General features: G+C 65.8%; 1 protein-coding gene across 3 annotated transcripts; it reads right to left on the bottom strand.

Annotated features, from left to right (window-relative positions):
• Nucleotides 1-7,032: 7,032 nt before the first annotated feature.
• On the bottom strand, nucleotides 7,033-59,017 carry AGO2 (argonaute RISC catalytic component 2; the record flags this gene model as incomplete). 3 transcript variants are annotated; one of them, XM_084229283.1, is made up of 19 exons in its annotated part: nucleotides 7,033-7,141; nucleotides 7,324-7,523; nucleotides 9,245-9,346; nucleotides 9,704-9,838; nucleotides 11,518-11,712; nucleotides 12,110-12,200; nucleotides 13,984-14,143; nucleotides 14,731-14,915; nucleotides 15,729-15,862; nucleotides 17,521-17,643; nucleotides 17,750-17,869; nucleotides 18,425-18,572; nucleotides 19,235-19,322; nucleotides 19,791-19,925; nucleotides 20,334-20,470; nucleotides 21,709-21,890; nucleotides 25,971-26,091; nucleotides 33,250-33,436; nucleotides 58,996-59,017. In XM_084229283.1, the coding sequence occupies 19 exons, from the start codon at nucleotides 59,015-59,017 to the stop codon at nucleotides 7,033-7,035; spliced, it is 2,574 nt and encodes an 857-aa protein (XP_084085409.1). The 3 variants fall into 3 exon arrangements, with proteins under 3 accessions (XP_084085409.1, XP_084085410.1, XP_084085411.1); XM_084229284.1 differs by lacking the exon at nucleotides 58,996-59,017 and having other exon boundaries at nucleotides 15,729-15,880; nucleotides 33,250-33,341; XM_084229285.1 differs by lacking the exons at nucleotides 9,245-9,346; nucleotides 58,996-59,017 and having other exon boundaries at nucleotides 33,250-33,341.
• Between the last annotated feature and the right edge of the window lie 1,228 nt (nucleotides 59,018-60,245).

Genomic DNA, 60,245 nt, shown 5'->3' with positions numbered 1-60,245 from the left:
CCAAACTGCAGCCAGCAGCGCCCAGGGCCCTGCCGTGTCCACGCACACAGGGCCGGGAGGGAAAGGCCAAGCGGAGCCACTGAGGAGTTTATGTTCTCAAAGAAATCCCGGTGAGCCCTTCCTTTCCTGGACACCAACATCCCCCAACCTTGACCCGGAAGGGTGGCCTTTCATTAGCGCATCAGCCAAGAAACATCTCAACCCCTGGCTGGAAGGGGGAGCGCGCCGCACTGGCGTCCTCAGGCGCGGCTCTGGGGCCTCGTCAGGCCAGTTCCCACGCCCTCCTGGACCGTCTGGCTCCAGGCGCCCAGCGTTCTCATTCACAGGCTGGAAACCAACCCGCCAGGTTTTGCCGAAGTTCGGGTCAATGGCTGAGAGAGGGCCTTGCACACTTTCCTGACGTGGCCCGGCGTGCCCAGCCCCGGCAGCCAGCAGCAGGGCCCAAGGCGCTCCAGCGGCAGGCCAGTGACAGAAGGTGCTGGCCAGTTTCCCAACAAACACGCCGCCCCAGCGGGGCTCTGAAGGGACACTGAGGGCGGGACTCGCAAGGCACACAGTCTGAGCCTGGGTGCTCCCGAACACGCTCGGGCCAGTACCCACGAGACCCGGGAGGGTCTGGGTGCTGCCTGGGCGGTGGGCCTGCCCCACACCCCTCAGGACTGTCCCTGCAACCTCCAGTGTGCAGAGGAGCCACCCCTGCTCGTTCCGTCTAGTGGCGCCCCTGGCCCGAGGGGTGGGCGCTCTCGGGACTGACTCACGGTTTCAAGAACCTTGAAGACTCGGGGTGAATGAGGCTGGGCTCTGCCTTGAGCTCCTGGAGACACTCACGGGGGGCTGTGGGGGTGTTAGTATTTGGTCTTTTAAGCGTGAACTCTGAACTCCTTAGATCCAAAGAGGTCACAGAAGGCAGGAGATAAATCAGCCTCCTCCAGCCCCCGGAAGGGGAGGGGAGTGGTGAGCACTCAGCCCTTCCGACATGCCAGCAAGGGCGCCAAGAGACCTGATGGGCGGCTGCAGTTTTCTCATCAACCAGTAAGATAGAAAAGTGTTAACAAAAAGCACCAGTAACCTTCCCTTGGCTCATCAAACAGCCGATCATGAATGCAAAGGTGGTGGGAGAGCCCCTGGCCCGGGTTCTGGGGATGTGCCTGCAAAAAGCCCCGTGACAGCCTGGGGCGCAAGGAAGCGCAGGCCTCGCTGCAGCCCGGAGCTGCCTGCTGGGGCAGCTGCAAGGAGACCAGGCAGATGCGCGGCGCCTCGAGTGGGGCAGGGGCAGAGTCACAGACGTTCTTAAAGACCACGGAGGACGCCGGCCCAGCAGAATGAGGTGCAGCGCCCAGCACGGAGGGCGGCAAGGCCCGAGCGGGTGTTGTAGGCGAGGACTTCCAGGCGTGATGTGCTGGGAATGTCTCTGTGCCAAAGTGAGGGTCTGAGGAGTGGCCAGCAGGAGAGCAGAGCCACCTCTGCACACCCAGACGCCTGCCAGCTGCCCCGCCGGGCCCGGCCCCCAGCACTGAAGAGCAGGGCGGGGGTGTCTGGAAGCAAACACCAACCTTCCGGGGGCGGGGAGGAGGGCGCAGGCACCAGGAGGAGGTGTGCGAGGCAGTGGGCACTGGCCGGCTGCTGCGTGCGGGCACAGGCCATTTCTGACAACAAAGTGGCTAATCAGTGAGGAGGGGGTTCAGAGGCACCCGCCCCAGACGGTGTCCTGCTGTCAGCACTGGGGCCCGGGCGTCAGCTGTGGGCCTTTCAAACCAAGGGCCTTGGACTTGAACAGAACATTTTACTTTCAGACCTCAGGTCATCTTTAAATGGGGCGAGGTGGGGGGTGGAGAGTAACTCAAAGTTCCCAGGGCAAAGGTCAGCGACGGACGCTGGATGGACAACGGTTTGGGAAACGCAGGAGAGCCGGTGGGGCAGCACCTTTGTGACTTTCCAGAGCGGCTTGATGGGGAGACGAGAGCGGGGAGGCTGTTTGCAACTCACTCGCAAAGTGAAGCAGGGAAAGTGCTTTCTTACATTGAACAGGCAAGTGGAGAGAATTCTAGGCCAGGTCCCGGGCGGTGTCCAGGTCCCGCCACCCACGCCCGCCTGCCATGGGAGTCCTAGCCCCGGCGCGGGGCAGCCGGGGGGGGGGGGGGCTCTGGCCCCCTCAATGCTGCAGGTGGGGAGGGCACCCCGGTCACAGTATGGCACATGCATGTTCAAGCCGGAACTGAACAGACAGATGTTCACGGTTCAGCTCACTCGGGCAAAACTTTGGCCACGTTCAGTGTGGACAGCTACACGTAAGAGCAAACATGGATCTATTGAAAATTCAGAGGTAGCCTTGATCTGCGTTTACTTTCTTTAAACTAAAAGGTATTAGAAACCACCTTCTGTAGTGATCTGGCTAAGCCAATACATTCACTTAGGCAACGAAATAGCAAAACACACCCAGAAAGCAGTGAGCGGGGGCCCGTGTGACACGTGCACTCAGGCGGGCCGACCCAGGTGCCGGCCACATGCAGGGTCACCCGGTGGGCGGAGCACAGACGCCTGGTCCAGCCAAGTCGCGAGGCTGCCGGCGGCACCGACTCCCAGGTCGCCAGCACCGAGGGTTAAGCCACAAGCGGCCTCACAGCTTAAAAGCGCCGGCCAGAGGAGTCTGGCAGACGCCAGCCACCGGGCGACGCTGGCCACACGGGTGCCACCGTCTACACCGCCAAACACCAGAGGAGCAAGGAGGATCACGCTAGGGAGCCGCCGGGGCAAACAACAGGGACCCAAAGAAGTGTTCAAAACCCACAGTTAGTCCTCTGGACACAACGCCTTCAGCGCCCAAGAGCGCGCGTCCTGCTTGCCAGGCCAAAGGCTTCCTTCCCAGCGGCGCGAGCACGCCTGCCCGGCACCAGCGGTCGGCGGGCGCGGACTGAGGGCAGGGGAGTGGCCAGACGAAGGGGCACGGGACATGTGGGGCGCAGCCGTCGCACCCTGCACCCTGACCTATTTACAGTCCTCCCGGCACCAGCAGCAGATGCAAGGCTGGGCGAAGGAGGTGAGTCGTCAGAAGGTCAGCGCAGTCACGGAGCTGCAGGCTTTCCTTCAGCAGAGCCAGCGCGCAGGTGCCGCCCGGGCCCGCAGCCCACGACGTTCTCAGCAACCTGGGGAGGGGCTTAGCGTATAAAGAAGATCCTCACCTTCGGGAAGGGAGGCTTATGAGTGCCAAGGAAGGTTCTGTGTGCCGTACATTCCTTTGTTCATGCGCGAGATGAGTCGGAGCGAGGTCACAGGGAGAGTCTATGGCTTGTCTGGCCGGCCGGGGTGGCCCGCTGCTGGAGCAGAATTCTGCTCCTAACGGAACCGCCTACGGTGTAGGAAATGCCCACGAAAACGCCTTGTCGCTGTCAACAGGTCAAAGGCCAGGTGAAGGACCCCATCTGGAGCCGCCCGCTGCCGTGGGGCCAGCGCCCCCGGGGCAGCCGCGCCGCCCCAGGCCTCCCAGACAGTCCAGGTCCAGCTGTGTGACGTGACACGCGGCTGGTCTACCCTTAACATATTGTATCAAATATATAATTTGACTGAAAAACTGCCTTGCAAAAATAAAATTTAAATCACCCCGCAGATCAATGTAAAATGACATTGCTGCATCTGTAGGAAAAACAATTCATCCAGAAAAATTACATTTGTAGCTTTCAAAAATAAATCATCCAGCAAACTTGAAGGTAAACATTAGTTAATTTATAAAAGTTGGGGGAGTCATTTCAATCCATCAGGTACCACCGCCCTCAATACCCACATGGGCCAAATCAAACCGGAGCAGAAAGGGAAAATAAATAGTGACAATTGCATTTAACGACAATAAAAAATACACATCACATAACCTCAGAAGGCCTGCCCGGCCCTGCAGCAGGGCCTCCAAGCCACCACCTTGTTCTTGGGCCTCTCATGGTCCCCAGGGGAAACCTCGGCCAGAGCGAGCTTGGCCACCTCCCCCCCGCGGGCCACACAGCGGCCAGAGGCCGTGGGCCGAGCACGCACCCGCCACGGGTGTGAGAACACCAGCAACCCCAGCATCACCCCGACGGGTCCAGCAGACCCCACGGTGCAGGATCCGTGCACGTGAAAACTTCTCCTAACAGAAAAAACCCCAGCCTGACCCCCCTTTTCTAAAAGTACAGACATGCCCCCTTTTAAAAAATTCACCTCAACAAGGAAATTCTGAGCTTCTAACACAGTGGCAGGAGGGCAGCTTGGCATGGCGGAGGGCCCTGCAGAGCGGCCACGCCCCGTTCCCTGTACCAAGCGGTTAGGGAGGGCGGGTGCCAGCAGGGGCACCGGGAGGGAGGGGGGTACACTAGTTTCTCTTAAAGTGAATTTTGGAAAATATCCCAGGAAGAGTCCTAGGGAGAGACTCTCCTTGGGGACCTCTTTTAAAGAGATGAGATAAATCCCAGTTTCTAGCGAATACAGATTCTCCACCATTTCACATTCAGTCTGCTGAAAGCAAGGCACACCTCCCTCTGCAGCGGGGTGGGGCAGGCCCGCGGGGCCCAGGAGAGGCCTCTGGCTTCCCGGTGGACAGGGCTTGGACTTCCCCCCGTACTCGGAGGGCCTTTGCCGTCTCCAGAGACACCCTAGTGACGGGGGGGTTGGCAGAAATGGGGGAAACAGTTATTTACCTGAGAAATTGTCCCTACAGCCATCTGGGTTCCCAGTCGTCAGCCATGTACACAGAGACATGGGGCTGCCGCCGGGACGCCGAGGCCTCCCACGCTCAAGTACCGAAGTCTCACAAGCCAGGCAGGCTGTGGAGAGGGCCCTTCTCGAAGCACTTCGGCCCACTAACAAAAAACCTTCTCCCCTTCTAAGCGACAGAAGAAATGAGAACACAGAGGTTGAATTTACTGCCAGCCTGTGGTCCTCCTGGCGTAGCTTAGAAGACACCGCCCTCGGCAGGGAGGGAGGGCAGTCCCTGCCCAGGGGCCGGGTTCCAGGAAGCTGCAGCCTGGGGTCTCACACGTCAGCCCGTGGGACCCCTCAGGAGGCAGGCAGGCGGGAGCCCCGGGACGGCCCTCGCCCCGACGGCCCGGCTGGCTGTGGGTGGAGATGCGCCGACGAGCCGTGAGGCTCACTGCTCTGCGAAAACCGCCCGAAGCTCAGGTTTTACAGGGGGGGTTAGCCCAGGACGCCTCCTCAGCACGCACGCTCCCAGATGGAAGCCAGAGCGTCCTGGTGTCCTTCCGAAAACAGGAGAAAGTGCCACTTGCCACTAAAACAACAGGGGATTGCAACATTTCTTCAAGCAGAGGCTTCTGTCATTTAAAAAGACAAAAAAAAAAAAAATGATACAGCAAGAAGAGACTAATGCCATGGATAAGACACCCACATGCACACGCGCACGCACACACGCCACTCTGAGTACGTATCTTCACAATAATAGTCCTCCCTCGGCCATCACCGCCGGGCTGGGCCGTGGCCCTCACGGCTGCACCTGCGGCAGCCAGCCCGGCCCGGGAGCGGTCAGGCCAGACGGCGGGGGTGGATGGGGGTGGGGGCTGCTTCCTGGAGCACCGGGCGCCCGTGGGCACCCCCGCCCCGCTACAGTGCCAGAGGTAAGTGTCAGGCAGGGGTGAGGCCGCCAGCGGGAGGAGACCCACGGTGCACAAAGCAGCACTAGGGGAAGGCCGGCCTCCTCCCTCGCATCTCTACCTCCGTCACGGATTTGAGTCACAACGAATCTGCCTCCGAGAACAGAAAGCCCATTCAGCACAAATAGAGTTGTCTGCTGTCCTTTTCAAGTTGCCCACGGTATCTGTCTCCCTCAGTGCAATGGCTTCGAGATTGGCAAACCCACGCCAGGGCCCTGCGCCACACCTGCCTCCCGGCCAGCTCCGCCCCAGCCGCCCCGGGGCCAGGCCGGCCGCCCAGCGCACCCGTTCAGTGCATAGATCCTATGGAGCTCGTCTGGCCGCGAAGCTGCACGCGGGGAGGTGCGCTCGGACACGTGGGCGCTTCCCAGGGCTGGAAGAATAAATACATTCCATTTGTGCTTGATCGGCTGAGCGGGGCGCGGTGGGCCAGGGCCCCCACCGGGTGCCGCGCCCTCCCGCAGCGGGCTCCAGGCTCCCGCGCTCGTGACGTGCTGAACAGATACCAAAGCACCCGCAGGCAACAAAAGGGAAAAACAGCTTCTATCTATCACATTAATACTGCAAACCAGATATATATATTTTTTCTCTTACATTAAAGACACAACAGTGAAAAAGGATTGTACTGTATTTATCACCACAGACCCGTATTCTTTAGAAACTTTGGAAAATAAATGTCACAGTCCTATAGGACAAATCTTATGATTAGACCATCGGCATATTGTCTTTTTTCTTTTTTTAAATAAATTTTTATTAAAATGGCACTTGTCTGCCAATCGCTCTGACCTGCGCACGTTGGAGACACGCGCCGGTCTCCCGCCCCGCGCCCGTGTCGGCTGGGCTGGGAGGAGGCGGCGGCGGCAGAGCCGACACGGCCGCGGGGCCGGCCCCGGGCGCCCGGGGGAGCCGAGCCGGGCGCCCGCTAGCATCGCCTGAAACAGACTTAGTGACAACTCAGAGAGTTCAAGGCTTTAAAACCACAATCGCGTTTGGTGTCCTTCCACTGTCGGCGCGTTCACAGCGAGTTTGAGCCCATCGATTTCCTAAGAATCACGAGTTAAAAAACAAGTAAATCGAATGACCGAGTAAATGAAAACTGTTTTAAAGCCCTGAGTTCAAAGACTGGTTTTAGGAGATTTTTGGGAAATGCGGGACTACTTCAGTAAGCAGCGTATAGATTTTGGCAAACCATACTTCCTGCGACAACGGGCCTCGTACAGGTCTGCAGTTGAGAATCCGAGTGTGAAACCTGGGCCGGAAGGCATTCTGGAAGCGGCGACGCTGCAGGCGGGCCGCCGTGGGCGCCATGCTGGCTGTCACGGGAGGGCTGGGCGGCGTTGGTCTGAGTGTAGCTGGTCTCGTGTGAACCCAACCCGGTCCACAGTCGTAAACTCGGGACACGTCAAGCAAAGTACATGGTGCGCAGCGTGTCCTGGTGGACCTGGACGGCCTTCGCCAGCGCCTGGTGGTCTCGCCCGTTGCTCTGTCCGGAGGTATGGCTTCCTTCAGCGCTGCGGGGACAGGGGCAGAGCGTGCCGTCAGGCACCGCCAGGCAGGGCACAGACACGGAGACAGGCCCTGGAGCGCGTGTCGGGGGGGGGGGGGCCCTCATGGCACTGAGGTGCTGGCGTCGGCGAGGGTGGCCCCGTCGGCCTCGGGCCCAGCCCCCCACCGGGAAAGGCACGCCACTCACCTATCGTGTTCCTTATCAACCAGGTGGTACCTGGCCCGGAAGGCCACCAGGTGAGCATAGTACGCTGGTGCCGGGATGGACACCGAGCGCGTGCAGCGCACGTAGGTGTGACACAGCTGGTAGGTGAGGATCTGGAGCTCGTCGGAGGAGAAACGATTGTCGTCCCAGAGCACGTGGTAGTGGGAAGGCCTGCTGGTTCCCTGGAAGGGGTCAGAACGTCAGAGGTCAGCGTGCAGGAGGCAGCCAGCTGTGCTGCGGCCACATGGCCAAGGACAAGATGGGCAGAAAGTAATTGCGGTGCTACGTTTTACTATGAAAAAATTACATAACAAATCACCCCCAAATTTAGTGGTGCAAAACAAATAAATTGATTTTATTTTAGCTTTAAAAAAAAAAAGGCATCAAAGCCGTGCGTGTCACGTGACCTTGTACGTGTGAGGGGGACCGCACACACTCACGCGCACAAGGGCTGCAGACATACCACAGAGCCAAGACGGCTGTGTCGAGGACAGCGTCCTCTGCACACACCAGTGGCTCTGCAATGCCTGATGAAAAAAGTGGGGAACGATTCTCTCATTAAAGCCACATGGAACCAGCACCCTTTTTATTTATTTATACAAGCACTGGGCACAGTCAGAAGCGCGGGAGGGTGAGAGGATTCACCAGAGCCAGAGCCAGGAGCAGAGCAGGCAGAAGGACCGAAGTACACTGCTGAGGGGAGCAGCGGGGAGACAGGAGAGGTCTGTGTGCCATGTGGGACCCTCGCCGGCGGCCGGGGATCGAACCGGCGCTACAGAGGCTGCGGGCAGCTTCGCAACCCAGCGCTCAATCACTGCGCCACCAGGGAGGCCCCAGCACCGCTTTTTAAACGGGGTCCGAACACCCGCAGTCTATGCAGCTGAAGCCGCCTGGCCCACCTGGCTCAGGGAGGTCTTCTGGGGCCGGCTCCACACACTGCTGCTGCGTCCCCCTGTCCTGTGCTACTCCGTTAGGTTCTGGGGGCAGCCCCGTCCCCACTAGCCTCCACACCCCGCTTCTGGCATTATGGGCAGCTGTGGCAGGCCAATGGGGAGGTCTGTGGGGCAGGGCGGCAGGGCAGAGCAGGGCCAGCACGCAGGGGCTCTGCTGTCGGCAGCGGGAGGGATGTGCGGTGGCCCCACGGGAGCCCCATGGCGAGGGATAGGCAACCTGCATTCGGAAGTGACACAGGGTACAGGGCGCCCTAAGGGACTTTCATTTTTCTCCCCAACAGCACTTTAAAAACCAGAAACCTCTATCGGCTCTCAGATGGCGCCACAGTGGCCGTGGCCTGCCCTAGACCTGCAGGTCACGTGATGGAGGAGCCTGCATTTCCCCAAGGAGCAGGGAAAGGGCAAAGTTCACAGCAAATTCTCAGGTCGCAGCTTCAACTCCCCCGGGGGACCCTGGAGTCCTGCCTGACTGTGAAGACGTGCAGTGAAGCTGCTGGGAGCACGGGTGGGCGCCCGGGACCAACACGCTCCTGCCCCACGGCCGCGGCGGCAGGCCCCGGGGGTCCGTTCGGACAGCGGAGGTGCGGATGCCTAGGCGCTCACAGAGCCGCCCGAGGCCTGAGGGGCTTTCATCCACCGAGAGACCAGGAGAGCCGAGGCAGGGTGAACCTTCCAGACGCTCACGGAGTGGAAGGGAACCCAAGGCTGACCCCCAGGCGCAGTCCGCACAGACGAGTCTCTCTTCGCCCCCGAGCTGGCCTCACGGCAGGCCTGACCTCTACGCTCAGGTCCTCTGCCTGGACCTGCCTCCTCTGAATGGGGACCCCAAAGTCCTGCCAGTTCACAGCCTCGTCAGACCACCATGGCCCTTCTGACTCCCCTTGAGATGGGGCGGCCCCCTCCGCAACTGGAGGCCTTGTGGACAACACTGCAGGAGCCCTCGGTCTCACCTGGATGCCGGCGTGACTGCACAGGTAGAAGTCAAACTCGGTCGGGTGAGTGATCTTGGTGTCCACGGTGGTGCCTGCCGGGATGTTTCCGCTTTTCCCAACCTTCAGTGACACAGGAATCACGTCAGACACACCGGGGCCAGAGAGAAGTGGCCGGTGGCCGGCACCCACACGCCTTAGAGCCTGGGCCTCCCTGGCCACAGCCCGCCCTGATCTGAAGTCCCTGGCGCGTCAGCAGGCATGCTCTGCGCCACGGTGGCTGTGGACCCAGCAGCCCGTGGGCCCTTGGAGCCCGCCTCTCACAAAGGCCGGTGAGGGGAGGCAGAGTCTCCCCGACGGGGGCTCAGCCTAGGTCCAGGCCAGCTCTCAGAGCTGCTGGGCAGGGACTGGAGCGGCTCTGGCCACCGCGGCCGGTGGGCAGGGACCCAGACCACACCGGTGCCCAAGCCAGCGACTCACCCGCTCATTCTTATCGGTGCAGAAAAGCCGCGTGTGGTGGCGCTTCTGGACTACAATGAAGGTGATGCCTGGCTGGTAGTCCTTCTCCAGCTTGATGCACGCCTCGCGGATGGCCAGCAGCTCATGGTGCAGCACCTGGGGACAGACAGCCCGGCTTCCGCTGTGAGGGCCTCTGGCCACTCAGAGCGATGCCCTTTGTAACACGTGCCATCCAGTGAGCACCTGCAGGCTTGTCCTCCCTCCCCCCAGCTTGTGCCCAGCCACGCCCATTTCCATGCCACGCAGGGGTCAGAGGCACCCAGTCTTCCAGGGGAATGTCTCAGTCAGACAAGGATCCAGCTGCTTAGCACAGTACCCGGGTGTTCTAAGGCACAAGAAACTGCACCTACTGTATATAGGCACGAGAGACGTGAACAAACCATCTAACAGGCCAGTCTGCCCTGGAGAGAAGCGGCATCCAGCAGGAAGAGCACTGCTCGGAGCTGGACCCAAGTCAAACGCTGCTGCCGGGGCCTCCCCAGTGGCGCAGCAGGTTGAGCGCAGCGCTGTGAAGCTGTCCGCAGCCTCTGCAGCGTGGGCTCGATTCCCGACCGGCCAGGGAGATACCCACACGGTGCAGCAGACCTCTCCTGCCTCGCCCGCTGCTCCCCTCAGCGGTGTCTTCGGTCCATCTGCCTGTTCTGTTCCCCGCTCTGTCTCTGGTAAATCCTCGCACCCTCCCGCGCATCTGGCCTGTATCCTGGTTCTTGTATAAATAAATAAATTAAAAAAAATAAATATGCTGGCGCCACCATCACAGAGCTGTGGCCTGGGGAAGCCACAGGTTGGTTCTGATCCCCAGTTTGTTCACTTTTTTTTTTTTAAAGATTAATGTATGCAGTCAAGAGCTGGTGGGTGGGTCAGAGGTGGGGGGTCGGGAGAGGTTCCACCAGACACAGAGTGGGGAGAACGGGTGGATCTGCTAAAATCCACTGCTGAGGGGAGCAGCGGGGGGACAGGAGAGGTCTGCTGCGCCCTGTGGGTAGCTCCCTGGCCGGGGATGGAACTCGTGCTGCAGTGGCCGTGGGCAGCTTCAGTGCTGAGACTTGACCCCTGCGCCACCAGGGAGGCCCAGTATGTTCACTTTTAAAAAGGGCGCACCCCACCCCGTAGGCTCACTCCGCAGACCCAGTGCAGAGCCGCGCCACCTGCCCCAGCCGCTGCAGGGCCGCCATGTGAGTCTATCCCCACCGCCCACCCCAGAGGCCAGCATGAAGATCCCCTTGGGCCTCTGCCGGACTCCAGGCTGGGCACACCCACGGAGCTCATGGCACCCTTGACCTGGGTGCTTTCAGCCACAGTGGACCGTGTTCCCCACACTCCATGTGTCGCCATGGCCCTCTGCCTCCCAGACACCCACACAACCTCTAACGCGGCCCCACCCCTTCACATCCAAATAGCACGCGGCTGCTGGGCGCGCTGCGGCTGCCATCTGCCTTCACAGGACCCCGCCGCGCACAGCGCTGGGGAGATGCCCCGACATGATTCCAGAAGCAGCCCCTGGGCCCGATCTGCAGACTCCGCTGCCCGCAGCCACAGCCTGGCCCTGCGAGCTGGCCGGCCCCGAACCCTGCAGGGCACGTGGCACTCGGGCCAGCCCGCACCCACCCTGCTGTCCCTCCCTGGTCGTGTCTCGGCGCCGTTGTAGCCAGCGCTGTGCCTGCTTGCCGCCCTGCCCCATGGGACCCACGAGCTTGGCACTCTGTCTTTTCCCTGGAGAGCCAGCGCCGAAGCCACCCGGGGGCGGGGCGGGGCGGTGCGGAAAGAGGGCCGACCTGCTGGAACTGCCCCTCGGACACGCCGTCGCGGTAGAAGATGATGCGGGTGGGCTTGAAGCGCGTGGACTTGTAGAACTGGATGAGCAGCTCGCGCACCATGGCCGCCAGGTCCTGGATGATCTCCTGCCGGTGCTGCTGGACCCGCACGGTGGCGCAGTAGCGGTTGGGGTGGGCGTCCATGCTGCCCACGACCTGTGGGGCAGAAGTGAGGTCAGCAGGGGCCCCGAGAAACCTCCGGGCCTGGCAAGCGACTGGCGATGGTGCAGGGTCCCGGGACCCCGTCACAATGAGGCGACCACAGACCTCTCTCCGGCGGTCCCGTGGGGACCCCACCGCGCACCCACACCCCGCCGCCTGTGCCAAGCAGGCCTGTGGCCCCGGTCGCCTGAGCTGCAGGTCGGGGCAGGAGTGGCCTGGCACTGGGCAGATCTGCTGGGGGGCCGAGTCAGCGCTACCTCACACCTTTCACTGGGTTCCGGGACCCCCCCACCATGCGCTCCAGGGTGCGGCCTGGCACAAGGCCAGTGGGCCTCCTCCCGCCGCCCTCCGGGGCCCGTCACCCAGAGGACCAGTGCCCGGGGACACTCACGGCGGCGATGGAGGGCTTCTTTCCATCCCCAGCGGGCGGGTGGGTGACGTCGGCCCCCAGGAAGATGACGGGCTGCTGGAACACCGGAGGCCTGCGGGGGAAGCGGGTCAGGTGAGGCTGGCGTGGTGGGAGGGCTGCGGGGTGGGCATGCTCTGAAGGGCCCCACCTCTGACGTACTCACTAATGCATTTTAAATCAAGGCTCTCTCTCTCTCTCTCTTTCTCTCTCTCTCTCTGACTAACGGGTGGATATGCCACGTGGTCGGAGAGACTCAGGGAGATTTTGCAGGACAGTGCCACCCGAGGCGAACCGTGACCCCCGCAGCTGGCAGGTGCCGCTGGTCGTCACACTGAGTCCTGCCAGGAGTCCTCCCCTAGCGCCGCCCCCACCTTGCAGGAGTGCCCAGCTTGCCCCGCCAGGCCGTAGAGGGCGCCTTGGGGGCACACACCATGGGCGGCTGCCAGGAGACACAGAGTCCTGCCCCGTGGAGGGGTTGCCAACAGGTGGGCAGCTGCTGGCGGTCCCCTGGCAGAGCAGGACCAGGTAGCACTCCCCTCTGCATGGGGGATGTGGGCTGGCGAGCCATTCACCTTTCACCCCCTGCCCTGTCTGAAGCTTGAGCCCCACCCCCCAGTTCTGCCCTATTCCCAGGCGATCGCACCACTGGCAGCGGGACTCACACCGCAACCCACAGAGCCCTCTGGCTCTGCATCCCTTGCCCCGCGGGAGAGTGCCCTGAACTGCAGCCTCCCAGCCTCAGGCCCGCCCAGCAGGCTGCGCTGCCATGGCAACGAGAGGAGACCTCCCCTTCTCAAGGTCACCCACAATCTGCAGGTCTGGGCTGGGTCACAGAGCTCCCCACAGGACACACGGCCGTGGGCTGGGCTGCCTAACGGGGTCCCCCAAACTCCACTTTTCAGGGTTGCGGGCTGGGCCTCCTGCAGGCCCTAATCATAGGAGCCCTAACCACACAGCCGCTTGGCTGTGCAGGGCCCTGTGAGCGTCCCTCCTCCCCCAGAGGGTTGAAGCTCCTCCTGACTCCTCCAAGCACAGCCAAACCCGCTCTCCAACCACTCCCGAGTCTGCACCTGCACGGCTCCGGGGATGGCCTAGCACGGCACCGCAGGGGCCTTTAGGACAAGGTCAGCAGGCCAACCACGTGCCCACTCACCACCTCCCTGAACTGCACCCGGCTGGGGAGCCCCGGCCCCACCCACCAGCTCTCTACCCCTGAGACAGGGCCCCGCACAGCCTGAGCCCGACACTCCCACCTCTGGCACCTGCAGGCCGCTCAGGCCCCTGCTGTCCCCAAGATCGGCACCCTCCCTGCCATGAGCCCAGCCCCTCCCTTCCTACCACGCCACAGCCCAGAAAGTCCCAGGCGGAGACACAGGACCATCGTGTGTGGCCCCCGACCACGCGCTGGCACTTTGGTTTCCATTCCCGCCGCAGCCCTGCTGCCCAGGCCCAGCGTCCAGCGACTTGACCATCACTGCGTGGACCCTGATCCAGACCCGCTGAACCTCTGTGCTTTGATGAGCCTGCAGGTGACCGGGATGTCCCCAGGCGTGAACCCCGTGGTGCCATGAAGGCTGGCCCAGGGAGCCAGTGAGTCGGGGGGCGTGGCCCTGACCTGGGCTCATGTGGGGCCTCTCAGTCCACACCTCAGCCGGCCAGTGGGGGGTCTCCACCTCCACAGCAGGTGGCCCCTGGGCTCACCAACGTGCAGACAAGGCAGCCCTCATGGTGGGGCCTTGCACTCGGATGGGTGGGGGGACCCTTCTTGGGCCCCAGGCTGTGAGCACAGGCATGGGGACCTGCAGCCCCTTCCCTGCCTGGAGTCCCAGAGGTCTTGGCTTGTGCACAGGTCTCACCTGCCCTGGGGCAGCAGGATGTTGTTCACACCGCCCAGCTTGACGTTGATCTTCAGGCAGAGGTTGGACAGGGTCTGAGGCGTGGTCCTCTGCACGTTCTTCATCTGTACACACTGCGTGGCCATCCCCAGCACGGTGTCGCCCACGCGCTTGACCTCGGCTGCGGGGCACAGAGGGCTCAGTGCTGCTGCCTCAGCCCTGCCCCGGTGGCCACAGCGGCTCACGCCCACCGGTGGCTTTGCTTGGCCCAGGGAGGCAGCCACGCCTGCGAAGGGGAGCCGCTGGAGGAAGCGGGGTGCCCGGGGTGGACTCTGACTTCAAGGAAGCCCCCCTCACTCAGTCCCTCGGGGTGTGGGCCGGGTGGGGGAGCCTATAACTTTCTATCCCAGTGCTCAGGGCCACAAGCAAATGCTCCAGTAGCTAAAAATAAACACTAGCATCCTAGAAATGCTGGCGTAAGCAAACCCGACATCGAGGGGCTGCTTAGCCGCACCCCTCCAGTCCTGGATTCTTCCATGAGCAACTGGCCAGCTGTCCAGGGAGAGCATGAGACACGCCCAGGCAGGCAGCGACGGGGTGCTCACTGCTCTCCCGCACCCAGCCGCCACCAGCGTGCACCCAACCTGCTCCTGCACGGCCACCTGGTGTGGCCACGCTCAGAGCCACTGGGGCCCCTGGCATTGGGAGGCTGACGCACGCCAGCACCTCCCGGCCGGCCATGTCCCAGGCGGGCGCAGAGGGGCCTACCGTACACTGGGGTCTTGCCGGGCAGGATGACCACCACCAGCTGCAGGCCGGCGTAGGTGTTCTTCAGGTGCCGGAACATGGGCTCCACGCTGTCGGCGCCCTGGGCGTATTTACAGAAGCAGGGCTGCCCCTGGATGGGCATGCCCGCGTCCCTCGAGATCTTCCGCAGCTGCTCCGTGAAGGACCTGTGGCGAGGGCACATCACGGCGCAGGCTGAGCGACGGCACATCGGACAGAACTGGGACCCAGGCCAGTGGCTGGGGCCAGACCCACGTGTCCATATCCTGGACGGAGTTGCCCGGCGCGGGATCCCGAGGAGCACCCAAGTCCACTGGAGCAGCTGTGCCCCGAGGAGACAGATAACTTTGTGCGTGCCCCCTGCTGTCCTCCGAAGGCAGCGGGCGCCCGTCTGCCCACCACCTGCCTGTGGGCCACAGCAGCACACCGAGCGCCAGCTCAGCGAGCATGGCTGTTAGTGGACGGTCCCTGCACCCCCTTCTGAGACAACTTGGACCTGGGCGAGAAGCCAGGGTAACATCACAGCGCCCACGGGCCTGGGGAGCCCGCAGCCTGAGTGGAAAGAGCGAGCGCTGGCTGCTGTGGATCAGGACGCCTGCCCCGGCCTGGCCGCTGAGTGCTCCTTCTCCGGCCCGCGAGGCCCCAGAACCCCCGGCACCTACCGCAGAGTTCACCTGCGACCCTGAGCTCAGGCAAACAGCCAGCAAGAGCCTGTGGCTCTCCGCGCCCCACTCCCATCTCCGTGGGCGCTTCCCGCGCCCTCGAGGTGACGCCAGCCCACAGAGACCCACGCGGCCCTCCCTTGGCCTAACTTTCCAGAACCGCCTGCTTCTCAGAAACCCTGGTGGTACCCAACGCCTGCCCCCCGCACCGTGGGGATCCCCCCTCCCCTCCCTCACAGGTCTGCTTGGCACAAGAGCACGGGTGTGAGCCCCAGACTCCGGGCCCAGCCCCACAGTCCCCGGCGCCCATGCACTTACTTGAGGTGGACCTCCGTGCACTGGCGCTGGGGGGCGAAGCAGGCGATAGCCCACACCTTGATCTCGATGCCCGTGTGGAACTGCTTGTTCCTCATGTCCCAGACACCCTGCACAGGGGTGGCGATCGCTTTATTCTGCAAACGGCAAGAAGTCTGGAGTGAGAACAGCCCTCGACCTGGATCTTCTCTCGAACCCGAGCTGCTGGCTCTCCTGACTTGACAGCAGCCCTGAGGCTCAGAACTGGCTCTGTGCTCCTCCTGCTGCATGGCACCGCGGGCGGGCGGGCGGAGGATGGACAGAGGGAGGGGCGGAGGCTGCAGGGAATGAGCTACACTGGGAGAGCCCAGAGGGCCCAGCGCACTACTCACACCTTGGAAAGCCCAAGGGAATGCAAGTTCTGTCTGCGGAAGGCTTCCTGGCCCAGGGGATGCTCTCCCTGGTTCTGCTGCGCCCACGGCCAGCGCTGACGAGAGAGAAGCCGGCGTTTCTCCCCGCCCTGAGGGCGGCCGGGGCTGAGCTGCCTGCCCTGGTTAGGGACAGTGCCCGCCCTGCTGGAGAGCAACACCAGCGTGCGCCCACCCAGCTGTCAGCTCGGCCGACGGGACCAGACCCTTGCACTGGCCCCCGGCTCTGGACGGTCCCCGGTTGCGCTGACCAGAGACGGTCAGGAGGGCGCCAGGAGGAAGCAGGACAGGGCTGCATCCCAGTGGCTGCCATCCACACAGCAGAATTTTCTTTTTTTTAGTGGAAAAAGACTTCCCTTTCCTTACAGAGGTAACATGAGCTCGTTGTGAAAGTCGAACACGGTGTGGGGAGGGATGCCCGGGTTTCCACTGCCTGCCCCCGCCAGCCGCCTTCCACGGCGCCCACCAGCCTGGCGGAGCTCCCGCCACAGGCACCGGCCAAGAGGGAGCGCTGGCCCCGCAGCACTGGCTCGCTGGGGCTGGGCGTGGCGGGCCCTGGAGAGGCCACCAGAGGCCAGGTGCAGACGCCGGCCAAGGCCCCATGACAGGCCTGCGCGAGGCTCACAGGGGACGACCCCCGGGGCGCTGACAGCACACACAGGCAGGCGTGTCTGTCCCATTAAACGTGCCGAGACCTGGGGAACTTTGCTCGCTCGGAAGCACTGTGACCTTCTCACCCCACCACTCCTGTGTTTCTGCAGCTCGGCGAGCAGTTCTGCTGTCCAGGCCGTGCTTACCCCAGGGGGAGAGGCACGGACACGGGGGCAGGGGAGGGCCAGGGACCACGTGGAGGGCTTCATGGACAGGGCGCGTGCCTCTGACCTTTGAAACACCTTAAACCACAGAGCTTTTATTTTAAATTAAAAAAAAAACCTGTGAAGGAGACCTTGCCCGGGCCCAAGGCCTAGGCCAGCTGGTCCAGGCCAGCCCAGCCGGGACCCAGCAGCCCCAGCTGGCTCTGCTCACGCCCGGTGCCCAGGAGGAGGTGAGTCCCCGGGGCTCCGTGGCCAGGGTCACAGCTGGTCAGAGCTGGACATCGGTGGCCCAAGCCGACAAGACCAAGGCGCGGCAGCAACGGCCACCCAGGGGTCGCCGGGAGCACAGCAGTGGCGTGAGCTCCGCAGCAGGCGCTGAGAACAGGCTTTTGAAATTCTGGTGGTTTGACCCAGAAGACCTTTGTGAAGGTAGAGGGGGTCCCCAAATCTCCCAAGGGCAGGGGACATGCAATTGCTACGAAGCCAAGCCTGAGCTCAGGCCGGAGGGGCCAGGGGTCAGGCGCCGCGCAGCCAGGGCGCCCCCAACCCTGCCGGCCCCGGGCCCGCACGCACCCGGCCCCCGTAGAGGATGGAGGGGGGCTGCAGCACTCGGCCGGTGACGTCCGTCATCTCGTCTTTGACCATGATCCCGAACTCCCGGACGTAGGGGTCAGTATTAAAACTTGCGCTGCGCATCTTGGAAGTGGAGGAAAGACAAGGCGTCAGGGGGCCCCAGAACCCCGGGCTCCCGGCCCCACAGCCCCACCTGCTGCCTGGCACGGGCCCACGACCGCGGCCTCACCAGCTTGCTGATCTCCTCCTGGCGGTCGGGCGCCGAGCGGGCGGTCGCTCTGATCATGGTTGAGGTCTGATTGTCGGTCAGCTTTTTTATACATCTCTGTCCTGCCACTATGTTGCAGACCTGTGGGGAAGACCCACAAAGGGGGTGTCAGCATCAAGCTAGGGGAGGGGGCACCCCACAAATACCCTGTGGTGGCCGCTCCAGGCTCGGGGGCCCTTCTGGGACAGCAGAACCCCGCCCTCCCACTGGGCCAGTGTAACAAAGTCGGGGCGCAGACCGCACGAGGTCTGCATCCTGCCAGCACTTAGCTGCCTGCTGGGTTGGGCCAGGGCAAGGGGAGCAGCCAGGCCCGAGAGGGCTAAGCAACTGGTGGGCCCCAAGAATCCTCAGCACGAGAGCCAGTGTGGCGTCCTGCTGCGGCAAGAACAGAGGGCAGCGCGTGTCTCCAAGGGCGTCCACTGCGCCAGGGACCAGCCGGCACACCACGCGTGGCCTCAACTTCCATGTAACTCCTCGCGTCACTAGACCCATCTTAGTGACAGGAAGCTGAGGCCCAGTGCCGAGGGTTAACCTCCTGAGCCCCAGGGCAGCAGGGATGAGGAAGGGGTGCTGGGTGGGGCGCTCTGCCAGGGAAGCTCCTGCCAGCCGGGGAGCTGCATGGGAGGCGGCTCTTGCCTCAAGGGGCAGGTAGGTGTGTTTCTGCTCCTGTCCGACTTGCAAACACGGGAGGTGGGGGTAGCGCAGGACCAGCTTGTGCCTGTCCTTGAAGTACTGGGCCACCGTGCACTCGACCGTCTGCCCGCTCTCCTGCTGCAGCGGGAACCTGGGGAGGGAAGCAGAGGCAGTTCAGAGGCCTGGGGACGGGCCGAGTCACCCAGGGCTGCTTTCCAGGGCTCGGGGCTGGTGAGGGCTGGGGAGCTAGCCGCCAAGCAGTTCCTGGAAGCCAGCACCAAAGCATGCCTTCTGGGTGACCCGGGAAGGGAGAGGGGCCTGGTGCGCATCTCCAGGCCCCGGAGGCAGACCGGCCACCTCTCACAGGTCACAGTGCAATGCAGAACGAGGGCCCGGGAGCACCTGCCACACCTCCCCAAGCCTTCCCAGAGAAGCAGACAAGCTGAGACAACCATGCCTGTGCCCAGGCTGGTGCTACCAGCCGGCCCCCACACTTTGGGACACACCCACAGAAGCCCCCGCGCCAGCCTGGGTGGGCCAAGACCACGCCCCACTCCCCCAGAGCCCGCCCAGCACAGAGGCCTCAAAACAAGCAAGAGACCCTCCTTGCACCCCTAAAACTCTGAGGGGGGGGGGAAAGACAGGGAGCCACTGGCCCCCAACCCCATACAGGAGATTTCTACAATTTATCTTAATTAGGTGACGTTGGATCCACGGGGCCCAGGGGCGCTGGGACCCTAAGCCCAGGAGGGCAACTGCCCCGGGGTCCGGGGTCGGGGAGGGGCCGAGGGGTGGGGTGAGGGCGACAGTTACGTCTGGTGGCTGGCGGGCCGCCGGGTCACGTTGCAGACGCGGTACTTCCTCTTCATCTGCCCGCAGTGCGTGATCTCCACCTTCAGACCTGCGCACACAGCGCCGTCAGCCAGCCCGCAGCCCCTCCAGGCACCTGCAGCCCCGGGGCCCCACCCCAAAGGGAGGGCGGGCAGGACGTCTTGGGCTGCGCACCCCTCCCCCCGCCACGGGTGCCCCGTCCAGCAGCAGCCACAGCACAGCCGCTCCGCCCACTAGGGCTCCGGGCGTGTGGGCAGGACTTCTGGGCAGCAAGCCCCGTCCATGGCCTGGAACATGCCCTGCGCAGGGAGCGGGGACAGGCGCGGTGGCTGGGAGACTGCACCAGGCGAGAGGGATGCACAGAAGAGAGAAAGCATGCCTGCCCTTCCAGAAGGTTCTGGGCAGGGAGCAGGAGCGGCTGCCACACTCTGGCGGGAAGGAGTGTGGCCGGGGCAACTGTCCACCTCTGCTCAGGTCCCCAAGGCGGGGGCAGCACGGGGCAGGGAGGGCAGTGCCGGTGGGCACGCGACAGCCTTACCTTTGATCTCTTTGGTAAACTTCACCCTTTGGGAATCTGTCAGAGGTTTCTGTTGCTCTTCAATACTTTTAAAATCCAAAACTTCACAAACAAACTCGATGACGGGCTGTGCCTTGTAAAACGCCGTGGCCGAGACTGCAGGTGGGAGGGGACGAGGGGGGTGAGGCTGACGCCAGGCCCAGCGGGCCGCGCCCGGCCCGGCCGGAGGAGGGAGGAGCCGGCCGGTGGGCGGCAGAGAGGGCCGGTGGGGTCTGAGGGGACAGAGACTAGCGGAATAAAATCAGAACCTGACGGCCACCACCGGACGGGCCTGGGGCCACTGTCCCTCATGTGACAGCCTCCCGAGGGCAGCAACCAACCCGGAAGGAACGCAGGTGAGGCCCCAGATGCCCCAGCCAGCTGCCCGCCTGCGGGGCACCCGCCCGGCCCAGCAGGAGGCCACGGGCCGGCCCTCGCCCCTCTTGGCTCCTGTTTTGGCAGAGCCCAGGTGTGGCGCTGCTCCCCGCCAGTCCCAACCTCCCACCACTGACGGGCTCTGCTCACCATCAATATTCAGCATCATTTTCCAAAGAGAAGGCCGGACGGACTGATGGAAGCCAAACCACACTTCTCGGCCACCCCCAAGTGGGTTGGAGCAGCCCTCGGATGCAGTGAAGAAGGAGCGGCCCACGGGGGTGTACCTGGAAGCAGACCCAGCCCTGGTCAGGGCACTTCCCACAGGATGCCAGCCCCACTCACCGCAGGGGTGGGAGATGCCTAAGGGCACAGCCGGGGGGGGGGGGGACGACACGGGACAGGACAGGACGACACAGGAAGCGCTGCCCCCTCCCCCATCCAGCTCAGCCGGCGCAGAGACAGAGCCAGGCTAGACCCGGCTCTTCCCGGGCGGGTCACGTCTCTCTAAACGGGGTGCAATCGGGCATGATATAATGTGTCACCGGCAGTCACCGCCAAGGGGCTGGCCACCCAGGCCTTGGAATCTGGGGCTTGGCAGGACGCAGCGCCGGGCACCTGTCCACCCCTTCCCCGCGTCAACCAAGAGGCTCCAAGTATAGGCCAGTGCTGCCGGGGAGGGGGGGGGGCCGGACCCCGGTGGGGGCACCCCAGAGGACAGCACTCTGCTGGGGATGGAGCACTGAGGAGACCCCAGAGCAGGGGCTCGGCCCCCACCCCACCCCCCACCCCCGCCAGACTGCGCTGTCAGTCAGGTGGTGGCCCAGCCACGCCCCGCGCCAAGCTGCCTCTCCTGAGCTATTTTTCCAAAAGGAAACTAGTTTTCTCCGCCCAGGCTATAAAAGTAACATGGTAATTAAGTCCAAGGAATTCAGAAAATAAAAACCACAGCCATCCCGACCACTTGTTCAAAGATGAGAGCAGGCGTTTGGGCAGTGCTCCTGCCCAAGGCCTCCACCTGTGTCGCCCTGTCAGTTCCCAGTGGTGACAGGGGCGTGGAGGGGTCGCCCGCCTGGCCGCCCCGTGGAGCAGCTCCGCCCTGCACCTCAGGCGCCCGCAGAGGGCTAGGGAGGCCTGCGCCCCTCAGCCCAAGTCTGGGGGTGGATGGCTCCTCACCAGCGCATGCACAGCGGACCCTCAACTGGCGTCTCTCAGCCATGGCTCCATTCACTTGCTGACAAAGGGGAAGCCTGGCTGGTGGGGACCAGACACTGCCCTGGGGAGGTGCCAAGAGCCCGAGGGGCACCTGATGCGCCCCACAAGTCCCAAGCGGGAGGGAGAGGGGAGTAGGTCCCGGGCACCTGTGCACAGGGCGGAGTGGGGTCTTGCAAGGGGTAGGGTCTGCTTTCACCTCCGTGTCAGGGGTTGACGCTGGTGACAGGAGCCCCATCCATCAGCTTGGGAGAGCACCCAGGGACAGGTGCGAGGCCCCCGGGGCAGAAGCACGGCTGGTCTCGGTGCTCACCTCATGGATGGCAGGTGCCTCATGACCACGTCCAGGGCCTGGATGGTCTCGAAGGGCACGCTGGGCAGCCTCCCGGACAGCGCGTCGTGCAGCGCCTGCAGGCTCACGCAGGACACCCACTTGATGGACACCTTGAAGATGCGGTCCTTCCCCTCTCCTGGCAGCGTGACCTCCAGCTCCACCTGCAGTCCGAGAGATGCCTCACCCTTCTGGCACTCGCTGGGCGCTCCCAGACCCCTCTCCACGCTCACTCGTGGGGGCGTGCAAGCCCCCGCGGCCCTGTGACAGGCTGGTGCTCTCTTGCTGCTGCGGGCATCCTGGCCTGGGCACAGCAGGCCAGAGCAATGAGAGGCAGGTGTCCCTGTCCTTCCCCCAGACACAGCACTGGGGGGCGCTGCCCAGCTGCTGCCCAGCCCGGGGTCAGGGTGCTGGCCCTAAGGAGGCCCAGCAGGACAGTGAGGGGAGCAGGTACGGGGCGCTCTCCACCCATGCACATGTGCTTTCTGTCTGTGCCCTGCACTCCAGACTCCAAATGAGCCTCAGACAGCCAAAGCAAGTCACGTGCGCGATGCACTGGGGATGCAGGTCACACACCACCTACCCGGCCACCCGGTGACAGTTTCTGATACGGAAACTGAGTTCCAGAGAGGCTGAACTAGCTGCCCATTCAACAGCAATGAGGCCCCGTCCAGCTGGGACGGTCTTGCAGGCCGGGGGGAGCGGTCCCAGCTGCCAGGGACAGGCCACCAAGACAGTGATTTGTACGTGGCATGGCCATGCGAGTGGAAACCACTGGCTCAGCTCCGGGCACACGTGGCTGCAAAGGGACACCAGCCCCTCGTGCACAGCTAGCCCCCCCTCCCCCGCGCCCAAACAGCCGCGCGAGCTGTACCACGAAGCGCCTGGCAGTGTCCTCCACAAGGGCCTCTGTGACCCCACTCAGGGTCTGGAGGGGATTCCCGTCAGCAAGACGCTTGTATTGTTAAATAAATGCTGGCCCGGCCTCCTCTTGGCCCCATAAAGAGGGAGCATGATGAACATCAGGCCTCCAAGCACGCCGGCCAGCCACACGGCACAGCTGCAGGGGGTGGAGCTGTGGGCCATGCGCAAGACGGCGGGCTTCGTGGTGCAGCAGCTGTGAGCACGTGTCTAGCCGCTGGCCAGAGGGGCTGGCCCCCACACAGGACGCAGCATCTCCCCCAGCCCGACACGCCACCAAGCAGGCGGTATCCCTAGCCCCCAGAGGAGCGTGGGCCGAGGCCCTGCTTGCAGCCCCCCACCTTCTGACCCCGGAGGCCCCGAGTCTCTCGGAGCACTTGCGTCAGCTGAGGAGGCACCTCGGAGCTGTTGGTGCCACGTGGACCACAGCAGCTGCCACCCAGAAGAGACAACTAAAACGCCAGCCAGCAGCCCTGCCAGGGCCGGGAAACAGCATGGGCCATGAGACCGCCTCCCCACAGGCCAGCAACATGCGCCATTCCCGGCCTCAAAGTCAGGGTGACGGAGTTGCAGGCAGTCGTGGGAGGACCCCTGTCTGGGTGGCGCTGCGTGGAGGCGAATAAAGGGGAAGCAAGGCCGTCAGGACACAGAGGGCAGGCGTGCGGGGCAGAGGGGAGCAGCTGCGCCTCCAGAGGGCATCTCGTCAACTCACTGCCATCTGCTCTGGTGAGGGAGGCCGGCATGGGCAGCGACCCCCCCCCCCCCGGCCATAGGGAACCGGACCCGGTGTGGCCTCCCACCCTGCCGAGCCCGTGCCAGGGGCCCCAGCTGCCAGGCGCCATGCCAGGGGCCTCTCCAGGGACGCGCGGGTCACAACTTGTTTTAGATGTGCCCGGGGGGCGGGGAGCTGAGGGCTTCTGTGGCTTCACATAGTAACGAATGTCCTCGAAACACAAACTGTTGTCTGTCCAAATTACCTTGAGACAAAAGCCATGGTCTGGCCAGCATGCCCACCGTGAGCACGTGCTGCCAGGTGGCCCTGCACCAAGGATGGCTCCCTGTCCCTCTGCCTCCGTCACCACCCAGCTTGGAACCCGCAACGCCCTACCGTGTGGGGTCAGTAGTCACAGGGTGGAGGGTGGGGTAGTGCACCCTGAAGCTCAAACCAAGCCAGGACCTGGGACCTGAGCCAGGCCCCAGGGCTCTGCTACTGCACCTGTGGAGTGTCTGCCTGGGGACGGGGCCTGCTAAGAAGAGCCATTCACACCCTCCCAGACTCAGTAGCTCGGATGCTGCAGGTGCCGATGGGCCCCAGCACCAGGAACAAACAAGTCACACAAATTCCATCCCTGCAAATCCTGCTGTCTTACTGTCAAAAAGGACCCTGAGCCATACCCTGAATTCTGAGTGGCCTCCCTGGAAAGCAAGGGTTGGCCTGGCCGCAGGGTCCCGCCCCACAGAGGGTCCCTTTCCAGGCCAGGGCGCACAGGGCAGCCCTACCGGCGCTTGGGTACAGCCGGGGACACACTGCCACCAGCCGACGCAGGGCAACTGGACACTCAGGAGCTTCTCTCTTGTTACAGAAGAGGCCAAAATACAAAGAAAAGTACTTTATAGGAAAAAGAAAGTGAAAAAAATAACGGTAACACACACTTTGCTACAAAATGCAACTGTGCGGGAAGCGAGAAGGAGGCATTGCTGCCATAGCCAGGCATGGCCAAAGCGCACGGGTGAGGCCCTGTGGCCGGCGGACGGGGCAGTGCCCTGAGCCCGCCTGAAGATGTAGGAGGCGGGTGGGGGCTACACTCAGAGGCGTTGAGCCCCTCTAGGTATGGGGCTGTCAGTATGTAGTTACTGGAGGTGGGGGCACCCCAGAAACCATGGGTCGATGATAGGCACAGACCCCGAGAGCACAACCTGCCTCAGTGTCTGCACAGTGCACCATGGCCCGGCACTGCCGCCAAAGCCTTGCACCCATAACTCCAAGCATGGCAGCCTGGCAGTGCTCACAAGTGGGGCATCCCCCGGCAGTGTTCACAAGTGGGGCGTCCCCAGGCCCTGATCAGAAGCTGCCTCTGAACAGAGACCCTGAGGTTACAGGAAGACATCACAGCTGGAGCAGCTTCTTGGGGTGTTTCATCCTCAGCAGACCTGGGTGGAGTCTCTGCGCCACCTCCCTGTTGCGAAGGTGGGGCCTGAGGTCTACCGGGCAAGGCAGCAGCCGGCCCAGGTCCCCCAAGGGGGAGGCGAGGGCCTGCATCAGATCTATTTTTACCCAGGAGCCTGTGTTAACTTCTGTAACCACAAGTCTCAAATATGAGCATCGTATCAACTCCCCCAGCCCCTCTGAAAGAAAAACACACTTACACCCCTCCTAGTGCTTGATTATAAACACACGCAAACGAAATGGCGAATAAACGCCTTACGCTCTTCTTTCTAGGGCATCTTCAAACAAAAACAAATGTGTGGATTAAGCACGAGGCTTTCTGTCCCGACACACTCCGAGTGCAGGGCGTGTCCACCCGCCAGGCCTGAGCGGCCACTGGTGCAGCCCAGGACAGGGCCCGGGTGCCCTCCGGCAGGGATGCCGGCACCCACGGCCCGTGCCAGGCGCTGCCACTCTCACATCTCCGCTATCTCCCGGAGCCCCCAGGTCGGGACAGAGCCCTTATCACCTTCCTTCAGCCCAACGTCCCTGCCCTTATCAGAGCCAGCACCGCTGGGCCCCACAGCTGGGCGCTGGCCTGCAGCCCTGCCCACCCAGCCGGGAGGCCCTCTGTCACCTGAGATTATCACCAAAATGCAAAAGTGAGAGAAAGTGACGCCTGCCGCATGCTGCCTTCACCCCCTCCAGAAGGCGCCCCAGGGCCGGCAGGCTGGGCCCGGGACTTGCACGTCCCTCCCGGCCGGGGGCGGGGCCGCAGCGGGCACTGCCGCCGTCCCCAGGAGGGCCGTGTCAGCCTGCTGGTCGGGGTTCTCTCAAGCGCTCGTAAGGCGGTTTCTGAGCCAGCGCGAGCCCATCTGTTACCACCAGTTATCGCCCTGGAACAGCCCATTTGTTGAAAGATGTCCAAAAAGTGTGGCAACTTCCAGGCAGAAATTCACTGCATTTTCAGCAAAGCCGTGATAAAGACAAAGACACCAGCCCAGCTGACGTGTCAGCTCCCTCCCGTGGGCGCGGGTGCTGGCCACTTCACACGAGTGACCCGGCCCACCCACGCGGCCCTGCTGAAAACCCAGTCCCCGGCCCTTGGGCCGAGCGCGCACCCTCCAGCCCCTCCAGCGCGGCGGCTCGCTGGCCCGGCCGCACGCCCGCGACCTACCTTGTCCCTCCCAATAGGCAGGGGCATGGCTGTGTAGAGGTTCTTTCTTCCATCAAACACTGGTTTCCGATCCCCAAAGATCTGTGTTTTAAAGTGCTGGACCATATGCTCCACTATTTCCCTAGACGAAGACAGAATTTGAGCAAAATGTCAACAAGGTCAGGGACACGGCAGGCTGGGCGGCTGAGTCCCCCCGCTGCCCACCCTGCTCTGAGAATCAGCAGCTATCAGGGCTGCGGGCATCTGTGAGTGGCCCAAGCCCCAGCACCCAGCACCCAGCTCCCGGGGGAGACCAGGGCCTCGCAGTTCCTGCCCCGAGCAATGGGGCTGGTGCCCAGAGCTGGGCCCTGCGATGCACCCCCGCCTCACTCCCACCCCCAGTGCGGGGCTGGAGGGGGGGGCACGGAGGGGGAGGGGCGCTGCTTTGCTTTGGCCTCTGGGGTGTCAGAGGGCGAGACACAAGCGGGGGTGGGGGCACCGAGTGGCTGGCTCCACCCACCCCAAGAACGAGCCTCAGGTGCTCCTACTGCTGCCCTAGTCTGGGCCCCAGGCAGCGCCAGGCCCAACTTGTTTGTTGAGAGCGACTGAGGTTTGGGAGCTGTTAGTTCCGTGGGAGCAGAAAGACAACAAAGAGCCGTTCTGGATGCACCCCACCCGTGGGGGTCAGAGCTCTGCCCCCCCCCCCCCCCCCCCCGCCACTGCCGGCAGCCCCGCGCCCTCTGGCCTCTGCTCCAGAGAGCCCGGCTGGGGCACGCCTGGCAGGCCCCCAGGCGTTTTCAAGGCATTTCAACTCAGCTCGCCAAACTCCTGCTCCTCTCGCACAGCGCCGCATCTGACCCTGAAGCTCTGCAGGAGGGGAACGTGCAAAGCCCGCCAGTCAGAGGCGCCAAATCTCAGTCCTTATCAGGAAAGGGCCGCGTGGGGGAGGGTCAGCTCGCTAAAGGGTCTTTCTCCGGGCAGGGCCCCGGGGCAGCTTTTGGGTAGCAAGAATCCGAAATCTGTTCCTTTCCCAGAATCTGAGGGACGCGGGCCTGAAGGCGCGCCTGTCCCGGCTGGCTCTGCCCAGCTGCCCCTCAGCGGGGCCCGTCACAGGGCCTGCGGGGGCCCAGCCAGTCCCGCTCCACCCTGGGCAGGTGGGTCTCCGGGCACCCCCGGGAGGTGCCAGGCTCCAGAACTGCAGCACGGAGGAGGCAGCGCGGGCCAGATGCGCGTGACCCAGACCCACACTGGGCGCCGCTGATCCGCGTGTCCGTCCCGGACCCGCACAGCACTGGGAGCTGATACTGAATCACCCTGGCGTCCCTGAGGACGCTGGCGGGGGGGCACTGGCCGCAGAGGCACAGAGCCCACCCGCGCAGGCAGGCCCTGCTCTGGGCACAGAGCGCGGGTGAGCTCCACTGCGTGTCCACCACGCGCCAGCACGGGGTCTGGGAACACAGGGTTCAGCACCATGTTTGCCTCAGCAGAGACTGCAGTGTGAGGGAGAAGCAGGAGCAGGGGTGTGAGTGAGGAGTGGCCGGCCAGAGCCGCACCAGCGATGCAGCCGCTCAGGGGCATCCCGCCGCCCGCCCCTGGGTTTGAGTCTCTTCTCCCCCAAGGGAGGGGCGTGTCCATCCCACCGGCGGCCCGGGGCGCCAGCACAAGGACCACTTCCGCTGAGCTGCTGTGACTGTCATTTCGAGACTGAAGCTCAAGCAGAGCTCGTCAGGATGAACAGCAAAGTGAGGAGCTCGGAAGGCTCTAAGGTTAGCCAGGCAGCGGCTCCGAGGCTGGCGCGAACCCCAGGGAGCTGGGCTCGGCATTCGGAGGGTGGCGGTGGGGTCTCGTTACAAGACAGAGCAGCTCAAGCCTTACCATTCGACTGGAGGCCATTTCTAGGCGTTAAAGTGTTCAGGTGTGACACAGGAAGGGGGCAGCACAGCCAGGGAAAGACAGACCTGAACCGCCTTCAGGAGCATCCTGTTGCCAGGAGACAAAGCTTCTCACCTGCTTTCACACAGGAAGCTGACCACGTGGGGCACGCGTGGAAGCCCAGAAGTGTGGGTGCCGCCCCTTGCCTGCACCCCAGCTCTACGAGTGAGCCTGAAGCAGAAGCAGACTCGTAGGTTTCTGCCCCCGGGAAACCACAAACAAACAGAGAGAAGCCCGTTCCCAGACAGTCTCACAGCTGCTGGGCCGGTCACAAGAGCTGTAAGATCTTTAGGAAGCAAAGCAGGTTAAATAGTTCCCCAAGTTTTCAAAAGTCTGCTTTCTGCAAAGGCATACCTAAGCGATCTCCTGTCTCTCTGGAGAGATTTATTTTTTTCATTTATTTATGCATACAAGAAGTGGGGTGCAGGCCAGAGGTGTGGGGAGGGTGAGAGGGTTCACCAGAGACAGAGTGGGGAGCAGAACAGGCAGAGACATTTTTTTTTTTTAATAGAGGCATGTTTTATTTATTTATTTGTTTGTTTGTTTGTTTTGTTTATACAAGCACTGGGTACAGTCAGAAGCGCGGGAGGGTGAGAGAATTCAGCAGAGCCAGAGCGGGGAGCAGAGCAGGCAGAAGGACCGAAGGACACTGCTGAGGGGAGCAGCGGGCGGCAGGAGAGGTCTGCGCGCCATGTGGGACCCTCCTCCGGTGGCCGGGGAGCAGCCGGGGATCGAACCGGCACCGCAGAGGCTGCGGGCAGCTTCGCAACCCAGCGCTCAACCGCTGCGCCACCGGGGAAGCCCGGCAGAGACATTTTTGGGCTAAAAACCCAAAAGCAGAATTGGTGGACGAGAGAGTAGATACTATTTTTATTTTACATGAGCATCACATCACCTTCTAAAATGTCTGAATCAACAGTTTAGCTTTAGAGATTAAGAAACTGAAGCCCCAAACATTCTTTCTGTGATCAGGGCAACATCTTACAACAAAGGGCACTTTATAAGGCACCAGCACACGCTGGGCAGCCAATCTGAGTTATCAGACCACAGTTCTGCAGAATCCCGGTTGCGACCATCACGGAGTAACTGGGGTTGGCCTGTCCTACCCTGAGCACCTACAAGTCTGGAAACATCTTGACACGGCTGTTCCTGACCACGGGTGGAAAACAGGCTGCCTCAGAGTGCGATGGTCAAGGGGAGGAAGCCGCAGGGAGCACACACTCCTTTCTGGGAGCACCTTCGAGGCAGCACAGGGGGAGGGAGCACTGGAGAGCGGTGGGGGGTGGGGGGAGCTGGGGAGACAGGCAGCGGAGCTGCGACTGGGAAGCGCTGGCAGGAACGTGTGGGGAAGGGAGCCGGGAAGACAGCGAGAGCCAGACCCCCTCACATGCACGTGTGACGTTCACGCAGAAATTATTATGCGCGAGAGCAAGAAAAGGTGGCAAGTGATCTACAGTTAGAGCCGCGGAGAGAAGCCGATCCCGACATGGCCCACGTGCTGCGACGGGCTGCGAAGGGCGACTCCTGCAGGCCGTCCTGCTCCGGGTCGTCAGGGGGAAGTGGGGGACAACGAGGGACGGGCGGCAGACCTCGGCAGAGACAAGAACAAGGTGCGAATGGAAAAAATGAACGGGCGCGAGATCGCACAGAAGCCTGACACACACACGTGCGCGCGCGCACACACACACACGCACACACAAGCGCGCGCGTGGCAATGGGACCTTGAAGATCAATAAAGATTATCCACACTGAAGAAAGAGGTAAGTTTTGGGTTTTTCCTCAGGTCACAGGCTCAACAACCTAAAGACAACAGCCGATGTTCTGACACACACGTACCTGCTGCTCCGGAAGAGGAGGAAGTGGGCCAGAAGAAAGCTTTGAGGAAGGACACCTGGTGCCGCGCACAAGTATCGTGCAGGAGGGCAGCACACAAATCGAAGAACTTCAAGGCCCCAAAGGAAAGGCACGGAGAGAGCCCCGCAGGCGCACCCCGCCGGCCTGCCGGCAGCAACGTCCACACGCACAATATTCCGAGGGAAGAAGACAAAGCGCATGCCGGGAACGACACAGGGAATGACCTGACACGTCATCGGGAACAATGTGGATTAAGGAAGGACGCAGTGGCCTCTCGAGGTGCTGGGGAACGCTGTCAAGTGGGGATTCTCTAGCAGGCAAAAAGTGTCCTTCAAGAGCGGGGCGGAAATCAGCCCGTCCGCAGCCGGGGGAAGGCCCCGCCTCGGGACAGGCCGCAGGAGGACGGCGCCCGGCAGCACGTGGCCACCCGGCGGAGCCAGAGAACCGGACACGGGGACGTGGGGACAGCACGGGCAGGCCCCTCGCTTTTCTTAATGTCTTTTAACAACCCGGTGCGGGGGCTACGACAGACGCGCGAGGAACACGCGCGGAGACAAGCGCGAAGGGACAGAGGACAAAGGGAAGCAGAAGAGCCTCCGCGTTCACACGACGCCACAACGCCCAGGCCAAGCAGACCGTGCCAGGTTAAAGGCACATGCGACGTCCGAAGGCAACACTAACCAGCAAAGCGAGACAGAGTCAAAGGCTAACAGAGGGGATGAGACATTCAAGAACATTAGATGAGCCCCAAAAGGGGAAAAGAGAAACAAGAAGGAAAAGTAGCCGCTAAAATAGAACAGAAACAGCGAGGGGCGGACCGCAACCCAGCCACGGGGGATCACACCCAAGTGAAACACACCCAGCTCTCCAATTAAAAGGCGGACGTTGTGAGAGTGGATAAAGCGAGTGCCAGGGATACGGTGTCTACCCGGGACAAATCTGAAATCCACATACATGTGCACACACGTTGAAAACACACGCGTGGAAAAGACCTGCCGGCCAGCCAGCAAACCCAGGGACCTCGAGGGGCACCTTGAGGGGCACCACGAGGGGCCAGGAGACCTGCAGACGAGGACACGGTGGGAGGTGCTTGCTCGTGGTCAAAGGTTCACTCAACATGGAAGACACGGCTAAACCGAGAAAGGCTGCGGAGGGCCGGAACAGCACCGCCAACCAGCCCCACCCTCCGCGCACAGCCCCTGCGCCAGCGGCTGCGGACACACGGCGCACGCGGGGGCGCGACCAGGTGAGCCAGGTGCTCAGCCATAGAATAAGGCTTGGGACGTTTCAAACGGCTGGAATCCTGTGTGCTCTCTGATGTAAAGGAATTAAGTCCGCGATTAATAACCACAATAAAAATCTCCAAAGAGTTAAAAATGAACTCACAGACTTGAAAAGAAAATATTTTAAGCTACATGAAAACTAAAGCATATCAAAATTTGTGGGGGACAGCTTTGAAGAGAAGGTTTAAAAGTGACGCTCTACACCCAAGTGAGAAGGAAGAAACTAATGCGGAACAAGGAAGGAAAAGGAGAGAAACCAACAAACAAAAGAAAAAAAATAATTTACCCCGAGGAAAAGCTGAATGCCACTGAGAACCCCCAACGGGCCTCGCCCAGGAGCGCAGGTACTAGAAACCCGAGGATCAGAAATCCAACAGGGGCTTCTCCCGACAGGCGGCAGACGTGGAAAGAATCCGGTCAGCATTTCCTGGGAGCAGGCCCGACGAGCGAGGTGAGGCGGACAGACTCCTTGGAAAATGCAAACCACCGAAACTGACACAGACAGAAACAGGAAACTCGGCACAGCCCGGGCCCTGAGGGATCACGTCGCACGAAGCCCTTCCTGCTCCAGGCCCAGGTGGTGGCCGCGACAGACTCAGCAGAAGAGTTGGGGGGGGCGGGGAAGCCGTGCCGCTCTCACATTTGCCCTGTTGGCTTCTGGAGCAGGGGGACCCCCCCCCCCAGCTGAATTAGTGATTCCACATCACCCTGAATCCAAACTGAGCAAGAAAACACAGCCAACGCCCCTGGGGGCGGACACCAACGCGCCCGGCAGCGAGCGTGTCTGAGGACGTCGGTGACTCGGCAGAGCCCGCTCCTCAGGAGCCCAAACTGACCTGACACTGAAAACCCCAGAGCGCGCCAGGGGAGGGAGAAGTCAGAGCCAAACTGCAGATTATTTCAGCAGACGCAGAGAAAAGCCTGAGCCCAGCCAACCCCCGGCGATGCCCACGACGCGCGGCACGGCGGGAGGAGGGCGCCCGGCCCTCGGCACAGGCACGGCAGGGGCGGACGCCGCGTTTCGGGACGCGCCTGGCCTGAGCCAGGGCGGGGGCTGCATCCCCCCCAGGCGTCCCGCGCCGTCTATACCGGACGTCTTGGCAGAAATAATCTTAAAAATGGACCGTCTCCACGGAGCACCAGGCCCGCACCGTGACACTCTCCAGGCGGGGCGCGGGCGGAGCGGCGTGTACCCCGCGGCACCCGCAGCGTCCCCCTCACACCGAACGGCCTGTGCCGCGCAGCGCCGCCGCCCGGCGTGGGATCCAGCACGGTTCACAGAGCAGCAGCGCACGCGACGCCCTGGAGAGCCAACAGGATGACGCCCCCACGGAACACCACGGCTGACTGCCGGGGCACGAAAATAAACGGAGCGGGGTACCGTGTCCAGGGAGCCACGGACGCACGTTAAATCCCCCCAATTTTACCTACGATTCGCAGCAGCCACGACGAGGGCGGCCCCAGGGTGTGCCGGAGGAAGTGGAGACCCGCTGACCCCCGCCCGAGACGCGGAGGCGACCGGCAGGCAAAGGCAGGCCCTTCCGCCGAGAGCAAACACGAGCTGGGCGCCGACGGGGCCGGAGCACACGGCTCGGCTTCCTTCTTCCAAAACCGGGCCGCGCGCGTCTCTGGGCCGGCAGGCACCGGGGGCCGGGCTGCAGCGCTCCCAGAGAGGACGTCTCCCTGCGCAGGGAAGGCGCGGCGCTCACGACAACCCTGCCCGCCCCGCTGCCGCCGTCCTCGGAGCAGATGGGAGCACCCCAGGCGCCCGCCCCAGCCGTGCGCGGGAGCAAGCCCGGAGAGACCAGTGCCCAGGGCCCGCCGTGCCCGGGGGCCGCCTCCCAAGCCCACCTGGCCGCTGCTCGGGCAGCCGGGCCTCGTCCAGGAGCGCTGGAGCGGGAACCCGCACGGCCGCGGGGCCCAGGCGGGGGACAGAGGACCCTCGGCCAGGACAGGCGTGGGCCCACGACGCAGGGGGAGCCGCGCCCCACCCGGGCGGGGAGCTGAGGGGCCCGTGGGGCCCGGCCGGGGGTGGCATCGAGGCCTCGCCCCACAGTGCGTGTCTGTCTCCTGACCCAAAAGCTTGTCTCAGAGACAAACGCCTCCATGGAGGCTCCTGGGACAAAGCCAAGAGGATGAGCTGCGGTTAAAGGGCGCTCGGCTGCCTCTGGCGCCCACGGGGGACGGCGCCCAGCAGGGAGTCAGGACCCGCCGGGGCGGGAAGGAGTTACCTGTTCACTCTCCGCGGGCACTTCTCTGGCTTGATATCCAATTCATAGTGATAGATGTCAATTTTTGGAATGTCCATTTCAAAGAAGTTGGCCTGTAATTTGATTGTTCTCCCCGAGGTCCCGAAGTCGGGTCTGGGCGGAGGCTTGAAGGCATATCCTTGGATGGGCGGCGCGGGAGGCGCGAGCACTGCAGGCAGCAACAGAGGCAGGTTACACGGGGGCAGGCAGGGGGTGCCCGTCCCGGCCGCGACCCCCGGGGCCCCCACACGCCCCTCTATACTATCTTCTCCCCACCTCCACTGGGGCTCAGGAGGAAGACCTGGAAGGACCCCGGCACCCAGTCACACCTGCACCCCCATCAGGGGGGCACAGGACTCAGCAAGTGGCTGCCTTTGTCCAACCCCTACCCACCCCCATCTCTCCTCCCCCTGTCCACACCCTTGAAATGTGGGGTATTCTCCACCCGGCCCCCTTCGCTTCAGGGTGTGGCGCCCAGCTCACCTCTGCACCAGGGCCACACCTCTCCCCCAGCTGTGCCTTCCAGCACCCTCCGTGGCCAGCTGCACAGCACAACAGGCAAACAGCCATGGAGCCCCCACCCTCAGCGCCTCCCGCGCAGAGCACCCCTCTCCACGTCGAGCCCATTCCACACTAGAACCCACACTGGAAAGCATCGCAAGTGCCTGTCCCCACCCTGGCCACAGCACGTCCGCAGGAGAGGGGCCGGGGCGGCGGGAGGGGCAGCAGACCACCAAGGCAGAGGAGCAGACTCCTGAGTGTGGGCCAGGCCAGCCCTGCCCCGCAGGGCCCTTCACCAGGGAGGGTTTTTACTGCCACGGACAGCGGACACATGGCCCCCCGACTTTCCCTGATCCCATTAGCACAGTTCAGTTCTTCAAGAAAGAACAAGCATCTTCCCAATAGCAGACACCTTTCATTTTTTGCTCAAATGGTTTCCCCCAAATCCTCATTTTAAAAATCTTCCTTTCACTTGGATCCTGTGCACACATGGGTGTATGTGAGCACACGCGTGTGTGCCTTTGAGTGTGCGTGGTTGTGTCTTTTCTTTCTTCCGTGACTGTATTTCTGACCCAGATAAGCTCAGAGCCCTTGGGCTACTTTCTGACTTGGTTTTCTCTCTGTGAGGAAACGATGGTGCTCTCCCACGCCCAGCCGCCCCGGCACCCAACCCCAGGAGGCTCAGGCTGCCCCTACGCCAGGGGCCATGCACAGACGGGTGAGCAGCAGCCTGGGCCACCGGGTGCTCCCCCAGGGAGCTTGGGGCTCAGAGGCGACACCTGACCCGTCCGGCCAGGATCCAACCACACCCAGCAAGGCCAGCACTGCCCGATGGCCGCTCCCGCCAGCAGCCCGGGGCACCCACTGATGCGGGGCCCTGTTCTCGGGAGGACCCCTCCTATCCAGCCAGAGGAACCTGGGATGTGGAGTCTAAATTCAACCCCAAGAAGCCTGGGCCCTGGGAAGTGCCCCCACAGAGCCACAGCAGTCCGGCGCCTTGGCCCTGCGCTGGAGGGCCCTCTGCCTCCAAGACAGAAAGCTGCTTCTCGCAGGGCCCCAGGGGACACAGAGCTTTCATGAGCTCTTTTTTTTTTTTCCCCAAAGATTTATATTTATGCATATAAGGACTGGGGTACAGGCCAGAGATGCGGGGGGTGAGAGGACTCCCCAGAGACAGAGCGGGGAGCAGAACAGGAAGACTGACGAAACCCACTGCTGAGGGGAGCAGCGGGGAGACAGGAGAGGTCTGCTGCACCCTGTGGGTTGTTCCCTGGCCAGGGATGGAACTCGTGCTGCAGAGGCTGGGGACAGCTTCATAGGTTGCATCTTAACCCCTCGCGCCACCAGGGAGGCCCTTTCCCGAGCTTCTTAAAGGAGCCTTGAAGCTCCACGGGAGAGGTGAGGTCTTTGGGACGTGAAGGTGTCCAAGCTCGGGCAGTCACCGGCTGCGCAGCCCGCCGATGTCCCCAGGCACAGCAAACCCGAGCGCCCGGGCCTGCTTCTCCTACCTCCTTCCTAACCCGCCTCCCATCTCTTTGCCAACCGCGCTGGGGAGTATGGGCCGCTGTGCACAGTCCCTGACGCCAGCCGGTGTTAACAGGGGGGCGCGGGGAGTGGCCTGTCGGGTCGGGTGTTTCTTGCTTTTACTAAGGGAAGCCCTGACGGCCTGTGGGAGGCGCGTGGAATATAAACTCTGCAGATGCGGTGAGCAGCTTTCCAAGCAGAGGGGATGGGGAAGGCAGCTTCCCTGCCAGGAGCCCGAATCCCGGCGCGCTGGCCCTAGGAGGCCCCCATGGCTGTCCTCACGCTCCGAGGGCAGCCCCGGGTGCACAGCACGAAACACGCAGCAGGAACGCAGGCTGGACAGGCCCGTGTGGCCGGGGAGGGTGAGCCAGAGCCGGGCCCCCGCCATCAGGGATGACGTGGGAGATCAGGGAGATGACCCGGATGTCACCGCGCGTCTCCCACAGTCCATTCTCTGCAGTGGAACTGGGGTGGGGACAGGGAGGTGCAGGAAAGGGGGGCGGAGCCCCCAAGGTGCGAGCTCCAGAGAGGTTCCCTCCAGCCCAGGGCATGGGCTCCCTGCTGCCCTCCTGCCAGGGCTCCCAGAAGCCAGTGCCATCTGCATCTGGGAAGACCTCACCAAGGAGATGCCTCTGAGGCCCCTACTGGGGCCCAGGCGCCTGCTCAGCAGGGACCAAGCCCCAGAGCCCTGCCTGTAGCTACGACTTGGCCTCACCGCCCAGCCAGTGCCCTGCCAGCCCAGCTGGCACCGGGGGCCAGACACCCTCAAGAAGTTCAGGTTCTGCCTTCAACAAAATGACCCCAGACACCCCAGAGGCAAGCTGTCCAGCCCCCTCCAACTCTGCAGAGTGCTCTGCGGGCACAATCCCGCGGGTCCTGCCTGCCTCTGTCCTGGGGCAAATCCCTGGTGGACGGGAAGGCGGGTCCGCCAAGCCTCGCTTTCATCCAGGACCCTGGGTGGCCTTGGGGGAGGGGCCTCAGCTATGCCCAACTGAGCCCCCCCCCCACCCCTGCCTAGCGGGCCCCAGCCCTGGCCCAGGTCCAGGCACCACGTGCTTGCCAAGCCGCTGTGATCATGGCCTCGTAGCTTAAAAATTCCATTTAGAGCCGCATCTCAATCAGTGAACGGGAAGCGCAGTGAATGAGTAATCGACTTCCTGTATGAGTAACTGGGGCGCAGCAACAGAAGTGTGGGTGCCGCCGTTCCGGGCAAAGGAAAGCCTTCTGGAGGGCAGTGCCGGGCCCCTGTGGGGCTTGGGCTTCTCCCCACAGAGCAGGGCTGTGTGGCCCCGGCCCCGCATGAAAGCGGGGAGCCCCTCAGCAGCAGCCGATCTTCCCCACACCCCCAAGCGGAGGGCTCACGGGGGCGGGCACACAGGCCAAGGACGTGGACGGGCCTGCCCGCCTCTCAGGTGGGTGGGCGTGGGATGGGGCAGCGATCTCAGCACCGGCCCCTGGGGTCTTCCCCAGGCCTGGCCACGGCAGGACGGGAGGGGTACAGACACAAAGAGAGGGAAGCGGGGCTGCCAGGTCAGGCTGGGGGGCGCCGGGGCAAGCCGAGCCGTGTCGTGAAGTTGTCCTGTGCCAGACCCCCAAGTCCCCCCAGAAAGCGGGCCTCCAGACAGGAACGCCAAGAAGGGCCACACGTCAGGGTCCAGGGCGAAGACGCAGCGTGAAGCCACAGTTGCTGTCCCCTCTCCCGCCTGGGACTGGGGGGGCCCAGGTCCCAGAGCTGAGGCGCCAGGGGACAGTCTGAGGCTGCTCAGTCTCGGGACCAGACCTGCAGGAGCAGGGGGAGGGGGTGGATGAGGCCCCCACGAGGCAGGCAGCCCCACCGTGGGCAGGGACCCTCCCGAGAGGAGGGGTCGGGGCCCCTCCTGGGGTCCCCCATGCACACGACCTCGCTGCAGACACAGCAGCAACAGAGCTGGGCTGGGGGGTTCTCACCTGGGGCACCTGCTCCTCACCTGCCTTCTGCACTTACAGCAGACCCTGAGCACTTTCTCCAGCAGCACCCATGGGTGCTGTTCCCTGAGGAGCGGCACCTGTATCTACCAGGGAGGTGTGACAGATTGGGCGACTGCGTCCACGAATGTCAGCTTCTCTGATTATCAAAGTACTTATCGCAGCGGACAGGAACGCGCCGGTGCTGCCAGTGCGTGGGCAGCCGGCCCAGGTGCGCACGGAGCCGCTTCTCCAGCCTGCCGTCCAAGGCTGCATCCCCCGCGGCGTCAGCGCCCACGGACCCATCCCAGTGGTTCCCAAATTGCCCCTTTAAAGATAAAAGCTGTGCGGAAGCCCCTGATGCAGCGGTCCTGGGCAGCCCTGGGGAGGAGTGTAGACTGCACAGGGGTGATCAGGATTCGCCCGCCCTCCCGCCACTGGCATCAACGATCGACACCTGTGGGCTTACACGCGGGCCTGATGGCGGCACCTGGAGCAGGGGTGGGCCTGTGTGAGCGGGCGCACCTGAGCCCGGAGGCGGAGCATGTAAGGGCGGCGACGCAGAGGACAGAGGGCGGCAGAGGACGGGGGTGGTGGGGTGCAGAGGAGACCAGCCAGCCCTCTGGCCCCGGCCTGCCCTGCGCCTGGCTGCCTCACTACAGGTGCTGTGCAAGGGTCATGAAAAGCCTGGAAAAACCGCCGAGGGCTCCAGGACAGTCCTTTACCCGTCTCCCGGGTCACAGAGAGCCTGCCCCGGGCCTGCTGGCACTCCACGCGCTGGGCAGGCACCCCCATGGCTGCCACCACCCCAGTGGTCAGGCCTCCGCCCGCCCTCCACAGCACCCGTGCCCACAAGCCGTGGGGTCTCTGCCGGGGGCAGGGCGGGAGCGCCGAGGGTCCTGGAGCCTTGAAGCTGTATCTGTACGAGCCTTCGGCGGGACAGACGGGGACAGATGGACACAGAGCAGGGGCCAGGCCCAGGGACAGCAGGTGCCCGTGTCCACTGCAGACACAGCAGAGCACCTTTGACTCGTTTCAAAACCATTTACAGACCCGACGCTCGGCCACACGCTGGCCTGGCATTCTGGTGACCGCACGGCGGCTTTTCTGTCACCCTGTGTGTCTTATTGTGTCCTGAGATTACTCTGGGAAGGGAGGCAGCCGTAGCTCTCCCAGCTGACAAGGGGTGCATAGCCCTGAGGTAAGACCCACCGGCTCCCCGCACGGCGAACACGGCGCCTGGGCTCCAGAGGACGCCCCGCCCCCACTGCGCCCAGCTGCAGGCCCGAGGGGGAGGCTCCACGGCTGCCCGGCTGATGCCCGTCCCTGATGTCATACGCCTGTGCAAGGTACCGGTTGCCATGACAACCGGCTCTCCAGGCTCCTTTCTGCTCATTGCCCAGGCCGCCTGCCTGCCAGCCACACCCAGCAGGGAGGAGGGGCTCAGACGTCAGACACCGCTGGGGCCACCCCCAGAAGCCAGGAGCACAGGGCTGGGTCGCGGCCACCTGAGAGCAAGCCTGGGGGGGGCAGGAGGGCGGGCAGCACATGCACCCCCAAGGGCTTGGCTGGGAGGATTTTCCTGGCGAGGCAGGTGTGGGCCCTCACAGGGAGGGTCACGCCTGAGCCTCTCCCCACCCTCCCGCACCCATAGCGCCCCACATGGGCAGCAGCCCCGAGCGAGCAGTGCCCACCTCAAGGCCAATAGCAACACCCCGACCACAGATGACATGTCATAAATCACAGAATTTGGAGCCAGGGTCGTCATGGAAACCGAGGGGAGCCAGCCCCTCCCTGTCCTCCGGGCCCCCAGTTTGTGTCACGGGCAGATAGGCCGGCTCTGGGCAGGGCTGGGGACCGAGGTCAGGGCCTAAAGGCTCACCCAGGAGAGCCAGGCTTCCCAGAGGGGCACGCCCTTCCTGCCCACCCCCGCCCCGTCCTTCCCTCGCCTGTGGTGAGTCCTGTGACCTGACAGGCCAACCCCCGCTCCGGGGACCGAGGTGGTCCTGGAGGGGCCGCGATCCCGCCACGCCGTGCAGACAGCCCGACTCTCACGGCCTCGGCTCCCGCCCAGCCAGGGGGCCTCAGGGTCTGTGCCGAAGGCCGTGCTGCTGCGCTGGGTCCCGCTAGGCCTGCGGGGCGCCAGGCCCGCCCCCCACGACTAGAGAGCTTCCACCCAAACACCAGGAGCTACTACAAAGCTCTTTCCAGAACCCCCTGAACCTCCCCCCAGAACTCCCTGTTTAAGAGGGGGCACAGCCAGCCACTGCACAGGCCGGAGTGCGGCGGCACAGCTCGGCCTAGCACGGGCCACGCAGCACCAGCCGGCAGCCGCGCCTCTGCCGTCTCTGTGGGCAGGCGCCCGAGGCTCTGGGCGAGGCGGCTCAGGGCCGCCATATGCTGGGGGCGTCTGAGGGCATCAGACCGGCAGGCAGGGTCCAGCTGGAGCCAGAAGAGGGCTGGTCGTGCTCAGGGCATCAAACGTGGCCACGGGCCCTCGGGTGAGGAGACTGGAGGTGTTCTCAGGACCAGGCGCTGAGGGGGCAGACAGCAGCACCTGCCTCCGCGCCGGGGACAGGACGCCACACAGGTTGGTGCGGCCCGGGGCGGCCGCCAAGCCATGGAGCAGGCCAGGTCAGGCCAGGCCAGGCAGTTCCCAGAGGAAGGGCCAGACCTGGCCAAGTGCCACAACGCGGGGGGACTGGCTCCCGCGGCAGCCCGGCTGCGGCTAGGCAGAGCCTGGACAGAGCGCTTGTCCTCACGCCAAAGCCCCAGAACGCCCCTCGGCGCCAGCACACACTCCCCGGGGGCCGGGTCGAGGAAGCGCATGACTGCAGCGGGGCGCCCCCGGCACAAGGCCCTGTGGCGGGCGAGCGGGCAGCCCAGGGCAGCAGCCCCCAGGCGCCCCAATGTGTGGGCTCCAGACCCAGCCAGCACTGGGGATCACCCCACCCCCACACCAGGGAGCGGGTGTCGGGGCTGGGGGTGCCACTAGGTGAGCCCCCGGGGCTGCAGCGTCGGGACCTGGGGGCATCAGAGAGGGGGTGGAGGCCGCAACTGCAGCCAGCGCTCCGCGCCCGGACGGGCCCACACCCCGGGGCAGGGCGCCTCACTTCCCCTCGTGCCCTTGGGCAGGCTGAGTCAGTGCCTCCAGCGGGGTGAAGAGGAAAGGGGGTGTCTGAGGCCAGGCGGCAGCCTGCAGGGGTCACAGGTCCTCCCGGGGAGCCCCGCCGGCTCCCCATGGCACTCAGTTCCTGTGAAGCTTTCACTTCTCCGCGCATGTCAAAGTGTCTGGGAAACCCCCATTTCTGCTGGCTCTTGGTGATGCCCAGAGAGGGGGGAGCGGCGGCACCCTGCCCGGAGCAGCCCCGGGACGGCCTGGCCACCATGGCCCCCTGAGGGGCGCCCGGATGCACTGTGACCCCCAGGCCCAGGCCCTGGCAGGGGAGCAGCCGCTGGGCGCTCTTGTTTTCATTGCAAGTTTAAAGAACTTCACTGGCACTCGGTCTTTGTCAGGCTTTTGCGGTTCAACCTGAAACTCCGACCATGATGCAAAGCACAGTCTCTAGGAAAAGGGTCCCCAGGGCGATCCCCGAGCTGTGAACAGACTTTCCCTCCAAGTCGAGAAACGCCCCTGGGCCCAGCGTCCTTCTGCCTCCCAGCACCGGCAGCACCACAAGGGCCGCAGGTGGAGGCAGAAGTGCCCGTCAGATGGGGGCGCCGCCCCCAGGCCGGGCAAGACACCCCCCCTCCCCCACGCTCCTCTGCAGCTCCCCGGTTTCGATGTCTGCCCGTCCCGCCGGAGCGAGGGCCCCGCTAGCTGAGGACCTGGCGGGGCACCCCGGGAGGGCCGCTGGCGCAGAGCAGGGTCTCGGGCACAGCTCCCCTCACTGGCAGCGAGGAGCCCGGCCTCCTGCTGGGAGGCGCGTCCCGGACACCGACGGGCCAGCAGGACACAGCGCGGGCTCCAGCTTCCACCCCCCGCTCCGCAGCGGCCAAGCGCGGGTCTCGGCCAGTGTCCGGCCTCCCTGCCTGGGGGCCCGGGAGTCCGCCGCTGCAGGGGCCTGAGTCCCGTCTACTGCCCAGAGTCTAGCAAGCTCCCTCCCGCCCCCGCCCTCCCACAGCAGCCAGGAAAGCCGGAGGCCCCGGTGGTTCTCTTCGCAGCAGCCGCATCGCCCTGGAACGCGCGCTGCCTTCGCGAGCTCCGTGTAGCTCGGGCAGGACGGCCTCAGTGCAGCGCAGCGGGCGGCGCGAACCTCCCCTGAGAAGTGCTTCCTGCCCTCCCCGGGACCGGCGGCGGGACCCCAGGGCCCAGGCACCCCGTGGGCCAAGCAGACTCGAGCCCACACCAGGGCGTGCAAGCGCTGCCGACGCTCCCGGCAGCAGACACGTCCACCTCTGCAGACAGGAGCCGAGCGCCGCCCCACACATGCCAACCCTGGTCCCCGTTGCTGCCCTGGCTGCCAGGCCAGCAGCTGGCGGGGAGCTCACGCCGGGGAGGAGGGGCGGGCGGGTTCAGGGGCGCTTCAATCGGGACAGCAGAGGAGGAACTGGAATGACTTTCTCAGGATTTGGGGGGAAAACCCTGCATTTTGATGACAAGAAAAATTCCAGGGGCCTCCCTGGTGGCACAATGGTTAAGAGGCAACCTATGAAGCTGTCCGCAGCCGCTACAGCGCCGGTTCGATCCCCACCGGCCACAGAGCAACCCACAGGGCGCAGCAGCCCTCTCCTGTCTCCCCGCTGCTTCCCCCAGCAGTGGATTTCAGTCAGTCTGCCTGTTCTGTTCCCCGCTGTCTCTGGGGAATCCTCTCACCCCCTGCATCTCTGGCCTGCACCCCAGCTTTTATATGCATAAATAAATAAATCTTTAAAAAAATAAAGAAAAATTCCAAATGGATCCACACTATATATATTTCAAAAAAAGGTTGTAAGATTTACTTTCATTTATTTATGCACACAAGAGCTGGGGTACAGGCCAGAGGTGCAGGGGTGAGAGGACTCACCAGAGACAGGGTGGGGGGCAGAACAGGCGGATCCACTGAAATCCACGGCTGAGGGGAGCAGCGGGGAGGCAGGAGAGGTCTGCTGCGCCATGTGGGTAGCTCCCTGGCCGGGGATCGAGCTCTTGCTGCAGTGGCTGAGGACAGCTTCATAGGTCGCGTCTTAACCCCTTGCGCCCCCAGGGAGGCCCCTGCTATTCTGTGTTTGTTTGACATTTTCCAAAATGAAATAAAAACTAAGATGTAAGCTCAGTCCCCGCGCCCTTGAAGACGTCCAGAGGAGCCAGGAAACTTGCCCAACTCGAGATCTGAGGCTGGCCTGGCCCAGGCCCGTCCTGGGCTGCACACGGGAGGGCCGAGTAGGGTCCCCGCCCCCTCCACCTGCACTGCAGCCACGACACCAGTCCCGTGGCCCCTGGGTGCCCTCAGCAGCTGGGGACCAGCCCCAAGGCGCAAGCTGCCAGCGCGAGTCACTCGAACACAAGGTCAAAGCCGCGCTTGGGGCTCCTAGACACACCAGCCCCACCCCCGAGCCCCCTTCTCCGCTCAGCTGACTCAGGCGGGGATTCCCCCACCCCGCTCCTCGCAGGAGTGAGTCATTTTCTGAGGTGGGAAGAAAACCACCTCGGCTCCGCACCCCCAGGCACACACGAGCCAGTGACACGCTGCGCTGGACGTCGGGCCGGGCCGATGAGGGCCAGGAGCCGGTGGCCACCCGCAGACGGGGTCTCCTGGGAGGAGCCTGGCACGGGAGCACCGTGAGCTCGTGGGCGGGGCCTCTGACACCAAGGCCCCTGCCAGGGACCCACCCGGCCTTCCAAGCTTCATTGCATTCCAACGACTCCAGGCGCTGCCACCCGATGCCCCAGCCACCTGGCACCGGCCACCGCCCCGTGAGCTGCCCCCTGGCCCAGCACAGGAGGACGAGAGAGAGAGGAGGAGAGGGCCTGGGCTCACACGGGGCCCAGGTTCCCCAACCCGCTCAGCTGCTAAGCTTCCAGCTGGCAAGGCAGGGGGCCAAGGCCAGGACACACCCACGGCCCCTCAGGAAGGGGTCCTGCTCCCACGCGGAGGGACGGCCGCGGGCTCGGGTCAGCAGCAGCCTCAGTAGCACCCAGCAGGGGCTCCGGTGGGGTGAGGGCATCCTCCTGTCCAGCCCCCTGTCTGCTCCATGCTCTTCCCCAAGACAAGCCCTGGCTCTACGCCAGGCCTGGCCATTGCTGCTCTGGACACTTGTGCTCACCCAACCCCTGTCCGCCCCCTCGCTGTCCCCTCTGCGACCTGCTCGTCACCTCCTCCCCTGTAACCTGGGGCTCCAGCGGACGACTCCCCGAGATTGCAGGGTCGGCGTCCGGCTACCTCGGGCAGGCGGGCAGGGAGGGGTCTTCCAGATGCGGCCGCCCACGGCCCACGAGGCCTCTGCCTTTGCTCACCGCTCACCAGGGCAGTGGCCGGCAACGCCCCACTTTTCCCAACCCGCCCAGCCCTGCTGAAGCTTCCGTCCCCCCTGTGCTTCTGAGACCAAAGGCCATTCTCCCTGGAGGTCAGTATTTTACAGGCTGAAAGCAACGGCTGGCCAGGGTCCACCGGCCGGGCATGAAGACCCACGGGCCCACCAGACGCCATCGACGCGCCAGGCCCAAGGGCTCGTGCATGGCCGCAGCCAGGGCGGGTGCTGGACACGCCCTCCTCACCCTGGTGGGCTGGCCGTGGGGTGGCCTCACCCCACTGTGCTCACAGTGGGGCCGCGTGGACCGCAGGGCCACACGCAGGAGGCACACGCTGGGACCTGAGCACAGGGCCATGGCTCCCGGGCTCCGAGTCCACGCCACCCATGGGGCCGGCAGCCCCCGAGACTCTCACCGCCTAAGCAATGAGGTCCCGGCGCCAAAGCCACGTCGATGCTGTTTCTTTAAAGGCGGAGGCACGTGCAGACACTCACCCCGCCGTTCCTGTCCTTCCAAGCGTCACGGCTCAGGACACACGCCCCAGACAGGCTGACGAGGTCGCGACCTCACCTGACAGACTCGAGAACACCCCGGGGCAGAGGAAGGGTTTCCCCTTTTGAGGTCAGAATGAAATGGTGCCTGAAACCCCCACATCACACATGCAGCCCGTGTGGGGACAGAAGAGCGAGGGGAGGTAAAAAGAAGGCGCGAGAATTAAGGGCAGGACGGGGGTGGGGGGAGGGGCCCGGTGCCTGCAGAGCTGACCGCCCTGGCCGCGGGCCGCTGCCCCCCAAGAAGGCCGTTCTCACAGACCGCCACACGCGGGCAACCCCGTCGTAAGGTGCGGAGAGGGGCTGGAGTCAGCAGCTTGGCGGCCGGCCGGAGGCCCAGGTCTCGGGCAGACCGCGGCCCGGGGCGGCCGAGGGCACGGAAGGCCCAGGTGTTCCGTCGTTCAGAGAAAAAGGAAGTGGGACCCGGTGGTTCTGGGGTGTGAGTTCTGCGACACCGCTGAGCCATCTCTGGCACCGCCCTGCCTGTGATGCCTTCCAGGACTGCGCCCAGGTGGCAAGTGCCACCCGCGCCAGGGGCGGGCCCGGCTCTCACGGCCGGGGCAGAGCCGAGGTCTAGGTGCGCTGGCCCCAGGGCCCACTCCCGCCCGGGCGCTGGCCGTCCTTCTGTCGAGCCTGGCGGGGCTGGACACGGGTGCGGGGGAGGCCACCAGCTACCTCCGGGCAAGGCCGTCAGAGCCCACCGGCATCAGCCCCCACTGCAGCACACGTGGCGCAGCGGCGACTCCAGCAAGGCCAGCTGCCGGCCTGTTGATGGCGCAGAGGATGGGCCTCGGGGGTCTGCAGGGACAGCCGAGAAGTGGGCCGTCCCCTTCCCTCCACGCTGGCCGGGCTTCCGAGGCCGGGTCACCGAGGCCATGCGGCTTCCAGCAGCCTCTGGAAACGCTCCCTTTGCAGACACTTCCCTTGACAGCTTCCTCAGGGGGCGCCGCCCAGCCAACAGGGAGAGGTGCCCAGCTGAGGCGACCCAGGAGCTGTCCCGGCCAGGGGCCACATGTGTCATCCAGGGGCCTGGCGCCAGGCCTTCTGGGGCAGATGCCACCGCGGGGCCTGTGCAGGCCCCTGGCCCCACGCAGCCCACAAAGCAGGAAGAGCCAGGTGTGCTTCACACACTCAGATGGGGGGACCCCCAGAAACAGATAGTGGAGCTAATGCTTTGAGACCTGCTGAGCCCCGCCAAGCTCCCTGCGGGGAGGGGCCCCGCTCCACCTGCCGCTCCATCCTGGACGAGCCCTGGGCCCCGGGCCCATTCCAGGGCCCACGGTGCCGGCCGCCGCCGTGCCGTCTGGCAGACAGTCGGGCTGCAGCGCAGCTAAGCCCTGGACGAAACAGGCCTTCTGGTACAGGGTGGCTCAGAGGGTCCTCTCTAGGGCAAAAGGAAAACAAAACAAAAAGTTGGCCAGCTCAGAGAGAGCGGGGCCCCCGGGGAGCCAGGGCTGATGCAACACGGGTCTGAGTCTGCGCCCATGTGTCTGCTCAGCAGCCTGCCGGCCCCCGCGACCCGCCCATGGCTGGAAGTGTCACGAGGAACAGCCGTCGAGGCAGGGCCCTGGCCCCGGCCCCAGCGCTGCTGCGGAGCCCCACAGCAGCACCCTCCAGCCGGGACCCCCAGCCAGCCTCCCTCTAATGCCCCCGCTGCCCAGGGGGCCCCGGCAGACAGACAGGCGGCCGTCCACGCCCACTCAGGAAGACCCCTGCGAGGACAGCACACCAGTCACCCCCAGCCAGGGCCAGAGGTGGTCCCGGACAGCCGCAGGCCCCGCGGGGCGGATGGGCTGGGGCCGGGCAGCCGGGAGCCCAGGCAGCTGCTCTGGGACACCCGGGCCCCCCGCCACCAGCTCGCTGCCTGTGCCTCCTCCCGGGAGCTTCCCCACCAAGCCCCTTGCAGAGGAGCTGACCAGAGGGCCCCCCGTGGCCTCCTGGATACCTGCTGGCCCCCACCGGCCCGTCTGGCCCTCCCCTTCCACCACCTGGCAGATTCCTCCTCCTTCCTGCCCGCTGGCCCCGGAACTCCTGGGTCCTGCACAACACGTCTGCCCAGTCATCCCTCCCAGCACCCCGGGTGGCCCCCCAGTCCTGACCTCGTCACAGGCCCGAGAACCTCCTGCTGGCTCCCTGGCCCCACGCCCAGCAGGGGCCTCACACAGAGACCTGCCCCTGCACTGCCCCTGCGCCCCCGAGGCCCCTCGTTCTCAGTTCCCCAAACCAGGCGGGCCGGGCCCTCCTGGCTCCTCAGAACCCCCTCACTGGGCTGCCAAGACCACTCCCCTGCCACCACCCCCCCGCATGTCCACCTTGTTTTAATCACAAGGCCACGGCTCAGGGAACATTCTAGGCTGCCTCGACCTGCCCTCGCCGCCAGGCGGCCCAGGCCCCTGCCCCCACGGGCCACCTCCGGGTTGCAGGCAGAGCCGGGAGGGCCGTGCATGCAGCCGCACCCAGGAGACCCCGCACACCGGTCACACCATGCGGGGCGGTGAGAGTGACCGCTGTCCCCGCGGGGCCAAGCAGGCCCGGCTGGCCTCCAAGCCAAGCCCAGCGTGCCGTGTCCAGGAAAACGCCACAAGCGCAGGGAAACAGGCCCGGCCCGGGGAAGGCAGCGACCCCATGGCGTCCCCTGCTGAGGGGGCGGGGACCCCGCAGAAACCCCTTCACCACCCCCACCCCACCCCACCGTGCTCCTGGGCGTGCACCGAAGGACAGAAATCAGAAACGCCTCCAAGTCACACAACTCGCTGCTCGCTGCGTCGCCTCTAAGCGCTGGCTTCCCGGAAAGGCACAAGGACTCTGCAGTCAGAATAATTAATTAGGAGCAAATCTGTTGGAAATCAGGCAGATAAAATCCCCAGGACCACGTGGGTGCTGCCAGCAAGCCCGTCCGGGAGAGGCCAGCCCGCAGCTGGGCGCCCAGCCGTGGGAGTCCAGGCAGACCCTGGCAGCGGCACTCGCACTCCCGAAGGCCCGGCAGCAGAGGCGCCCCGCTGTGTGGGGTGAACAGCCGCCGTGTCCCCAGCGCTGCCCGGTGCGGCCCGAGCAGCCCACCGCCAGGAGGGGCCGACAGGGCGGGCGGGATGACCAGCCCGGGGCAACCTGGGCGTGGCGGAGGCCGGGCTGCGGGCGGGGGACCCCACCGAGGCACAGAACCTGAGACTCGGGAGGGGTGCGCCCTTTCCTGGGCGGGGCTGTGGCTTCCGTCATGACCAGAAAAGCTCCAAGAGCTGGGAGCCCGTGAGGGGAGCAACCTACACCCTGATCCAGGCTTACATTTCCTTCCGGAAGCTTCCCCGGGGTGCGGACTCGCACGGAAAAATGAGCAATGACTGACGCAGCTAAGGGAATGCAGAGGAGGGGGCGCCCCGGCCGAGGCCCCCCCGAGCCCGGGCCGTGGAGAGCGGGGCAGGGCACCCGCCTGGAGAGACCACACCTGTGGCTCCGAACCCGGCACAGCGTCTCCGGCCACCACCCAAAAACACACGGTGATTGAGGCTCTTGGCCATTCCCGAGAGGGCCGGGCTCGGCTCCGGCGCCCACACCGCACGAGGCTCCGTGACGGGCGCGCGGGCCCCTCCTCTCCGTGGGCCGCAGACTGGAAAGCCACACCGGCCCTTGTTCCCCACCTGCCGGCAGGCAGCGCCGGGCCCTCCTCGGGGAAGGGGCGGACCCAGCAGCTGCCCACAGGCCGGGCAGATGGCCATGGGAGCACGGAGGGCCCGCAAGGCAGGGCCCTGGAGGCCAGGCTCAGGCTCGAGAGGAGTGTCCTGGGGAGGTTTTGCTCGGACATCTGTACATCACGCCGCAGCCCGGCCTCTCCCTCGCGTCCTGAGCTCCCACAGGTCCTGCTGGAGTCACAGAGCAGCGCTCAGGAGGCTGCTGACCGGCTGCTCTGGAGCGGGCCCGGTCAGAGTGTGTCGGCCCAGGCAGGGTCCCCCTGGACGCACGCTGCGGAGAGAGGGCCAGGCTGGCCCGGGGGGATGCCCAGTGCCGGCTGAGCCGATGCTGACCCTGGAGCCCTGTGCTCAAGTCCGAGCCTGGCTGCCGGGGCGGCCGCCGGTGTCTGCCGCAGGCTCCCACGTGACAGTGACAACGGTGGAAACTTGTCCGCACCCCAAGGACCCAACAGGTCCCCCGGGGAGGCCCGGTCCTCGTGAGCTGGTCACTTCCAGGTGACGGAGCCTGCGTCTCGGCGCACAGCCCGCGCCGGGGTCTCGGCTTGGGACACGCCTCCAGCAGGCGTCCACGCGGAGGACACAGGCTCAGCCTGCGCTTGGGCACGGGAGCCCTCACGGGGCCATCGGCAGGCCTCAGGCCCCCCGGCATCACAGCAACCGACGCCTTCAGCTCCTGCTGTAACCTTGAACGCGTGACCATGGACAGGGAGACCCCCCTGAACAAAGCGCCGCGGGGGCCTCGCCGTCTGAGAGCAGAAAGAGGCCCGACGCTGTCTGAGTTTCCCGGGCGTCCCGCAGCCCCGCCTCAGCTTGCCCGGGAGCAGGGCCAGGAGGGACGCCACGCCCCACACCGGGCTGCCGGCGAGACCCCAGTGGTGGGTGCTGACCTCCTCCCACCGCCGGGCCTCGCTCGGCCTGGGGAGTGAGCCACGGCACCAGACACCCTCTCCGGGAAACCAGCGCCCCCAGAACGGGAAGGGACAGCGACGAGGCGCCGGAGTAAACGGAGCTGATCGGTCAGCACGGCCCGTCCTAGCGCTCGCCGCGCCGCGGGCCAGAGGGTCGGGCTCGTCACACGTGCCTCTGGGGGCAGCCGGCCCGATGCTGACGTCAGCAGCCGGCCGGGGAGGACGCAGGGCCCTCGGGGCTCAGACCCCGGCGGCATCCGGGCGCCCGGGGCTCGGGCAGAGCCGCCAAGTGTCCTCCAGTTACTTCAGTGTCCACAAGGATTTATCAAGCGCGCCACGAGACAGCAAACGGTCACTTCAAAACACGCGACGTCGCGGGGGAAGGATCTGCGCAAACAGCCCCCTCCCCGCTCTCAGCGGCGGACCCGGCACAGCCCCAGCGCGTGCCCAGAAGGGAGTCGCCGGAGCCCCAGGCCGCCCCCTTCCTTCCCCGAGTTTTAGCTGGACCCGGACGGCGGCTGCCCGCCCCCTCCACACCCGCGGCAGCCCCACAGCCGCCGGGCTTCAGCCGCTCCCACAGGCTGAGCGGGGAGGGCTGGCGGCACAAGCGAGAGGCAGGGGCACCCCAACAGCTCAGCGTGTGCGCCCGCGGCGGGGCTGCTTCTCGCTCTGACGTGCAAAGGGAGGGGGATGGCAGCAGGACCCAGGGGTGCAGGCTCAAAGGCCGGTCGTGCTGCGCCCCTACGGGCCCGTCCCAGTGGGGGGGGGGGGGCGGAGGGCGGGGGGCTCTCAGACTCTGGGAGAACACCCGACATGCCGGCAGAGGGCGGTCAGTGGACACGCCCGCCCGGAGCAAGGAGCTCTGCAGGACCCGCCTCACGGAGCTGGGGGGGGGCCCCACCACCCCACAGACTCAAGTCGCCGCTGGAAAAGGGCAAAGTGAACTTAGGGCACGACGCGGCAACGCCAACAACGTCCCCCCAACGTTCAACTGGTGGTTCTCTAATTAGAGGCGGAAAATCCAAACCCACTTAGCTCCGAGTCAATCTCTCCCTTTCCTTCCGTAATGAAGCTCGTGCCGCCACGAAGAATCCCCCTTAGAAGAGTCTGTTGGCCGGATTTTGGCGTCGCGATGCGGCCACACAGGCCACGTGCTCGCCCCCCACCCGCGCCCCCGTCCTGTGCCCGACGACGCCCGGGGCCCAAGGCTCCACTTGGGACCCGGTGCTTCTGAATGTGTGACCCCAACCTCCCGGGCTTGTTTCCTCACTTCCAAAACGGGGGCGCGCCTGCACCCACAGCGCCCGTCGCCGCAGTGGCGCTCGGTCTGCACGGGTGGCGCATGCCTGCGGCCACAGCCATCCCCGCACCCCTTATTTTGCAAGCACTGTCAGCTGCTTCTTGGGTCCTGCGATCATGCCGGAAACGGCACTTTTCATTTTAAGCCTGAACATACCGTTCGCCAGAGGCCGGCGTTCAACACCCGGTGGCTTCTAAAGCTACCGAGTGGCTGGCGCCGGCGCCTCTGGCCTGGGGGTGGGGTCCCGCCGGCCCACTGGTCGCTGCCCCGGGCCGCCCCCAGGGTCCACCTCCCCAGGGCCCTGCAGGCAGCTGCCTCCGGCAGCCACAGCCCTCCCCGCGCCGAAACAGCTGCGGGAGCAGCGGCTCAGATTCCAGGGCGGCAGCCAACAAGAAACGGGCTCCCCGCTGCGGCACAGGGCCGGCGGGAGAAGGGGTGGGTGCCGCGGCACACCAGGCAAGAACCCACTTCTGTGGGCTGCGACGGGCTCGGGGGCTGGACCGGCTAAGCTCCGGGAGGCTCTGCTCTCTGGACGGCGCCGACGCTGCCGGCCCCGCTGGGGGCCCATCCTCTCGAGGCCTGTTTCGAATTAAAAGGCACTATTGAGTTACAGGCTCACGTGTCTGCTTTGTTTAGAAAACAACTCTGACCACGTCCAGGAACAGTGGCTGAGAGGCCCGAGGTCTGTCCGCAGACAAAGGTACTCCCGAGCAGCATGACGGCGCCCGGAGCCACGTGGCCGGCCAACCTCACCCTCCGGGGCCGCGCTGGGGCAAAGGAGGCCGGGTCGGCTCGCTCCGGTGCTGGGCTCACTGGCAGCCACCGTTGCTGTCCACACCACGCCGGCGCCCGGGTCCAGCCAGCTCGGGCCCCAGCACCCAGGGAGCCCCCACTGCCTCGTCAGCACCCCGCTTCGTGCAGTCCGGACTAGCCCCAGGCAAAGCTGGCACAAACTCAAGTCGGGGTGATCCTCAGAGCCCTCTAAGCAGCGCGCAGCCTCCTCCCGCCACGGGACAGCCACCCGGTCAGCAGCGAGGGGCGGCCCAGGCACCAGAGCCCCAGCGAGCGCCCATCCCCTCCGGGCCATAAGGCGGTCACGGGCGCCGCGACAATCACACTGGGTGGACCGGTCACGAGGACCGTCAGTGACCGCAGGGAGAGAGCGATTGTCTGTTGCAGCCACAAGGGCCTCTATACTACGCGGAAGACACGAAACATTACGAACTTCAGTAACAAGACCAAGCACCGCTGGCGTCCCCTACGCAGGAACAGGGACGTACCATGCAGAGCGTAGCCTGGGGGTGGCTCCCCCCCAGGGTGCAGTTCCTGCCCATCATCCTGGTATCCCCAAGAATGGGAGAGCCCAGGGAAGTGAAGAGGGCTCGTCTTCCCACCCCCTCAGCTCTGGGGTGCAGCACCAGCCTGGTGAGGGGTCTGTGGTTAGCCTGGGCACCGAGCTTGCCTGTCTTAGTGCCGCTGTCTCCTGGCTACAGTCTGTCTACTCCCGCTGCCTGCACACACCTGCACACACACGTGCACACACACTGCTCTGACCCCAGACAGGGCCGCCTGCTCTCTGTGAGCCCCTGTGCCAGGTGCTGGGAGCGTGGCCCCTGGGACGCGGTTCTGCGGTTCTGCCCTCCAGCCGCTTACAGCAGAGGCCGAGCCCACACAGGAGCACTGGCTGGGACCAGGAGCTCCAGCTTATGAACACCCCGACCTTCGCAGGAAAACCAAGGGGACTGTGGCACCCATGTATGGGACGGGGGGGGGGCGCACCCACGTCCCACAGCTAGTGACCCCCGGGAGGCCCCAGGGTCCACACTGTAAGTGCTGTCGACACACACGCCCCCGCACGAACGACACCCAGAACGTTCGGCCTATTGGCTGAAGAGGGACGACGTGGAATCAGAAACGTCGTCCACTCTCAGCCGTCCACCCGCGCGCAGAGCTGGAGGGAAAGCCGCACGCGGGAGCGGCACTCTCTGACGGTGCGCGAGCTTTGGTTTTGACTCGCAGCGCCGCCTCCGGTCTTCCAGACGCATTCCTGCCCTGGGGAGGGACAACGTTTTAAGCACCAGAATCAAAGGTCATGCCCACACTGAAGAGACTCCCGGGTGGGCACCTCCTGGGCGACCGGGCTTAGCCACTGCCCTCCCACCCCGTCCGGCCACACGAGCAGCGAGCTGAGCGTCTCCACGCGTGGCAGCCGCGGCCAGCCCAGGGATGCCCAAGGCGCCGGCCCCCACGCAGGGACAGCGGGCAGGGCCAGAGGCCAGGGCGCCTCTTCAGCACGTCAGATTAAGCACCACGTGAGCAGCCGCCGGCTCCCGCTCCAGACTAGGCCCGGCGGTCACGATCCTTTCCCCTGCTCACGACGGAAGCCGCCACGGCCCCGCCACGGCCCACGCGGCTGCTGGATGGTGCCCGCGAGACCCGCGTCCTGCCGGGCGCCTCCGCCGCGCGGCTCGGGCTCCTCTCAGCTCCTGTTCTCGCCGGCAGAGACGCTCCCGGGGGTGCGCTGCTGGGGCCCGATGCCGTGTCCGCCCCTGGCCTGCCACGAGCACTAACTGAGCTGCGCGGGTGCCGGGACGCGGGGAGAGAAACCAGCAACCCCGCGGGGCAGGTGCAGGCCCAGCCGCGGCTCCGGCGGTGACGGGCAGGGGACAGAGGCGGCGAGTCCTCGCTGAACCTCGCCCACAGGTTCTTGGAAGTGGCGGCTGAGGAGAAACGTCCCGGGAGGAGCCGGCCTGCCGCGGCCTCACCGACACGAAAGCAAAGGCGGACGCCGCCCGGTCACAAAGCATCCCGGCTGCAAGGAGGCCCCAGCGCTGGGGCTCACGCAGCCGCGCTCGCACCCCTCGTGCCGGGCAGGGCGCAGGCGGCCAGAGCCCGGGCGGGGAGGAAGCCCCCCGCCACGGAGGAGCCAACCCAGACAGCGGCCCGGGGGCCCGGCGGCGTGTTCTCACCAGCGTCACAGCGAAAATGACGTTGAAAAGGACCCGACGGAGCTCAGGAGGCTGCCGACCAGCGAAGGGCGCGGAGAGAAGGGGCCGCGGGGGGCCGCCCTTCCTGGCTGGGGACGCGGAGCCGCAGGCCAGAGGCTGCCCCACCGACGGCCTCGTGGGCACACCTGCCCCCCACTCCCGGGCCTGGCCAGCAGGCCTGAAATTGCTTTCTGTGTGCGCGAGGCCTGGGCAGATTAGCAGACACGTAAATTAATTAAGCTGTAAAGCTAGCAGGGCCCCTGTGGCGTCAGGCCGGACCCAGAACCCAGAAGGACGTGTGGCTCGGGGCACACGGCGCAGGACCAAGTGCATGTGGCACGTGTGTGCCCCCAGGGCCCGCGGGAGGGCCGGCGGCGAGGCCCAGCGGCAAGGGCACACCTCGGACACCAGCCTCTGAGGAGGCTCTGAGGCCTGTGGAAATGGACTGGGTGGGGCAAGTGCACGGCAAGCTGGGCCCTTGACCACGGCTGGGCGCTCTTGCCCTGGCTCCGGGCACGCTGCCTGTGCTGGCACTGAGCGCCCACCAAGACCAGGGACTTCCGTCATGGCCACCCCTCGGCCAGCTGGCTGGAAGGCAGGAGCCCGCGGGTCTGCGTCCACTGTGGTCACCAGTCCCGGGCACCCGGCCAAGCACACTGCCGGCCACCAAGACCGGGAGGCCCTGACACTGGACACGGCCTGGACGCGGGCATCCCACGCGTGCTGCTGCAGTCAGTGTGCGTGGTCAGCCTCGCTGTGTTTGCCTAGTCCTGGGGTCCACATGGACTCAGCTCCGGCCTCTGGAAATGGACGCGGCTACCAGGCAGGTCTGGGCAAAACAGCTCCTATTAAATATTGGTGCTACATAGGCAACTAAGAGAACCCAGCAGAAGCGGCTCATGACGTTAAAGCCTCCATTTCTAAACGGCCTGATGACAAGATGTTGGTGGGACGTGGAGCACTGCTGGCTGGAGGCCCCGGGCTCCCGCAGCGGCCAGAAGCCCAGAGACGCGGCGCCATCAGCCAGTCGCAGGCACCCAGGACCACATCCCCAGCAGCGCACGTGCCCGCCCAGGCATCGCGGGTGCAGGCCCAGCAGATGGGCCTGGCAGCACCGTGGATGGTCGCAGCACAGAGAGCCAGCGTGCTGACTCAGGACACAGCTCGTGCCCCAGAGGCCTGTGTCAGTGACGTGAAGGGTCACGCAGAGTGGCCACACGAGGGAGGAATGCCACGTGGGCAGGCGGGGGCGGGCTGGCTGCACACTGGGCACGGGCTCCCGACAGGGCCAGGAGGACGCACACGTGCGAGTGGTGTGTGGGGCCTCCCTGGGGATGCAGGGGTTAAGTCTCAGCACCGTGAAGCTGTGGGCAGCCACTGTGACACAATCCAATCCCCGGCCAGGGAGCTACCCACACGGTGCAGCAGACCTCGCCTGCCTCCCCACTGCTCCCCTCAGCAGTGGATTTCAGTGGATCTGCCTGTTCTGCTCCCCGCCCTGTTTCCCCGCAACTCTGGCCTGCACCCCAGTTCTTATATGCATAAATAAATAAAAATAAATCTTTAAAAACAAAAGGCGTGCGCTGTATGAATTTCACCTCAATTTCCCAAAAGGCTGACACGCCGAGAGGGCCCCTTCTCCCCCGAACGCGGACCGCTCCTCCACTCCCTTGGCCAGCAGCACAGACGTACTGGAATGGGCCCCACTAGTAAAAAAACGTGCCGGGAGCTGCAGGATCAGCCTCAGGAGAGGGGAGGCCGCCGGGGCTGCGACAGGTGCAGGGAGAAGCTGAAGCCGGGGAGGCGGGGCTGCCTGGGGGGAGACGCCTCCCTAGGCCTGAAACCCATGGTCTGAAAGGACTTAGCGAGAAGCTTTGCTCACCATCATTCCTCGGCGTGCGCTTCAAGCCACCTTATTTCAATGCAAAGACAAACACACACACACACCACACCTACCGGAGCAGCGCCTGGCCCTGGGACAGTCCCGTGGAGAGCCCCGGGCACACCCCTGCAGGAGTCTCCAGGGTCCCCCGCCTGGCACCCCCACCCTCCTGCGAGCCCAGCCTGGGCTCCGCCGCCAGCGCCAGGACGGGGTGTCCCGTCAACCCCTCAAACAGGCGACCCGGCCCCTGGCGTCCTCCTCCGGGCGCGGCCAGCAGCGCCAGAGACCACAGCTCCGGCCCCGGGCCGCGGCGCAGGCAGGGTGTCTCCGGCGAATGCTCACAAGACCCCACCGTCCCCGTCCACCTCTGGGGCGGGCACCGAAGGCCGCGGTCACTGGCCCAGGGGCTCGCTACCAAGGATGCGCCTGGGGCGGGGCCGCAGCCAGTCCAGCCCACCGGGCGCTCACGCACTGCACCAGCTGGTGCCCGTCCTCCAGAGAAGGGGCATCGGAAAGACCCCCTGGCAAATGGCTGCCCCCACCAGACTCTCCCGTCCCCGAAGGCCAGCGTCATGTGACGCGCCACAGGCTCCTCAGCAAAGCCTCGGGCCTCTCCCCAGGCCTCCCAGAGCCCACCGGCGAGCCTGTCCGTGCAGGTGGGGGGCAGCCTGTCGAAGGCCACGCTGTACCTTCCAATTATACGGGATTTCAGCAAGTGTGCAGACGCCGAGGCGTGGGACACGTTACAATCTTTACGTCCTTTATCTGGAGGCCCATCGACAAGCCTAAGGCCTAAGAAAGGCGTTTGGCTGGGGCCACGTACACCCAATCTGCCCGACAGCCTGTGTCCGCCCACTGTCCCGGGGCGCAGTGCCCACCCCCTGCAGAAGCGGCAGCGCCGACGACCCGGGGCACAGTCCCGGCACAGCCCCCTGTGCATGGTCACGAAGAACAAGGGTGCAGAGGACAAACGGGGGTTGAGGCGTAGAAACACGGAGGGAAAGCAGAGCAGAAATGAGAACAACGTGCCGGGTGACGCGGCCACTGGCAGGAGGGACAGCGGGTGGGCTGTCAGCACTGGGCCGTGCGGGTGGTGCCGGAGGCCCCGGCGGGGGAGGCACAGGGGGCGAGGGGAGAGACAGCCCCAGTGCTGGGGCAGGCGCCGACCCAGACCTGGAGGGACAGGGCGCGGCCCTCGAGGGCGCGCTGGCGACTGAAAGTGAAAGTGGCTGGTGACCGGCCCACAGCTGCCGCGGGCATGGCAGCGGCGCCCCCAGGAAACAGGGCCCTGGCGGACGGGCTCTTTTTAGAGCTGACTGAAGAAAGAAAACTTGGGGGCGGGGGTACACCTGCCTGGAAAAGGGGCTGAACGAAGGGACAGGTCTCAGGTTGGCAGCAGGGAGAAAACTGGGGCGGGGGTGCTGGCTTCACAGTCTAAATAAAGAGCTCAGAGGCAGGAACCAAGTTTGTGTGCGAAGGTTCATTAAAACTCGGGATCCAGAACAATCAGCCGCGAGCACGTTTCCGCGCCAGCCTCGAGCGCGGCCTGCACGGCGTGATAACGGCAGCGGAGCGGCCCGGGCGGCGGGACAGGCGGGGCGGGTGCGGAGACACCGGCCACCGGAGGACGCACCGGCCCGGGGGGCGGGACTCGCGCCACGCCGAGGGCTTCACATTATAAGACAAACTGTGAAGACTCAAGCGCTGCCCCGCGAAGGCTCACGGTGCCGTTCCCCAGACAAAGACCTTCTGGGCTGCTCCAGCCGGTACCACGAAGGGCGACCCACAAGCACGACACAGACGTCGGCGTGGGAGCCAGACGCTCCAGGGGAAACTCTGCTTCTGAGGGCCGCACGGGCCTTGGGAGCAGGAGCTGGTCTCCCACGCTCACCCCAGGTCTCCCCTGCCCCGGCCCCATGTCTCCGCCAGAGCGGCCCCCGCTGCCAGCACACGGGGAGGCCTGGGAGGCCGCAGGCTCCTGGGGACACCTGGGGTGGGCGGTGAGGGGCGCAGAAGGAAAGTGGACTCCCCGCCCCTGCCTGAGGCCCGCGGGGCTGTCACAGAGGCTACTTTGTAGCGAGCCGGCGCTACTGTAACTCCCAGCCTGGCCCTAGGCCGCCGCCCCCACCCGCGCAGGCCCGGGAGGATCTTCAGGTGGTTCAGAAAACCAATCCGTGCACCCGAGGACTTTCGAGGCGCTGAGGCCCCTGCATGCTCAATCGATCATTCTCCCGAGCGGTTCAAACAGCCGGGACGGGACGCAGGAGGGAGGCGCCGGCGTCTGCGGCACAGAAGCCCCCGGCTCGGCGGCGCTCGGCGACCTGCTGGTGTCAAAAGTGCAGGTAGCGGGACCACCGCACCTTCGCCACCTCCCGGGCCAGGCGCCTTCACCGTCCCCGGGGAGCAGACTCGCCATCTCGCTATGGCCTCGGCCCCCAAACTCCCGCTGCCACGAAGCGGGAATTCTGCCGCCGCCAGCGAGCCCGTGGCCCGGCTCGTTCTTCCAGCAGAGCCGCCGGACTCCAGGGTGGGCTGCGGCCGCGCGGGGGCCCTCGGCCCAGCACCCGCCACGCCGACGCGCCCCAGAGCGAGAGGCCACAGAAGCTGTGAGTGACCGGACGGAGCCGGACCACGCCGGGCTACAGCATCTCCCAGGCCCGCGCCAGGTGAGGCGCCGCGGCGGCCGCCCAGGTAACAGGTGCTCCTCCCCGGCCGCGGTCAAGGGCCTGAAAGCCACTTGGCCGGGAGGGTCGGGAGCAGGGGCGGCGGGTGCAGACAGCGGCCCGGGCCTCCCCGGCCAGGTGACCTTGGGAAGCGCCCAGCGCCCGGGGCTGTGGTCGAGCAGCACCAGGAGCCCCGCCGGCCCCAGCACCCCGCGGAGCTTGACCTTCCTCAAGGTTCTTCACTTCCCGGGGCTCTGGCCGCCCAGCTGGGCGCGCGAACAGCGAACAGCGCCGGGCACTGGGGCCCAGGCCTGCCCGGCGCCCTGCGGGGGCGCTGCGGGGAGCCCGAGGGGAGGGGCTCCCGCCGGGCCGGGGCCTCCGCGAGCCGGGGCGGCCGGGCTGTGACGACGCGGCCCCCCTGAGCCCCGGCCCGGGCGCCCCGCGGGCCTCGGCCTGGCCCACTCGGGCGGCGGGCGCGGCGCGCGGGGGGCCCACGGCACAGGGCGGGGCGCGGCGGCGCGGGGGCTTCCGGCTCCCCGAGGGGCGCGGGGCCCCGAGCAGGCCCGGGGCGGCGTGTGGGGCGCGGGCCGGGCCGCCCGGCGGACAAAGGGGCCGGCGAAGCCTGCGCGGCGGCCGGGCCCGCGGGGAATGGGGGGCACGTGCCCGGCGGGACCCGGAGAGAGGCCCGCGCGCCGCGAGGGGGGCCCGGCCGCGAGTTCTGCCCAACTTTCCCCCAAGAAAGGCCGCGGGGCGCCGGGGCGCGCGCCCACCCGGCCCCCCCTCCGCGGCCGGCGGCGACCGGCCCTTGAACGCGCCGGCGTGTCTCGAATGAAAATGAGGCGCGCGCGGCGGTCGGGGGGTTCGCGCGGCGCGGCCGCTCCCGGGGCGCAGCCCCAACCGCCGCCCGCGGCCCCCGCCCGGCCCGGCCCGGCCCCCGCCCCGGGCCGCGGGCGCCGGCGAGAAAGCGAAACCGAGCGCGCCCCGGCCGGGCCTGCGCCCCCGGCCCCCGGCCCCGCGGCATCGGCCCCCCGACCTCCCGGCCCCCCGGTTCCCCGGCCCCCCGGCATCGGGCCCCGCGGCCCCCCGAACCCCGGCCCCCCCAGGCCTCCGGCGGGAGCGCGGCCGGGCGGGCGGGCGGGCGGGCGGGGCGCGGGCCCGGGGCCTACACGCGGCGGCCCGGCCCGGCCCGCTCGGGACCCGGCCGGCGGCGGGCGGGGCGCGGGGCCGGCCGGGGCGCCGCGAGCGGGCCGGGCCGGGCCGGGCCGGGCCGGGCCGGGGCGCCGCGCGGGCCGGGGGCCCCGCCCGGGCCGCCCCCGCGGCGCGAGACTCACCGGGCCCGGCTCCCGCGTACATGGCGCCGCCGAGGGTGCGGCGGGGGCGGCCGCGCGCCACGGGCCCGACGCCGCGAGCCGCGAGGAGCCGCCGCCGCTCGATCCGCCCCGCGCGGCCGCCTCGCCGAACAGGTTTACCCGACGCGGCGGGCGGGGGCGGGGCGCGGGGGGCGGGCGGGGCGGGGCCAGCGGCGGGCGGGGCGCGGGGGGCGGGCGGGGGCGGGGCGCGGAGGGCGGGGCGCGGGGCGCTGGCGGGGGGGCGCGGGGGGCGGGCGGGGGCGGGGCGCTGGCGGGGGGGCGCGGGGCGCTGGCGGGGGGGCGCGGGGGGCGGGCGGGGGCGGGGCGCGGAGGGCGGGGCGCGGGCCGGGGCGGGCGGGGTGGCGCGGAGGGGCGGGGCGCTGGCGCGGGGGGCGCGGAGGGCGGGGCGCGGGCCGGGGCGGGCGGGGCGCGGGGGGCGCGGAGGGCGGGGCGCGGGCCGGGGCGGGCGGGGTGCTGGCGCGGAGGGCGGGGCGCTGGCGCGGGGGGCGCGGGGGGCGGGGCGCGGGGGGCGCGGAGGGCGGGGCGCGGGGGGCGCGGAGGGCGGGGCGCGGGGCGCGCGGAGGGCGGGGCGCGGGGCGCGCGGCGGCGGCGGCGCGACTGGCGGGGCGCGGCGGGCGGGGGGCCCGGAGGGGCCGGGGGCGCCCTGGCAGCCGCTCGGAGCCGCGACGTCTCCCCGGCGGGCGGGCGGGCGGGCGGGGCGGGACAAGGAAGGCGAGAAACACCCCGTTCCCCGCCGCCCCTGCGCGCCCCGGAGCCCCCCTGGCGATGGCGGCTGGGGGCGCACGACCCTCCCGCCGGGGCTCGCGGGGCGGGGGGGTCCCCAGCGCGAGGCCGGGGGCGCGGCCCGACCCGGAGCGCGAGCTTGAGCCGCGCGCCGCGGGCCCGACCACCCCGCGGGGAGCCGTGAACCCCTGGCGCGCCCGACCCCCTCGGGGCCTCCCAGGTGCCGTCGGGGCGCCCCTCCCTGCCCTCCGGGCCGGCCCGCTTGGACCGGAACATTCTCCCGCCCGCCTGAGCCCTGCCCGGCCTCCACGTCCCCGGGGTCCAGCGGGGTTTCGCGCCCCTTCTCCCCGGGGCCGGGCCGGGCCGGGGCGGGGGCCCGCGAGGCCGCAGCCTCCGGCCGCCGAAGCACAGGCCCCGCGGGCAGCCCCGGCCCGGCCCCCCGTGCCCAGCCTCGCTCCTCGCGGTGCCCACGGACACCCCCGAGCGAG

The sequence above is a fragment of the Talpa europaea genome, assembly GCF_964194135.1.
Source record: "Talpa europaea genome assembly, chromosome: 3".
Taxonomy (NCBI): domain Eukaryota; kingdom Metazoa; phylum Chordata; class Mammalia; order Eulipotyphla; family Talpidae; genus Talpa; species Talpa europaea.
The sequence above is the reverse complement of the archived record's forward strand: the minus strand, read 5'-3'. Positions and strand labels throughout refer to the sequence as shown.